This window comes from Sus scrofa, chromosome 5 (genome assembly GCF_000003025.6).
Source record: "Sus scrofa isolate TJ Tabasco breed Duroc chromosome 5, Sscrofa11.1, whole genome shotgun sequence".
Lineage (NCBI taxonomy): Eukaryota > Metazoa > Chordata > Mammalia > Artiodactyla > Suidae > Sus > Sus scrofa.
In genome coordinates this window covers 32,901,902-32,973,990 of record NC_010447.5, presented here as the reverse complement: position 1 = coordinate 32,973,990, position 72,089 = coordinate 32,901,902, and the positions used below count along the sequence as shown (strand labels likewise).

Genomic DNA, 72,089 nt, shown 5'->3' with positions numbered 1-72,089 from the left:
TCCTGGCCTTCCTCACTGGATCTGGTGTTGCTGTGAGCTGTGATGTAGATCACAGACTCGGCTTGGATCTGGCATTGCTATGTGATGTAGGCTGGCAGCTATAGCTTTCATTTGACCCTTAGCTTGGGAACCTCCATATGCCACAGATGTGACCTTAAAAAAAAAAAAGACAAATACCATATGATATCACTTATTTGTGGAATCTAAAATATGGCATACATGATCCTACCTATAAAACAGAAACAGATCACAGCCAAGGAGAGCAGACTTGTGGATCCCAAGGGGGAGGGGAAGGGAGTGGAATGGATGGGCAGTTAGAGGATTTTTTTTTTTTTATTATTTTCCCACTGTACAGCAAGGGGGTCAGGTCATCCTTAGATGTATACATTGCAGTTACAGTTTTTTTCCCCCAAGTTAGAGGATTTTGGATACAAATTCCTTTTTTTTGCCTGTCTTTTCTAGGGCTGAACCCAAGGCATGTGGAGGTTCCCAGGCTAGGGGTCTAATTGGAGCTGTAGCCACCAGCCTACACTACACCACAGCCACAGCAATGCCAGATCCAAGCTGCATCTGCAACCTACACCACAGCTCACGGTAACGCCAGATCCTTAACCCACTGAGCGAGGCCAGGGATAGAACCTGCAACTTCATGGTTCCTAGTCAGATTCGTTAACCATGACGGGAACTCCTGGATACAAATTCTTATATTTGGGATGGATGGGCAATGGGATCCTTGGTACAGCACAGGGAATGGTGTGTGAATGGGTCACTTTGCTGTACAACAGAAATTGAAGGAACATTGTAAATTAACTATACTTTAATTAAAATTTTTAAAAGAAAAAAAAAGCCACTGATTTTTGGCCTATTTAGGTAAGCTTCCTAATTTCCTGAGTAATTCTAATAGACTTTTTTGAGCTTTTCAGGTATTCATTAATGATAATTTCATTTTCTAGTGTTTATAATGAATGTTTCATTCTATTGATTAAAGGTATCTATTAGCACTAGGAGGGGACACTAATATTCCCGATTTCATAGCATTGTTTTGAAGGCTAAATAAGACAAATATCTGTAAATTGCATAGAGCAGTGGCTGGCACATAGTAGTGGGTCCAAGAAATAACTGATATTGTTATTATTTTCCAACTATTAGAGCTTGAGTTCTTCAATCTAAAGTCTTTCATAGAAACATGAAGAACAAGAATTCACCTGAGTTCCCACTGCAGCACAATGGGATTGGTGGTATCTCTGCAGCACCAGGATGCGGGTTCTATTGTCAGCCCATCACAGTGGGTTAAAAGATCTGGCATTGCCACAGCTGTGGCATAGGTCACAACTGCGGATTGGATCTGATCCCTGGCCCAAGAACTCTATATGCCATGGGGCAGACAAAAAAGAAAAAAAAAAGAGTTCAGCTATCGTTTGCTACTTTGTCTTTTTCTGTCATCATTCTCTATTTTAGCTAGTTTTGTGGAATCTGGGTGACAGCTTTTGTAAGCTTTTGTCATTCTCTTACCTTGACAGGATGATGGAAAAGGAAAGCAGAGAAATGGTCTATATATGGGGATGATTCCATAGATTATTATGTAATAATAACAGAGTAATAAATAAAAACATAAACTGTTACATAATAATTATTAATCTGTTATTATTTCATAACAATCTAAGCAATCATTACTATTCCTCAAATTATCGTCCTTTGGAAAAGAGAAGTTACAGGCAAACTAGGTTTAGGCTAAGAGTTCCTGTCGTGGCACAGCAGAAACAAATCCGACTAGGAACCATGAGGCTGTGGGTTCGATCCCTGGCCTCACTCAGTGGGTTAAGGATCCGGCGTTGCCGTGAGCTGTGGTGTAGGTCACAGACACAGCTCAGATCTGGCGTTGCTGTGGCTCTGGTGTAGGCCGGCAGCTGTAGCTCTGATTTGACCCCTACCTGGGAATATCCATATGCTGTGGGTGCAGTCCTGAAAAAGATTTTAAGACAAACAAACAAACTAGGTTTAGGCTAGATATTGAATGTATTTTGGTTTAATTAATGTGGTGTTTCTGAGTTTATTGTGTGCAGGTCAAGGAGATCTGTCACAAAATCTTTTGCTTCCTAGAATGTTACCTTTCTTCCTTAAAGTGAGATAAAGCAGTTGAGCCAATTGTGACAAAGTTTACTGCTCCTCTCTGAGTTTCACAAGTAACTGAGCCAAGAAAAAAGTCCTTCCTTATGATGTAATAGTCTGGGGAGAGGAGGCTCTCTTCTGACAGACAGCAGTGGGTGGGGGGTGGCACTGTAAATTGTCTTCACTCTCCAGGGCTGCCACGGTTTGACATTTCACTTCCATCCTCTTTGGATGATGTCCTGAGACCTGTCGTCTTTACCCTCCCTGAACAAGAACCTTGGCAGGAGGCCTAGGGGAACATAATCATTAATTCTGTATCTGGCACTAGCCACATCCTGCCAAGGGGAGAATGCCCTGACCAGATGAGTATCTTGTATTGGTTCAGAGTGGAAGAATGAAGGGAGAGGTGGAGGGTGCCACTTCCTTCTTCAGTGCCATCTTCTATGACAGCATTGGTAGAATGAAACCAGTGGCCTGGTGGTGACTAATAACATTCTCTTTGTGAACAATTAAGAGCTAGCTGTTAGGGAGTTCCTGTCATGATGCATCGGAAACAAATCCAACTAGGAACCATGAGGTTGCGGGTTCGATCTCTCTGGCTTCCCTCAGTGGGTTAAGGATCTGTCATTGCCTTGAGCTGTGGTGTAGGTCACAGATGCAGCTTGGATCTGGCATTGCTGTGGCTGTGGCTGTGGCCAGCAGCAACAGCTCTGATTAGAGCCCTAGCCTGGGAACCTCCATATGCCTTGAGGTGGCCCTAAAAGGACCAAAAAAAACCAAAAAAACAAAAAAAAAACCAAAAACCAAAAAAAAAACAAAAAAAAAATCTAGCTGTTATTGTGAGAAAAACAATGTATATATATATATGTCTGTGTGTGACTGGGTCACTTTGCTGTATAGCAGAAAACTGACAGAACACTGTAAACCAAATATAATGGAAAAAATAAAAATCACTAAAAAAACAAAAAACAAAAAACCACCTAGCTATTGGTGTTTGCTACACAGTAATTACCAGCTGGTCCAGGTTCTGCAAAGGGTCCAAGATGTATTTTGGGAATCATTATTATCTTTTATTTTTTTAATTTTTAAAATCTTTATTTTTTTTTTTTGCTTTTAAGGGCCACATCTGTGGCTTAGGGAGGTTCCCAGACTAGGGGTCAAATCGAAGCTGCAGCTGCCGGCCTACACCACAGCCACAGTGACACAGGATCTGAGCTGCATCTGCGACCTACACCACAGCTCAGGGCAACGCCGGATCCTTACCCACTGAGCGAGGCCGGGGATGGAACCTGCAAACTCATGGTTCCTAGTTGGATTTGTTTCTGCTGAGCCATGATGGGAACACATTATTGTCTTTTAGTCCAACAAAATAGACTCTATGTCTCCAGTCAAAATCTTATACAACCCAATCATGCTTTAGTGAAGTCAGAAAATTCAAAGGAATGAATGAATGAATGAAGTGAGAACTTTTCTTAGAATAGTTCTGGTAGAGAATGACTGAATCAGCTTGTGGGAACTTTAAGCTGTTATCTTTAAACATGTAAACCACACAGATGGTTACTGTCTCCTTATGCTGCTACTTTAAACAGTTAACGGAAATAATTAACAGATAAGGCCTATCTGGAGAAGGTCCAAATTCATTTTTGAGAAGTGACACAGAAACCTCATTCCTAATGCAGGATGTACTAACAGATATAAAATCCTCAAGTCCCATTGGGGTGAATTAATCCCTAATTTGCTTGGATGTTCAATGTACTTTATCCCAACCAAATAAATTTTTTTATCATTTAATCCTGTGTCTATCCATTACTTTCATTTCTTACAACAAAGGCAGTAAATGAAACATTCAATTCAGTGTGGAAGTTGAATAAAATCTTCTAAATCATGACACTGGTTTCAAAAGTACTCTTTCTTCTAATATGAACCATGTATGTTTGATTAAAGGTGATGGGGTGAGGTGGAGGGAAAATCCTTTTGTTGTAGGATCGGAGAAAAATAAAGTTTGCTATCTTTATCACTCCTAAATCTAAGCCAGTGGAAAGGGTAAGTTTCTGTCATTACCAAATATAAAATGTGTTGGGTAGACAAGATGTATGCTAAGCCAAGTGGAAGGTAATTTAGTAGGATCATGGTTAACAGCATTTCAAGGCCACTATATGGGTTCTGAAATTATGGAACTAGCCCAGACTCTTACTGACTCCTTTCAAGAGTCTCATCTAGCTCTAGGCCTCCCTTAGAAGGATCTCTGCAGAAGAACTCAATTCTGGGGCTTTCCTAGGTGGGATCTATCTAGGGAGACTCCTAGGTCTGCTGATTCAACCATGCTGGTTTTAGTTACTGCAGAATTAGTAAATCATTGTGTGGTAGGGGGATAAGGCTTCCAAAGATACATTCATGTCCTAATCCCCAAACCTGGGAATGTTACCTTTATGTGAAACAAAGGGCTTTGCAGATGTGATTAAAGATCATGAGATCAGATTATCCTGGATTATCTAGGTGGGCCCTAAATTCCAACACAAAGTCCTTAAGAGAGGAGACACAGACAAAGGAGATACAAAGATGAAGGCAGTTTGGAGTGATTATGGCCCAATGCAGAGGAATGCTGGCAGCAAGGAATGACTTCATTTAGAGCTACTAGAGCCGCTAGAGGGTGCAAGGCCTTGCCAGCACTTTGATTTTGGGCTTTTGGCCTCCAAAACTGACAAAAATTTTCTGTAGCTTTAAAAGTCACCACATTTGTGGTAATTTGTTATACTGCCCTAGGAACTACTAAATAATGCTCAGCTGGGACACAGGTTATCTTTTTAAAAAGTAACAGAAACAGGAGTTCCCTGGTGGCCTAGTAGGTAAGGAACTGGCATTGTCACTGCTGGGGTACAGGTTCAATCCCTGGCCTGGGAACCTTCACCACCTGGTGGATGCAGCCAAAAAAAAAAAAAAAAAGGGAACTCTCCTACACTGCTGGTGGGAATGTAAATTGGCACAGCCACTACGGAGAACAGAATGGAGCTTTCTCAAAAGACTAAAAGTAGAGCTGTAATATGATCCAGAAATCCCACTCCTGGGCATATATCTAGAGGAAACTCTAATTTGAAAAGATACATAGACCCTGATGTCCACAGCAGCACTATTTACAATAGCCAAGATATTCCATAGATATAAGGAATACCATTCAGCCATAGAACAGAAATGAAATAATGCCATTTGCAGCAACAGACATGTACCTAGACATTACTGTACTAAGCGAAGTCAGAAAGAGAAAGGCGAATACAATGTGATATCACTTATATGTGGAATCTAAAATATGACACATGAACTTGTTTACAGAACAGAAACAGACTCACATAGAGAACAGACCTTGTGGTTGCCAAGGGAGTGGGGGAGGGAAGGATTGGGAGTTTGCGATTAGCAGATACAAACTACTATATATAGAATGGATAAATAACAAAGTCCTACTGTATAGCACAGGAAACTATATTCAATATCCTGTAATAAACCAAAACTCAAAAAAAGAACATCCCTATTTCATGGGAAGAGGTCAAAATATCAACATTAACAAGAATTTGGAAGAAATCAATTCCAATTCATATGGATGACTTTGAGGGGTTCAAGATTTTAGTAGATGAAGCAACTGCAGACATGTTGGAAATAGCAAGAGAACTGGAATTAGAAGTGGAGCTTGGAGTTCCCATCATGGCTTAGTGGTTAATGAATCCGACCAGGAACCATGAGGTTGTGGGTTCAATTCCTGGCCTTGCTCAGTGGGTTAAGGATCCGGCGCTGCCGTGAGCTGTGGTGTAGGTTGCAGACGAGGCATGGATCTGGTGTTGCTGTGGCTGTGGTGTAGGAGTGTGGCTATAGCTCCAATTAGACCCCTAGCCTGGGAACTTCCATATGCCAAGGGTGCGGCCCTAGAAAAGACAAAAAAGTGGAGCTTAAAGATGTCACTGAATTGTTGCAATCTCATAATGAAACTTAAACAGAGGATGAGTTAGTATGAGTTGGTTCTCAGGGATCAAGAAAGAGTGGTTTCTTGAAGTAGAATCTACTCCTGGTGAAGATACTGTGAAGACTGTTGAAATGACAAAGGATTTAGAATATTATACAAGCTTATCTGATAAAGCAGCAGCAGGGTTTGAGATTGACTCCAATTTAAAAAATTCTACTGTGGGTAAAATGCAACAACATTGCATAGTACAGAGAAATCGTTCACAAAGGGAAGAGTCAAATGATGTGGCAGACTTCATTATTGTTTTAAGAAATTGCCACAGCCACCCTAGCCGTCAGCAACCATCATCATGATCAATCAGCTGCTATCAACAGAGGCAAGAACCCTCCACCAGCAAAAAGATTTTAACTGAATGAGGGCTCAGATATGATTAGCGTTTTCTAGCAAAAAAAGTATTTTGGGGCTAGGGGTTGAATCAGGGCTGCAGCTGCTGGCCTATGGCACAGCAATGCCAGATTTTGGGAAATTAAACATTTATGTGACTAACTTCATTGCAATATCTGCTTATTCTGGTGGTCTGGAACTGAACCTGCATTATCTCCGGGTGTGCCTGTAGTTGTTGCACAGACATGCATAGACCTGGTACCAATTAGAGAAGTATCTCCAAAACTATCCTATCATCTCCTTAGATGAGTACCCAATTCCCCACAAGAAGAGAAGACAGGTATAAATTATGATGCATCTGGAGAATGAATTACTGCGGGCCTGCAGTGTTAAGACAGGTAGAGGGGGACATTATCTTGCTCTTTGTCATCAAGTATTCTAAGGCTATTTGCTGCCTTCTTTGTTTCCATCTTTATAACAGCAATGCTTTGTACTCCAACCTTTCTCCTCCCCATACCACTTAAGATAGACTTTCTTACATTTCTCTATGCTTAAACCTTATGAAAATAATTTCATCCACACTCATGGTTTCAGTTGCCTCCTGTATGACAGTGACTTCAAAGTCTGTTAAAATCCACCTGCCCTCAGAAGAGTCTTTAAAATACTTAATCTTCATCTTACCAAAAAGTTCTCATGCATTAAAAACCACGACTCCTTGCTGGCTTCTCTATTTTACCATCATTGGTGTTCAATTCCTCAGGTGTGGCTAATATAATCCAGTATTTCACCTTTTCCTTTGGTCCCCACAGCTAAACCATTAACCAATTCTTCAGTTATTCCTTTTTATTTTTATTTATTTATTTATTCATTCATTCATTTATTTAGTCTTTTTAGGGCTGCACCAGAAGCATATGGAAGCTCCCAAGCTAGGGGTCGAATTGGAGCTATAGCTGCCTGTCTACACCACAACTCATGGCAATGCCAGATCCTTAATCCACTAATTGAGATCAAGGATTGAACCCGAATCCTTATGGATACTGCGTCCTTAGGTTCATTTCTGCTGAGCCATGACCGGAACTCCAGTTACCTCTTCTTAAAACTTCATGGCTTCCCCTTGTCACCACAGCTCTAACCCTAATCACCTCACCCTTACAGCTCCAAGCAGTCTACAACCAGTTGGGTTAACTCTAGCTCTACCATCATACCTCCTGAGCGATCTTTCACACAGCTGTCAAAATCAGTTGCTTTAGTCATTACTAAAACAGTAGGGTGGTTCCCTGGTAACTATGCACTTCTACATTGTAGCCATCTGATCTTGCTCCATTTCCAGTATGGAAAGATACTTCTGGTTGATTTGCTTAGATTATCTATTTAACACTGACTTGAGGAATTCCCTGGGGCTCATCAGGTTAAGGATCCAGGTTTATCATTGCTGTGGAGAGGGTTTGATCCCTGGCCTGAGAGCTTCCCCATGCTGTGGGCAGGGCCAAAAAAAAAAAAAAAAAGAAAAAGAAAAAAAAACCCAAAAACTGACTTGAGTGAAACTGATAGAAGTCTATATCAAATAGCCCATACATTGTAAAGCAAAATAAGAAATGTTTACAAATAAGAAATGTTTACTGTTGGTCGCTTGCATTAGTATGGATAATGGAGTATGAACTCTCTTTTGGTTAGATATGATGTACGTTTTTCATTTATTTGATCCTTTCTGACTGGCCTTCCCCATCACAGACACATTAGGCACCCTGCCAGCAGGAGTGGGTCTATTCAATCATTTACTTTTTTGCTACCCCCCCCTCCTCCAAACATAGCACATTTCACATTCAAAAGTTCAACTGTAACAGAATTTCCTGTTCTGAACTTAGTCCACACAGGTGATGTAAACTACCACACTATAAATAGAAATTTGAATGAGTAATAGTGACAGATGACAAAAACTTAGGCTTTGATCTCTGCCTATTTAAAAACTGCTATAACTTTTTGACCTAAATGAATATATACTCATATTAAAATCTTCTAGGAGTTCCTGCCGTGGCTCAGTGGTTAATGAATCTGACCAGGAACCATGAGGTTGCAGGTTTGATCCCTGGCCTTACTCAGTGGGTTAAGGATCTGGAGTAGCTGTGAGCTGTGGTGTAGGTTGCAGACGTGGCTCAGATTTGGCGTTGTGGTGGCTGTGGCGTAGGCCAGCGGCTCCACCTCTGATTGGACCTCTAGCCTGGGAACCTTGATATGCCGCGGATTCGGCCCTAGAAAAGGCAAAAAGACAAAAAACCCAACCCCCCCCCAAAAAACAAAAAAAACCCCAAAACACAAAAAACCCCAAAACTTCTAAGATCTGTGTTGCTTAGTTTTCAGCAAAAAATCCTATATTTTGACCCAAATGCTAAATATGGATAATGATTTAAGTCACTATATAAGGAAAATCAGGTTAAACAAGGTTCATAACAGAACAAAACAGTAAAAATTCTCTCCATACCCTTTCAGACAAATCAGAATAGACAAATTAACTGCCTATGAATGAGAAAAATCATGTAAGCCCCATGTTAAGTGGAACACCTCTGCTGTATCCATGCCAGTATAGTGAACAATGCTTGGAACAAGGTAAACATGTGAATTCAAATGTGCCCATTGATTCTTGGATACAAAAATCAGGTGGATACCACTAATTTTGGATAAAATCTTTAATTTTTAAGGTCTGTAATCTATAGGCCACACAAAGGATGTTTTAAGGAAGCAAGTTCAAAGTATGTGCAACATATGGGATACTTCTGCTGCATTTAGGAAACCAACCTATTGAGTAAAGTATTTATTTCTACCTTTCAAAGATAAACTAATGCTAAGCCTACAAACTTAGTTGCTCCATTAATAGGTTTAGAACTTTGACAAGTAACATCAACATCACAAGGACTCATACATTCTCTTTTCAATGGTCAATTAAGGGAATGTAAGTTTAGTTCTATTTTCAATCTATTCCACTTCTCTCATGCATTCATAAAATACCAAATGTACTGATGCACTGAAACAAATTACAGAACAGATTAAGAAAATTTTGTCTTATAAATCACAATATGTTAAGGCTCACTGATAGTTTGAGAGATATACCTGCAAACACTATGATTTCTAAGACAAGGTCATAGCATTAATTATAAAATACTGTAACTCCACATTTCTAATATTCAAAAAGAGGAGACAGAAGAATAGATGGGGATTAAATTCAATGAAAAGACAGACTGAGGTAAATTAAAAGAAAAAACACGCTGCAGTAATGAGTTTTGATTCTGAATCTGCTGTCCCATATCTAAAGATGAGATGATTAAAAAAGCAAGGCAAACTTACTTTCATAAATGGAGGTTTTAAAACTTTCTGCTCATAACATGTACATGTGGCAAAATTACATATTTAAGAAAAAAAGTGGGGAGTTCCGTCATGGCTCAGTGGTTAACAAATCCGACTAGGAACCATGAGGTTGCGGGTTCCGTCCCTGCCCTTGCTCAGTGGGTTAAGGATCCGGCATTGCCGTGAGCTGTGGTGTAGGTCGCAGACGCGGCTCGGAGCCTGCGTTGTGTGGCTCTGGTGTAGGTTGGTGGCTACAGCTCCGATTCGACCCCTAGCCTGGGAACCTCCACATGCCGCAGGAGCGGCCCAAGAAATAGCAAAAAGACAAAAAAAGAAAAAAAAAAAAAAAGAAAGAAAAAAGTTGCACGAACATTAAAGTCAAAACAGGGTTTTTATACCTTTTAGAAAAATTAAGCGACATGCTATTCTGGTTTTCTTGAAAAATTCACATTTCTCCAATTATCCTTGGAGACCTGAAAAGGAACTCATGAGTTTTGATTCATGAATACAATTATTTTGTGTATTTTTTCTATTTAAGCACCAGAAAAGTCCATCCGCATGTGATATGCATTCCTAAACTGCCGGTATTATTTTGTATGGGAGACAATGTTGCTTTTTGACAAACTACAGCCACATATCTGTTAGCAAAATACAAAATAAAAAAACAAGAACAAAGACCCAGAGGATGACACTGTCCATGTACTTCACTCTCTTCAACTTCTATGAAGCAGATGCCACTAATATTCCAATTTTATAAATATTTCCCACTAGATCAGTAGTTTACAACTGGGGCGATTTTACCCTTCAACACCCACCACCCCCAATTCTAACTGGAAGACACTTGGCAATGTCTGGAAACAATTTTGGCTGTCTCGACTTGGGGCTGACGGGGGTATTATTGACATCTAGTGCAGAAAGTTCAGGGAGGCCTCTAAAAGTCCTGTAACACACAGGAAAGCCTCCACAATTCATTATACAGCATACAACATTCAGTGTTGAGGTTGAGAAACTCTAGAAGGACAGGGTCCCAAGCTGATCTCAGTCGCTGCCTTATCTTCAGATCTAGAATAAATGGTTGACAAGAAATTATTTAAATTTACCTGCTGAATGTTTTTAAGAGCCTAGAACTCAGCCTGGCACATAGCTGGTAGACAAGAAACATTTATTAAGGAAACTGAATTAATGGTGGTGCCCTCAAAGAGGGCCAAATGGATGTAAGAGGACATTACAAGAGTTCCCATCATGGCTCAGGGGTAACGAACATGACTAGTATCCATGAGGATGTGGGTTCGATCCCTGACCTCACTCAGTGGGTTAAGGATCCAACATTGCCAGGAGCTGTGGTGCAGGTCGCAGATGTGGCTCAGATCCTTTGTTGCTGTGGTTGTGGCTGTGGCTGGCAGCTATAGCTCTGATTTGAGCCCTAGCCTGGGAACTTTCATATGTTGTGGGTGAGGCCCTTAAAAGACAAAAAGGAAAAAAAAAAAAAAAAAAAAAAGGACATAATAAATTGAAGTAAATTGAAGTGATTTCAGTGCTCCACAATTTCACTTTTTTGGGATTTAATTTTCTCCCAATGAATATAAATTGACAGAATAAACACTTCCTAATTTAGATACAGGGAACTAACTCTGTGAGTTAAATATATAAGGATTAAGACTTTAAAATGAAAGTCTTTAAATGTCCCACTCAAATGTGAAGTATTTAGGGGACCAGCAGACACCTCTAAATTAGATGGTATCATTAATTAATTGCTGATGCGCTCCAGTGGCTAGCAAATACTTTGAGAAAGTATGAATTAAGATTTGTTTACAAATTTCAAAAAAGAACTGAATTACAGGACACATAAGACAAAGACCCATTATATAAAAAGTAGTACTTGAGTCTCCTTCTTTCAAAGATATTTATAACCATAATATTCTAAGTATAACTGCATCCTTTAGTTTTAAAAAAATCCATTTGTGTAACATCTGCCAAAGTATTTTTCAATTCTTCCACGTATACCTCAAAGAGCTACTGAACATTACCCAGAAAGCATATATTCCTAAGTAATATTGATTGGTTTACAAAATTCCTTCCAAAGGGAAACTTCAAAAAGTGGTTATGTGGATATTTAAACAATACTAGGAAAAATATCTGACATCTTTCTCTTACCATTTCTGTAACTAATGAATGAGTCTGGCTTGCCCAAATGTTAAATTATGAAACCACACTATGCAAAATGCACCTATTACATGTAAAAAGAAGTTAAACCCATATTTATTTACTAGCACTGTTAAACACTACACAAAACACATTCAAGTGGCAAGTAATTATAATGCAAGCCCTTGCATGGCAATCCAAATTTATTGAACTACTGATGCTAAGTTATACAAAATTGCACCACTTTAATTAAGGCTTTTAGTTTACATTTGGCCACCTCAAAGTAGTTGTAACATTAGGTTGGTCAATTTAAATACTGTGGCTCCCTGTTGGATAGACACACAATCTTTACACCCAAACGTTAATGCATACGAAGCAACAAGGCATTGTTAAATAAAACAGCAATAGTTACTGCAACTTAGGCCTTGTGACCAATTACACATGATTAAAATTACTTCCCACATTCACATCCACAGTACTCGTCCACCATTTAACATCTCAACCAAAACGTTACACATGTGAAACAATCACTAACAGGCAAAAATACTAAACCTGTATATTTGGTATTGCAAATACACTTATGCATGAGCAAGCAAGGGATTCACAGTGAGAATCTACAGCTGCAGAAGCCTGAAAATGATTTACAAAAATTGTTAAATCATTAAAAAATTGTTTGAAAATATACACTTCTTGTTGTAGACCCCCACTGTACACACAACTATAAACATTGTTCCCTATGTAAACAAAAAGGAAACATATAATAAGAGATTTGAAAAGTCTGGACATTTCCTTCCCAACAGATATTAAAGGCAACGTCTTTAATCTAAGACATTATACTGAAAGGACTATCATATTTTAAAGACAAGATCACTGTCTCCACAGGTTTTTTAAAAATTAAAAAAACTATATAGCTGTGTTAATCAAAGCGCTTATTTGTACAATACAATGATAATGACCTTGAATTTCTTAAAAAAAATTACAATAAGCTACAAGTATCAAAGAAGCGAAGTTATCTGGAGTAGTCTATATAGGAGCTCTTTGGACTTTCTTTTATTATGCTAAAATAGTGGTGCTTTTAGGATTTACATTATTGTACTCTCCAATACAAAGTATGGGGCGTGTTAAAGTATACAGTACACCATTTTCATACATGTACAACATTGGTGGATGAAAAATGTCTCTTAGCAGTAATACTGGATTGTAGCCTCTGGTTTTACCAGCTGCATACTCTAGGACTATTATATAAGTAAAAATCTCTCTTGTGATACTGGAAAGTGATTAGAATGTGCAAACTGATGTAGTAGCTTTCATCCGCCTCTTAAAGGGTACCACCACAGAAAGTCCATTTAAGATGTTGGTAGGTTTAACAAAGTTGGAATGCTGGCACTGTTGAATTGGGCAACAGTTCTTCAGACCTGTCAAAAAGAAAAAAATAATTGAAAACATAGGTTTTAAATAGCACACCAAAGATCCACAGGACATATTAAAACAACAGTGCTAAAGTGTCAAAAATAAATTTAGTGGAGTTCCCGTCGTGGCGCAGTGGTTAACGAATCCAACTAGGAACCAGGAGGTTGTGGGTTCGATCTCTGCCCTTGCTCAGTGGGTTAACGATCTGGCGCTGCCGTGAGCTGTGGTGTAGGCTGCAGACGCAGCTCGGATCCCGCGTTGCTGTGGCTCTGGCATGGGCCGGTGGCTACAGCTCTGATTAGACCCCTAGCCTGGGAACCTCCATATGCCTCGGGAGCGGCCCAAGAAATAGCAAAAAGACAAAAAAAAAAAAAAAATTTAGTACAGGTTCTTGTCCTTGTCATTACATTAATGACCATGCACCGCAATTCACAGCAAAGCAAGGGTAGAGTATTTTCATACTCTTTGGAATGATTTCATTTATTCTTCTGCCTTCTTTAAAGTCAGTCAAATTAAAGTTTTGTGTATAAAAAGGGAATGTACCTTAATGAAAATTTCTGTGTATTACCCTCCAAAGATTAAAAGTAGAACCCCCTCACCTAATGAAACCAAACAAAACCAAAGGGAAAAACAAAGAAACAAACAAAACACACTAAAATTTTTTTATCTGATCACCTTTACTAGAATTAGTATTAAAAGACACCAATATTAACAAAATGGGTGATCCTCCAAGAGTGTTTACAATCTTAGAATTACATCACAAGTATAGAATGCATTTTTAACCAGGTTTTCTAGTATCAGAAATCAAGACTTCTTTCCTACTCTTCCAACTGAGTAGCTAAAAAGCTACTTCAGAGAAATCAACAAAATTATAATTTATTTCCCAATGCTTCTTTACATATGACAGCTAAATGTTTTCTAATTCTGTACTTAAACAGATTCCATCAACTTTAAGATGGATGTCAGAAAAAGCTGTTGTTACACTAAAAACATAGCTAATTGAACTTAAAAAGTTTGAGAGTGATATAAAAGAAGGTAAAATCAGAACTCATGGGTCTGCCAATTATTTATTTACTCTGGATGATTTTCTGCATACATGCCTGGGCTAAAAAAAGTTTCCTGAGTTCCCGTCGTGGCTCAGTGGTTAATGAATCTGACTAGGAACCATGAGGTTGCAGGTTCGATCCCTGGCCTTGCTCAGCGGGTTAAGGATCCGGCGCTGCTGTGAGCTGTGGTGTAGGGTCACAGACACGGCTCGGATCCCACGCTGCTGTGGCTCTGGCGTAGACTGGCAGCTGTAGCTCCATTTAGACCCCTAGCCTGGGAACCTCCAGAGGCTGTGGGAGCCGCCCTAGAGTAGGCAAAAAGACAAAAAAAAAAAAAAAAAAAAAGTTTCTTTTTTTAAAACTTGTTTTCTGGGAATCAGACTTGTTGCAAGCTCCAGAAAGGTTGCTAATAGAGATGTGGTTGATGAACTAATTCCCACAAATGCTTTGAACTTTAAGCCCTCATTTATAGTCTGAATGAGTTTGCTAAATTTTCTATATCTTAGCATACTCTATATTGTAGCAAATTGGAAAGGACAGATGGCAGTGTGTGAGCTCAAGCACATGTGCACTGCTAAGAATGAGCACGTGGTTGGAAATGAGAGGATATAAAAAATGAAAGGCTAGATCTCTAAACAGAAAGCCTTAAATGAAGAGCAGGGACACCAACTCTAGAAAGATCAGAGTGCTATGGTTATATGGGGCCATTTAACACAGGAAGAAGCAGAGCCACAAACATCAAAGGTTCCCAAGGATAAGAATATAGTAAAAATATTTAATGATAACTGGCACTCAGCAGCAGCTAATAGTTGAGGGTTTACCATGTGACAGGTCCTGAACTGCTTTATAAGTGTTAATTCATGTAATATGATACTTTTCAAAAACTATGTTAGAGTTATGCGTGCTCCATTTTCCTTTGTTGTCTCATCTCTGGGTTGTATTTGTGGTTCTCTCTGCTTTGAAACTCTTCATTCCCTACACAATTTCTACTTACCCATCAAATCTCAACTTAGATGTCTCTCACTCTGACAGTCTTTCCCTGAATCCACGGTTCACATTTGACTGGTTTGGTGCCTTAGTTACAAGCTCAGATAGTACCCATAATGCACTGTGACTAATTATGGATTTGGGTGCCAGTTCAGAGTTCAAACTCTTGAGCCATGTACTCAGGTCATTAGATTCAATTCTGGTTCTGGTATTTACTATCCGCAGGACTTGAATAAATAAAAATCTTTTTGTGCTTCAGCTCACTCATCTGTAATATGGGAATTCTAATAATTCCTGCCTCATAGGATTGTTGTGAGAATTCAACTAATATATAGGCAATATGTAAGAGTGCCTGGCACATAATATGTCAGGGGTTCTTATTTTTAGTATTGCGATGGATTTATTCTACAACAGTACTTATCAATATTCTACAATTATTTGTCTATTTCTTCCACTAGACCTTAATTAGCTTAAGGCAACAAAGAGGAAGGCAGAGAAGACTGGTTTTAGTCGTCACTGCATTTGTGTCAGCACAAACCAGTGACCCACTCAGGCATGAGTATATATTAGATAAACTCACCTAGAATATTCAATTACATGGAATACCTTACTTCTGATGATGAAATATCTATTTTAAATTACTAGGATATCATATTAACTCATGGATATCTTAAAAAGGAAGAAATCTTTTTTTTTTTTCCCCCCAGAGCAACAGAAATTCTATATACTTGCTTTCCTGACCCTTAATAGAGTTGAGGTTAAAAGTTAGAGGAAACAAACAAAAAGAGAGGAAAAGGTAAATTAACATACCTGGCTCAGAGCTACAATGAATTTAGTATATTAAAGCAGTTGACATGATGACTTTTTGCGGGCCTTCCCAGGCACTGGAGTTTTTCTGTTAATTTGTCGCACTAAGTCATAAAAGATCTGCAAACATATTAAATTTTTTAATTTATAGGAAAACAAACCTCTAGAAACTAAAAATAAAACAGTAAAATGGAAAAGCTGAACTTTGCATGGTTATAAACAAGCTCCAGAAAGCAATATTCTGTTCAGTTAAGGAATGAGAGTATTCTTATAATTGCCAAGTTCTCTTCTGTTTGTTTATTTTTGGGGAGGGCTAAAATTGTTCTAAAAATAATACGGAGTTGAAGGAGCTGTAGAGATCTTAGTTCAGCCAGAACATTTACCATCATCCAAGGAGAACAATCCATTCTTCTTCTTCATCTCTCTATATATTCTTCCTCTACAACATGACTTTAAGCTCCTTCAAGGTAAGATCCACTCACGCCTTTTTTTACCCCCACCCCACCCCCACCACCGCCCAAGGCCTTGCTCACGGAATGTGGAAGTGCCTGGGCCAGGGACTGAACCTGCACCAAAGCAGTGACAATGCCAGATCCTTAACCCAGTGCACCACAAAAGAACTCCCATTCACGCCTTTTTGAATTTGTCCTCACCTTTTACCTAACAGCTTTCATGTATCTGAAGACTTAATGGGTCTTTCCCACCTCTATCATTTTCTGTCCAGTGGTCCTTCATTTTTTAATGAAGAGGCTCAAACTGCATCACTGCTTATTAACATGCATATACTTCACATAAGACCTTTGCCTATATGACCTAAGTGCCCTGAGTACAAATTAACTTGGGATGATTAATAATGATTAATATACACTCATTACTTTCCACTGATTTTGAATGTTAAATTCCAAATCAAGAGTCCTATTTCACCCTACCTCATTAACATTTATTTTTGATTTTGCAGAGGATTCTAAGAATGCACAGTTGTTCCATTGTCTTGCTAGATTTTGACCTTGTTCCTTTCCTACAACTCTTTCATCTTCCAAGTCACACTTATTACCAACCAGGATCATTGGAACCTAAAAGGGTAAAAACAAATAAGTAAATAAATATGCTACGTAAATTCAAATCAAAATTCTAAGAGTCAACCCTAGGGGTTACTTTTTATATTATGCCAGAGAAAATATTAAATTTAATAATGTGCAATAAAATTTACAGTTAAATATGAAAGACTTACCAATGGTATTTTAAGAATATTTCACATGAATTTTTTAGAAAACAGGTTATAATCTACTTATAAAAGAGGGGGAAAAACTCTCACAATGGACTCAATTATAGTAGGGAAAACACAAAATCTTAAAAAAAAAAAAAAGTACAAAAGGGAAAAGCCAATATATTCCAAAATTTTTAAATGTTTTTCCAGGTGATATAAATCAATTTCAAATTTTCTGGTTTCGGAGTTCCCGTCGTGGCGCAGTGGTTAACAAATCTGACTAGGAACCATGAGGTTGCGGGTTCGGTCCCTGGCCTTGCTCAGTGGGTTAACGATCCGGCGTTGCCATGAGCTGTGGTGTAGGTTGCAGATGCGGCTCGGATCCCGCGTTGCTGTGGCTCTGGCGTAGGCCAGGGGCTACAGCTCTGATTCGACCCCTAGCCTGGAAACCTCCATATGCCGCGGGAGCGGCCCAAAGAAATAGCAAAAAGACAAAAAAAAAAAAAAAAAGCATGGAGATGTCTTTTTAGAGAAGATATCCTTAGATGTTTTGGAAAAAATTCAAACTAGAAAATCAAGAATTTTGATTTTTAAAGGAGAAGATATGTAGTTTATTAATAAATACCTGTTTAGTGCAAGTGATCAGAAACTACTGTAGTTACCAGAGACAATGGTAAATAATTTTACCAACTGAGGTTTCTGTAAGTATGTAGGGTCCCCCAAAGTTTCAGAAGTCCAGGAAATGGCAGCATTTCCCACAGGCGCCCCAGAGTTCTCAAAATATTTGCTATAACTAAACTATACATAGTATAGTGGTTCTTAAAAGAGTGGTGCCAAGACAGGCAGCACCAATACCATCTGGAAATTTGTTAGAAATGCAAATTCTTTTTGTTTTTTTGTTTTTTTTTTTTTGTCTTTTGTTGTTGTTGTTGCTATTTCTTGGGCCGCTCCCGCGGCATATGGAGGTTCCCAGGCTAGGGGTTGAATCGGAGCTGTAGCCCCCGGCCTACACCAGAGCCACAGCAACGCGGGATCCGAGCCGCATCTGCAACCTACACCACAGCTCATGGCAACGCCGGATCGTTAACCCACTGAGCAAGGGCAGGGACGGAACCCGCAACCTCATGGTTCCTAGTCGGATTCGTTAACCACTGCGCCACGACGGGAACTCCAGAAATGCAAATTCTTAAGCCCTATCCCAACCTTCTGAATCAGAAACTCTGGCAGTGGGGCTTGGCAATCTCATTTAACCAGCTTTACAGGTGATTCTGATGCAAGATCAATATACAGTGTGATGAGGAATTAAAATAATCCTTTTGAAGTTTCCTATAGGGATTAAACTCCATTACAGTGTACTCTGAAGGGGTGTGTAAATTTACGTTAGAAAATTAATATATATACATCTACTTGTTGGCTTTCTTTAAAAATTATTATTATAGTTGTTTGAGATGTTCATACATTGCCTTTTTTTTTTTTTTTTTTTTTTTTGCTTTTTAGGGCCATACTCAAGGCATATGGAAGTTCCCAGACTAGGAGAACTAAGAGGTCGAATCGGAGCTGAACAGGAGCTATTGCTGCTGGCCTACACCACAGCAGATGGCAACGCTGGATCCTTAACCCACTGAGCAAGGAGGCCACTGAATCTGAATCCACATGCATCCTAGGTGGGTTTGTTAACTGCTGAGCCAGGAAGGGAACTCCCTGGTTGTTAAAAAGGCTCATCATCTACCAGAAATGTGGCCAGAACATCAATCTGCTCTATTTGTAATATTTGCCACCAACACTTCTCCTTCTTCTCCACCAAATGCATGATTTAAAAATAGAAAGGGTATAAAATTTGTTTTACAGGAGTTCCCATCGTGGCGCAGTGGTTAATGAATCTGACTAGGAACCATGAGGTTGCGGGTTCGGTCCCTGCCCTTGCTCAGTGGGTTAACGATCCGGCGTTGCCGTGAGCTGTGGTGTAGGTTGCAGATGCGGCTCGGATCCTGCGTTGCTGTGGCTCTGGCGTAGGCCGGGGGCTACAGCTCCGATTGGACCTCTAGCCTGGGAACCTCCATATGCCGCGGGAGCGGCCCAAAGAAATAGCAAAAAGACAAAAATAAATAAATAAATAAATAAATAAAATAAAAGCATAACAACTTTGAAAAAAAAATTGTTTTACAAAGGGGAGAGGAGGCTATTTCTCACTTTTTACATTATACATAATGTTAAAGACATATTTTTGCCTTTCAAAGAAAAAGTTTTTGAAAAACAAACCAACCAACCTCTCTAAACACATGAACTTTAAATCGGACTTAAATTCAAAATTTTAAATTGGATATCACCACAAGAGTTTGAAAGAAAAAATATTTATTACAAAGCCAGCTTACATCATCAGTGTCTTTAACTCGAAGAATCTGTTCTCTCAGATCTTGTAAATCATTAAATGTGGACTGTGCTGTGATGGAATAAACTAATGCAAAGCCTTGTCCATTTTTCATGTACAAGTCCCTCATTGCTGTAAATTGTTCCTACAGGAAAAAGAAAAAAGCATTAAAAAATATTTTGACAGTTAATTTGATAACTTTTCAGTCTATAATTAAAGCTTAAAGAATGTAACAGTGTTATATAACATCTCTTAAAATTAGTCTGTGGCTACTTGAAAAATTTGTATTTCAAGAAATACGTGTTTTATTTAAAAATAAGACACCAAAGCAGACTTAGGTGCAATAAATATACTCAAGTGGGACAGAAATGTCCTGTCTTCAAAAGCTACTTAAAGGTAGCCTTTTACTATATTTGAAGGTGGAAGGCGCCCAAATTGAATCACCAAGTTATAGCTAGCTCATAATGCTCTAGGTTCTGAGGTCCACAAGCACTCTTACTTCTATCTTCCCATTTTCCCACAATTTTCCTCCTTCACTAGACTGTGAGCCTTTGAATGTAAGAACACAGGTCCTGGCACATATCGGGTACTCAAATATTAGTTGTATAAATATCACATATCCAGAATAAATCTTCCCTTCACCTTCAGATACCAACAAATCTAGCTGGTCTGTAAATACACTTAAGGAGGAAAGATATCATTCAAAATATGTCACAGATCGACTGTGGAAGAAATGCATACTCTGGTACTTTCCACATTATTTATTATTATATAGTAATATATTTTAACTTGCTTTAAAAGTTACTAGTGAGACTATGAAAACTTTGATAGAGATTTTCTATTATTTCTTCAATAAATGATCCACCACAATTACAAAGCACACACGTAAGAAACGTAGAATTTAAGAGGATAAGATTTAACACAAGGAACATTTTAAAATAAGCTTAACTAATACTTGTCTTTAGAATACTAGCATTTATCAAGTCAATACTGCGTAAGTTGAGCATGTACTCTGGTACTTTGTTTTACATACCGTTCCTGCAGTATCCAAGATTTCAAGCATACACTGTTGCGCATCTACTTCAACTTGCTGGGGGAAAAATTAAAATACACCTTCATTTTTTTATGTGCACAAGACTAATTTAATATACATAAAATTTGATACGACTTTCGGAGCTACAGCTGCTGGCCTACGCCACAGCCACAGCCACACGAGATCCAAGCAACATCTCGGACCTACACCACAGCCCACAGCAACACCGAATCCCTGACCCACTGAGCGAGGCCAAAGATCAAAGCTGCATCCTCATGGATACTAGCCAGACTTGTTTCCACTGAGCCACAATGGGAACTCTCTAATATGACATTTAAAATAGAGACACAGACTTTACCAACTTTACAACTAATCTTCAGCAATACTTTAAAAACCAGGAGAAAAAAATAGTTTAGATAATGAAGGTGCACTGAACCCCAAACTGCATTAGGTGCAAAAACCATGTGTTCTCAATTCAATATAAGGACATCTACAAGATACACAAGATCCAAGCTCAGTATGAATCACTCAGCACTTAATTCTGGAAGGAAATAATTTCAAAATAGCTCCAAAAAGTTTTTAAGCCAGTAATAATTCCAATAATATCAGAAGTGATCATCTATCTCAACTCTGCCATACTTTGGGGAAAAAAATCACTGATATGGAAATAAGAGCAATACCATCTCATGGTTTGGGTGTAGAAAGGAGTTTCCAGGGTCTTTTTTTGTAGATTGTGCAGGAGGAATGGAAACACAATGTCTGTGAAGGGGCCAGGCTGGCTGGCTGACTGCTATGCTAAGGTGGGGAGCTAGCTACTAAATTAAAAATGTGTATAACAATTAAGTTTTATTGTCCCCAGGGGAGCCTGAGAGTATTCATTCTTTCAGGGGTAGGAAGGGGAGAGAAACATGGAGCTACCACTTGAAATGCATGGCCTAGCTCTAAAGTTTGTGTGTCAAATTACAATGTCAGGGTCAGTGTAAACTTAAGACAGACAGCAAGACTGTTTGATATTCTCATAAGCACTCAATGCCAAAAAATAATCAAGTTTGATGTTTCCTCACTAATTTTATAAATTAACTATGCTTCATCCTACTTTGTAAACAATATTCAATAATTATTAAGCCAAAAACAAGTAAAGAAAAAAAACAAAAGGCCTTCTAAAGTAACATACCTTTCTATAAGAATCTTCTATCGTAGGATCATATTTTTCAACAAAAATTCCTTGAACAAATTGTACGGTCTGAAAGAAATTAACATACCATTACACTAAAAACAACCCCCCCCAAAACCCCCCAAATACAAACCTGCACATTTAAAAATACTTATTTCATAATAAATAGTTACGCCATTGATTAAAAAACACGAGCACAACTACATGTGAATACATGCATTTGGTGGCAAAGTTACTTTAGAAAGCTTTAAAAAATAAATTAATAATCACTATGATCCTTATTAGGTAAATCTAAATTATATATTTAAAAATTGTTAAATGGCTCCTGTTTCAGTCTTAAGGGTTTAAATTTTAGTTTTAATTAGAAAATGGCTAATTACTTCGTGTATACACATACGCATACTCATAACACCTCCCCATCACTGGATATATTTACAAATGAAAAAGCAGCCCACTGCCTGTTGCACACACTTCTCTGATCCAAGCATGTCAAATTCTGTGCAAGGTGTTCACTTTAAGTGGTTAAGTAAGATGGTCAATCTGTCTTAACTATGAGGCTTTGCTACACTCTGCTATTCAAGTTATTTCCTTTAAGTTTCTCCCTTTACCCACCCCACCACTGTCAAGTTGTGTCTTCTTTCTTGCTTTACTATTCCTTGATACAGAAAACAGTGGGATAGTCAAAGGTAATCTTTTAAAAAGTTTTTAAAATTAGATTTATTTTTTGTAACATAAAATTTGTATTATAAGCCAACTCACAATGAGATGGACCAAAATTTATTTCTATCTAGCTCTAAAATGCAGAAAGAACACCATTGTATGTGCTTACCCTCTATGCTTAGTCCAAACTGTATTCTGGAATATCTCACACTGGTCTGGAACCAATGTTCCCAAGAGCATATGATGTACCCAGATACAACTAAAGTTGACTAAAATTACAAGGAAAATATTACATTGTTTTTAAAATCATTATGAGATTTTACTTTAAAAAATAAATGAAGACAAATAAGCAAAACCTAAAACTTAACAGAAAAAGAACATGCCTTGGAGTGAATAGCTTGGGTACTATGAAAATGTCTTACCAGAGCAGATTTTCCAACGCCTCCTGAGCCAAGAACGACTAGCTTATACTCACGCATGGTGCAAACTTGTAAAAGCTAGTACCTTATTAAAGAAAAAACAAACAAACAAAAAACTTAAGTAATATCTTTGTATTCATCTATTTCTTATATAAATAAGATATTCAAGCAAGTAGATTTATTTAAAATGACTACCATACCATACTAAAATGGAGTATTCCATAAACAGACTTGGATGGTCTACTGGTAGGATGCTACTGGTAGTGATCTTTATAAAAGAGAGGAAGAAAGAAATTGCAGAACTACAGACATGACTTTCAGCCCTATCCTAAATTCAATTACAATAAAATATTTACTCAATCAAGAAAAAAAAGGGGGATACTGAGAAACAGAATTAAGGAGCATTCTGGGAGTTCCCACTGTGGTGCAGTGGGTTAAGAATCTGACTGCAGTGGTTCGGGTTGCTGGGGGGTGCAAGTTTGATCCCCAGCCCGGTGCACTGGGTTAAGGATCTGGTGTGGCTGCAGCTGTGACAAAGGTCGCAGCTGGAGCTCAGATTCAATAACTGGCCCAGGAAGTCCATATGCCTCAGATTCAGCCCCCCAAAAAAAAAAAAAAAAATATATATATATATATATATATACATATATAACACACACACACATACATACATATATTTCTTAATAAAAAAAAGAGTATTTTGTTGGCTACAAGATGGCAGTGATAGACATGATACCCTCACCCTCCTTTTCTGAACCACCTACAACTCTGAGTTGAATGCCTACTAAGTACAAGGATATAACCCAATGAATAACAAAAAAAATCCTTACTCTCAACTGAGCTAACGTTCTGGTAAAGATGAAGAGGATAAGGGAGGGGTGTACAAACAAATCCAACCTACTACCTGTTTTTGTACATAAAACTTTACTGAAATACAGCTACCCCATTCATTTGTGTATTGCCTGTGGTTGCTATCTTGTAATGGTAGAATTAAGTAGTTAGAACAGAGGCCATCTGGTCCACAAAACATAAAATATTCATGATGTGATAATTACAGAAAAAACCTGCTGGTCACTGAGATATATAAATGGTAAATAAGTGAGTAGAGAAAGCAGACCAAATATATATTCCTAAGAAAGGGATGAGGGAGGGAGAGAGTATGTCTTTGGGGGTTGGGGGAGATGGGGTGAAGTAGGAATGATGTAGCACAAAGGGACTGACAACGGTCAGGAGACAGAGGCAGATCTCAAGAACACGAATGCCCAGACTGAAAGTTTTTAGTATGATGAAATAGTAGAAATCAAAACCCAAAACCCCAAACTGAAAAGCCCCAACCCATACCAAGACTCGTCGTTATAAAATTTCAGTATACTAAGGATAGAGAAAGACGATCCTAAAAGTTTCCAGGGTGGGGGAATGAGAATACAAAGTTCCCACAATCCTAGAAGAAAGTGGCCACAGCATAAAAATATTCACCGGGTTTTAAACATTCTTAATCAAGAAATGAGAGTTCCTGTCGTGGCTCAGTGGTTAATGAATCCAACTAGGAACCAAGAGGTTGTGGGTTGGATCCCTGGCCTCGCTCAGTGAGTTAAGGATCCAGCGTTGCCATGGGCTGTGGTGTAGGTCGCAGATGTGGCTCGGATCCCGAGTTGCTGTGGCTCTGGCCTAGGCCGGCGGCTACAGCTCCGATTAGACCCCTAGCCTGGGAACCTCTATATGCTGCACATACGGCCCTAGAAAAGACAGGGGAAAAAAAAAAAAAAAAAAAAATCAAGAAATGACAGTTCTTTAGTCACAGTAACAAGTAAATACCAGGACGGGTTTAAACACATTTAAGCAATCAATAAGCATTTGTTCAGTGAATATGCTTCTGCAAATCAGCCTATTGTTGATAGGCCTGTCTCTTACTTATGAAAGTCAATTAAGAATGGACTCAGGAGTTCCCATCGTGGCGCAGTGGTTAACGAATCCGACTAGGAACCAGGAGGTTGCGGGTTCGGTCCCTGCCCTTGCTCAGTGGGTTGATGATCCGGCATTGCCGTGAGCTGTGGTATAGGTTGCAGACGCGGCTCAGATCCCGCGTTGCTGAGGCTCTGGTGTAGGCTCCGATTCGACCCCTAGCCTGGGAAACCTCCACATGCCGCAGGGGTGGCCCAAGAAATAGCAAAAAGACAAAAAAAAAAAGAATGGACTCACTTTGGCATAGTATTTCTTTGTGTTAAATCTCTTTATATGTGCTTTCCTTTCAGTCCATACGCATAGAAAAGATATTGTTTTACTAATCTCTGTATGCCATCCGTTTATTTCTATAACCATGGGCTTCCTTTTAAAACTTTCTCCTTCACATCTGCCTTTAACTACACAGATTATTCACTATATTTTCTCTGTTCCTTAATGGGGGGGAACAACCCAAATTAAAAAAAAAAAAAAAAAAAGACAGAAAAATGGGAATGCAAGTTGGTACAACCACTATGGAAAAGAGTATGCAGGTTCTTCAGATAACTAAATATAGAACTATCACATGATCCAGCAACCCTACTCCTGGGCATATATCCAGACAAAACTATAATTCAAAAGGATACATGCACCCCTATGTTTATAGTAGCACTATTCTCAATAGCCAAGACGTTGAAACAACCTAAATGTCCATGGACAGACGACTGGATCAAGAAGATGTGGTATATATACACAATGGAATACTAATTGGCCATAAAAAAGAATGAAATAACGCCATCTGCAGCAACATGGATGCAACTAGATTATCATACTAAGTGAAATCAGAAAGAGAAAGACAAATATCATATGATATCACTTATATGTGGAATCTAAAATGTGACACAAATGAACCTATCTACAAAACAAAAACAGACTCGCTGACATAAGGCACAGACTTGTGGTTGCCAAGGGGTGGGGGGAGGAAGTGGGATGGACTGGGAGTTTGCATTAGTAGACGCACACAATTACATTTAGAATGGATTAAAAACAAGGTCCTACTACATAGCACAAGGAACTATATCCAATCTCCTGGGACAGACTATGACGGAAAGTAATATATATATGTATAACTCTGTACAGCAGAGTCACTTTTACACACACACTATACACACTATAAATAAACTACACTTCAATAAAAAATTAAATAAAACAGCAAAAACACCAAAGAAGGCTGCTAACACTCCCACACTCCTATATTTTATTTCTAAACTTATTGAAACCATCATTTTCATAGGTTTTTCTCCATTTCTGGGACACTGCCTCCTTAACTTTTGTGAACTGCACGATTCTTACCAGATTATGACTTGAGAAGATACGAAATAAAAGTTGAACCAACTTTCAGCTTTAAGAATATTCCATACTCTAGTGCACATTTAATTTGGGAAAAAGAAATCATTCTTTGTAAACATGTAACTGAATTCAGGTTTGCTTCTTTTATCATAAAAAAATCATTTAAAAATAAGATTACTTAGGTGTAATTTTATTCAGGGCCATGCAGACATCCAACCACACAGACCTACATTAATATCTGAGAAATATTTAAACTTAGAATTCTAATGAAAAGACGCCTTCAAATTTGTGTTTCTGAATCCATCTAGAGGGAATATGGTAACTTCAGGGATGGGGGACAAGAATTTCTTAAACATTCCAAAGAGCAAATCAACCAACATAAATAAAATTAGATTCATTTTCCCCTGCATTCTTTTATCCTTTATGTAGCTGGGCCATGTCACTTTTTAATGACTTCCTTGCAAATGTTTATTGATAATTAAAAAAAAAAAAATCCTCGGAGTTCCCACTGTGGTGCAGCAATGAATATAACTAGTATCCCCCCAGGAGGATGCGGGTTTGATCCCTGGCCTTGCTTACAGTGAGTGGGGGATCTGGCGTTGCCTTGAGCTGTGGTGTAGGTCGCAGATGTGGCTCAGATCCAGTGTTGCTGTGGCTGTGCTATAGGCTGGCAGCTGTAGCTCTGATGTGACCTCTAGCCTGAGAACATCTATATGCCACAGGTGTGTAAAAAGCACAACAAAACAAAACAATTCACTTCAGTGAACACCTACCAAAATGCTAACCAGGGAGTTCCCGTCGTGGCACAGTGGTTAATGAATCCGACTAGGAACCAGGAGGTTGCGGATTCGGTCCCTGCCCTTGCTTGTGGGTTAACGATCCGGCGTTGCCGTGAGCTGTGGTGTAGGTTGCAGGCGCGGCTCGGATCCCGCATTGCTGTGGCTCTGGCGTAGGCCAGTGGCTACAGTTCCGATTCGACCCCTAGCCTGGGAACCTCCACATGCCGCGGGAGCGGCCCAAGAAATAGCAAAAAAAACCAAACCAAAACAAAATGCTAACCAAGTAGCATTTGCCTCACTTGAGTAACAGGTCTTTTACAGTTGACATTAACTTGCTCCTGCCTTTGAAAGTCCGTCAGGAGTTCCCGTCATGGCTCAGTGGTTAACAAATCTGACTAAGAACCATGAGGTTGTGAGTTCGATCCCTGGCCTTGCTCAGTGGGTTAAGGATCCGGCATTGCCATGAGCTGTTGTGTAGGTCGCAGATGCGGCTCGGATCCTGAGCTGCTGTGGCTCTGGTGTAGGCCAGTGGCTACAGCTCCGATTCGACCCCTAGCCTGGGAACCTCCACATGCTGTGCGTGTGGCCCTAAAGAAAAAAAAAAAAAAGTCGGTCAATTTTTGGACTCTGAAATTCCCTACAACACTGTAAGACTCGTAGTCTGCTCTGTTCAGGGGAGGCAATATTAGACCAGGACAGGTTTCTTTAAGTAATCAATAATTTCAGCTTTGTGGTTTTTCTTTAGTTATTGAATAGTGTCTCTCATTCTTTGACAGTCACTCTAAGACCTTCATTTGGCATGACTCCAAATGATGCTCTTAGACAAACAAATGGACTGAATGGGCTGCCTGTGCCCAACTTGTTTGTTCTTAGAAGCTGCTATCAGATGAATCAGTCTCAACAAGGACATGGGCACTCTAGTTCCTTGAGCTCACACTGCTAATTTGCTATCCTAGGATTTGTACCAAGTGGGCTTTTGAGTAAGACAATTAGACCTTTTGGTTTAGGCTTGCAGTGTACTATCTTATAAATATTTTTGTCATTAGCTCACAATTCTTCAGCTACTTGCTTTGCTTTTGTTCATCTGCAAAGTTTTGTCTCAGTGTTTTGTTTTGTCCTGGATTGTCTAGTTTCCATTCACTGAATAGGAGAGTGCTCTATTTGGAATGGATGGACTCACAGGCCCGATAAGCCTCCAATGCAATTTAAACTGGCCCCAAGCACTAAAGGTTGAAAATGAGTAAAATGAGTGACCAATTCAGGTGAAGGTGAGTGACAGGCCAAACTTCATATTGGGTCACTTAAACTTTCATGATAGCATTATTAAGTCAATAACTGTGGGGTTGTGTGGCACCTTTCTAATTTCTGCTTGGTCAGGAAAACTGAGAACCTGTTTGTAAGGTCACATTTGTTTAAAAAAAAAAAAAAATTTTTTTTTTTTTGTCTTTTTGCTATTTCTTGGGCCGCTCCCTCGGCATGTGGAGGTTCCCAGGCTAGGGGTCAAATCGGAGTTGTAGCCACTAGCCTACGCCAGAGCCACAGCAATGCGGGATCCGAGCCGCGCCTGCAACCTACACCACAGCTCAGGGCAACGCCGGATCGTTAACCCACTGAGCAAGGGCAGGGACCGAATCCGCAACCTCCTGGTTCCTAGTAGGATTCGTTAACCACTGCGCCACTACGGGAACTCCTGTTTAAAAAAAATTTTAAACTCCTTCTACCATCTTTCTGTGCTGCTATAAGGGTGCACATGAAAGCCCAAGCTGATGCTCTCAGGAGCATGAATAACGCCGAAAAGAGGCAAATGCCATGTTTTCATTAAGCCATGCTCCAAAGCCACTGTCCAGTTTCTGTGATAATGATGCATCGTTACACTGGTGAATCACTGATGAGGAGTTCCTGTCGTGGCGCAGTGGTTAATGAATCCAACTAGGAACCATGAGGTTGTGGGTTTGATCCCTGGCCTTGCTCAGTAGGTTAAGGATCCGACGTTGCCATGAGCTGTGGTGTAGGTCAAAGACACGGCTCAGATCCCGCGTTGCTGTGGCTCGGCGTAGGCCAGTGACTACAGCTCCGATTCGACCCCTAGCCTGGGAACCTCCATATGCCATGGGAAGCGGCCCTAGAAAAGGCAAAAAGACCAAAAAATCACTGATGATCACAGAGCTGGAAAAACTGCCGTGAACCTCACAGATAGGTTATATAAATGCGCTGTGATCCACCCCTAGATCTGATGTGCAACTCGATGATCACGAAAATGGCAGAATAACCTGTTCCTGTCCTATCATTTTTGTTTCACTGTACTGAAACTTCAGTTGGTATCATGGACCATAAGGAAGCAAGACAAAAACACAGGAGGGAAAATGCTGGGATTCTTTTTCTAGGCATGTAGTATATACATGCAAATAAGATGTCTCAATGGAAAAAAGTTTTTTAAAGCATTTTAAAACCATTTTTACTTAGGGATAATTTACATCCAGTAAAACAAGCAGTTAAATGAGTTTGGGCATATGCTAATACCCCCACAACCACAAACACAGCCTTCATTAAGATTTAAATCACTTCCATTACTCATAAAGTTTACAATGTGTCTCTTCCCAGTTAATTACCCAACACCTTTTTCTTGACTCTAGCGATTTCTTTCTTATTTGTCAAGGCCACACATTTTCTAGGAAAGACTTCTGTGTCTTTTTTAAGTTTCCAATAAAATCTTGACTCTTGAACTTACACTGGTAAATGACAAATATCATGACTCTGACAACTCTAAAATAACAACAGAACTTATGGCCAACTTTGGAAATGTCACAATTAATACTTTAAGAGAAATTATAAATATAGAAAAATTATCAGACAAAAATAACATTCAGTAATCAACTTCTTTAAGTGGTATTCTGAAGCCTCAAAATAAAATGACAAAGACAGTCTCTCTTTACTTCCCTGCTCAAACCCTTGGAAACCTACCCTTCTTGAATGAGTCTGTCTCTTTATATTACCCCCCAAACCCTTCTATTCCATCTGCTCCTCAGCAATACCTCTGAAATAAACTACCTTTTTGAGAGTTTCTCAGCAAAGCAACAATTATACCAAACAATAGCTTCTTCAAATTGCTAGAGGAGAAGACAGAGCTATAAAAAGTGAATTTAAAGACTGGTCTACAATTTAGTTGGGAGTTATGTTTAAAGATTTTTCTAAATCTCAGGAAGACTGACAGAAATTTGCTCCAGAATCCCAACTTAATTACTAATTACTTAATCTCATCATAAAGGAAAAACATTAAAAGGAGCCGAATGTAGAAAGAATAGATTCAAACAGCCCAGCATATTTTAAAAACTGGCCTTGAGAGAACAAGAACCTATTCATGAAGGAAACACCATTTCAGGAGTAGGTTGGTCAAGACGTAAAACTGTAAACTAAATGAACACCACTTTACAGGAAACAAAATAAAAACTGACTTCAGGAAATTTTAAAGGGAAATAAGTGCCTTCATTCTGTAATTGAGCTCAGATCTGAATAGGAAACTTAAAATGGAAAATTGGTGACTTAGAAAATCTACAATGGTTGAGTATTTTCAGAAACCTTTACAAAGTAAACAAGCTAGAAAGAAAAACTAAACCCAAAGGTCTTTGTTTTCTAAGAAATGGGAGCCTAAGAATGACAGCACTTGTACATATTGACTACAAAAAGCAAACATTTATGGAAATTGCAATTAATGAGATAGTTGGGTTCCTTCTTCCCAGCTGCTTCATTTACCCATAAATGAGTATTGTTGATAGAACAAGTCAGGCTTATCCATATTATTGCTTCTATCAATAACTTGTTCCTTCTATTTTTCTTTTAACCTGCTGTGTTACAAGGGGAAGTCTCTATTTCTTATTAATGATAAAAACCATATCCACTGTATGGTATGTGACATTTCCTTTATCCACTCACTAGCTAATGGACATATGGACTGTTTCCAGATTGTGGATATTAAAAATAATGCTTACCAATTTGCTTTAACTTTAATAACTTAACCAAGAAGATTTTCTTACTGCAGAGCCCTCAGGTCACAGGAGATTGAAAACATTCAAATTTTGAAATAGAAAAATATTAAAGATATCAACAGACTTTCAAATATAAAAACACAGTGACAAAACATATTTAACTTACCAATAAGCAGCTTTCTTTCTCTTTTTCTTTTTTTTTTTTGGTCCTTTTAGGGCTGTACCCATGGCCATATGGAAGTTCCTAGGCTAGGGGTCAAATCAGAGCTACAGCTGCCAGCCTACACCACAGCCACAGCCACATGGGATCCGAGCCACGTCTGCAACCTACACTGCAGCTCATGGCAAAGCCAGATCCTTAACCCACTGTGTGAGGCCAAGGATCGAACCTGCATGGATACTAGTCGGGTTCGTTACTGCTGAGCCATGATGGGAACTCCAATAAACAGCTTTCTTACAAGGTACATTGATAAGAAGGAACCACAACTGATTTAAGCCATCCATTTTTTTCATTAATTTTTTGCCAAGATTTCCTTATGTGGACAAAATAACCAAAATATTTTTACTTAAATCATGATAAAAACCAATGCTAGAGGTATTATTTTCCTTAAAGAAATAAATAAACAGCCAGGATTTGAACTAGTATCTTTTTCAAATCCATGGTTTCTATTAATCAAACTGTTTACAGATTCCAAGTCTGGGATAAAAAAATGGATTTCACTATGAATGCCAAATCTGATTGACTGGCAATGGCCATTAATTCTTTTTTTAAATTTCATGCACAATTTTAAGATGGGGAGAGCTATAACAGGATTTTAAAAAGGCATTTGCGATAACTACTGTTTGAGACATTGAGAATAACTGTTTTCTTTCACTGAACCCCAAAGGACAATTTTGACAGCAGAGCACAGAGGTTCACAGAATCTAAATTTCAAATACTGGTTTTGTATAACCTTGGGCAAGTTATGCAACCTTTCAGAGCTTTGCTTTCATGGGGAAAATGGAGATGGTAATACCTATATGATACAGTTTTTTGATACATACACAAGAGCACAGACTTCATAAAAACAGGGATTTTTGTCTGTTTTATTATATCCCCAGAACCTTAAACAGTGACTGGCATATACTATGTGCTCAACTAATTAAGGAATGAAATGTAATTTCCTTCAAGTGTCCTTGTACACAGTAATAACCAATAAGATAGTTTTAAAATAATAGCAATGGTCTGTCTGGGCTACTACTGCTCAATACTGTCTGGCAGAACTGATGTTCTCTCAGTTGAGAATCACTGCTCTACCCTTTTACCTACCAGCTCAATAAAACATAAAAATGCAGGAGGAGGACTGCTATCCAGCTTTTGTCTGATTTAGAAAGTTTCTGCTAGGTAGGCAAAGGGATACAATGCATAGACTAAAACTATTTTCCTACCATATGTGGGTTTCTTAAATGTCCTCTGTCACTACAACCAGTTTGGAATATATTAAAATCAACTAAACTGGGAGTTTCTACTGTGGCGCAGCAGAAACGAATCCAACTAGGATCCATGAGGTTGCGGGTTTGATCCCTGGCCTCGCTCAGTGGGTTAATAAGCATCTGGCATTGCCGTGAGCTGTGGTGTAGGTTGCAGACGCGGCTCGGATATGGTGTTGCTGTGGCTGTGGTGTAGGCAAGCAGCAACAGCTCCAATTAGACCCCTAGCCTGGGAACCTCCATATGCACAGGTGAGGCCTTAAAAAGATAAAAGACAAAACAAACAAACAAAAAAACCAAAAAAACACCAACTAATCTATATTATTATAATTATTTGGCTATAAACTCTAAGGCTTACTACTTACTATACTCCACTAAATTAAAGAGGCACCTTTAAAATACATTTTAACACCTCTGAAATTGAAATGTATTTTATAGCAAACTTCCCTGTCAATTCAAAGACCATTTTGTTTATTTTTGTCTTTTTAGAGCCACACCCATGGCATATGTAAGTTCCCAGGCTAGGGGTGGAATCTGAGCTATAGCTACTGGCCTGCACCACGGTACAGCAATGCAGGATCATTAACCCACTAAATGAGGCCAGGGATCGACCCCATGTTCTCATGGATACTAGTCAGGTTCGTTACTGCTGAGCTATGACAGGAACTCCTATACAACCATTTTGAATCATTTAAAAATGTACTTTAGGGAGAAAGACTCAGACATAATCTCCTTGTCTTTAAAAAACATTACTACACAAAACCCTATAATATTAGTGTCTTCCCTGACCCTTAAATTTAATTACACAGATCAATAAACTTTATTGTACCTCAAGTTATACACATTGTAATTTTGAGGACCTGGGATGAATTTCAGTATTACTTTATATATGCATAAATATGGTGGTGAATTGTCTTGTTTTGCTTATGTTTTTTCTGACAGTTTTATTACTAATAAAGAGTAAACTTAAAAAATACACAAATGAAAATGAGAACTGGAAGGCAAAAGAGCAAAATGTGGAGGTGTCTTGTAATCACCTCCATGTTACTGTAACTTAAAAATGTTGATAATTATTGGCATTAATAAAAGAGGAAGAATTGGATGAAGGCAGTCAAAAGGAATAAACTTCCAGATATAAGTAATACTAGAGATGTAATGTACAACATGGATAAATATAATTAACACTGCTGTATGTTTTATGAAGTTAAGAAAATCTTAAGAGTTCTTGTTATAAAGAAACATTTTTTTCTTGTTTCTTTAATTTTGTATCTATATGAGATAATGGGTGTTCACTAAAGTTACTGTAGTAATCATTTCATGATGTATTTAAGTCAGTTCATTATGTTGTAACTTTAAACTTAGACACTGCTGTATACCAATTTTATCTCAATATAAATGGAAGGAAAAAAAAGCAGCCATTAGATACACAAAAATGCCAAGTTTAGCCAGTCACTCAGCTCCCAATGATTAATAATTATAAAATAATGATGCTGCCAAAAACATATATTTCATGTAACTAATATACTGATTGTGACATATGTTTAAAGAAAACAGGTGAGCTTAAAAGAATGAATTTAAAACTTTAATTCTTTTCTTTTTTTTTTTTTGTCTTTTTGCCTTTTCTAGGGCTGCTCCTGCGGCATATGGAGGTTCCCAGGCTAGGGGTCGAATCGGACCTGTAGCCACCAGCCTACACCAGAGCCACAGCAACGTGGGGATCCAAGCCACGTCTGTGACCTACACCACAGCTCACAGCAATGCTGGATGGTTAACCCACTGAGCAAGGCCAGGAATCGAACCCGCAACCTCATGGTTCCTAGTCAGATTCATTAACCACTGAGCCACAATGGGAACTCCTTAATTCTATTTTTAAACCTTAGTAACTAGTACGCCTCTTCTCAAAAAGGGCTAAGAGACAATTATTGAAAATTACAAAATAATTGCTTTATAGAAAAAGAAATACTCTAAACAATGTAAATACTGACATTTTAAACTTTTTCTTCTCTTACATCAAAGTAGTATATACGTATATATGTACGTATTTTCTTTTTTGGCTGCCCTGCAGCATGTGGAATTCCCAGGCCAGGGACTGGATCCAAGCTACAGTTGCAGCTTATGCTGCAGCTGTGGCAATGCCACATCCTCTAAACCAACTGCCAGGCCAGGGATGGACCTGCATCCTGGCACTGCAGAGAAGCTGCCAATCCTGTTGTGTCACAGGAGGAACTTCAGTGTTTGTCTTTATATTAATTATCATGCTGAAAAGTCTAGAAAGAAAAAAAATAGAGCAGCAAAGGATTTAAGTACTTTAGCTGGCATGCCTGGAGTAAAGGATTATATTCTGAGAAGCCTGCTGATCTGTTTTGTCTTCTTGTACATAAGTAGGAAATAAGGATTAAGACACACAAAGTATCTTAGAAATTATTAACAGACGGTAACTAAACTTACAGTGATCATCTCATAACTCTCATAATGTATATAAATGTTGAATCACTGTTATACACTTGGAACTAATATAACATGTCAGTTAGACATCAATAAAAAATTAACATAGTTCTGACTATTAGCCATGGACTGCCACTTAAAGAGAGGGAAAGAGCAGTTAAAACTGTCTTATAAACCAACTAAAAAAATGACACAAAGAAATTTTAACAACCTTCAAAAAGTTAAGGGCAACACCATCAGAAAATGTTAGATGAAGACATGTTAGCAATGGGGGCCAGCTTGGCCATTATGGTGTCATTATTGGTCAACAATAAAACACTAAAATAAGAATTTCAATGTAGGTGATGAGATTTTGGGTGGTTTATATATGCTCTCTTTTATGGCATTCCTTGTATGTAATGGCATCTATTCCTAATAAATGAATGAAGTTTGGAAGTTATTTGTAAAGAATTATAAACTAACAATAACCTAACTATATGTTAATCTGAAGTTCCAGCATTATTTAAATCAGTTTTAATCTATAAACTCATCAATTATATTAACTCATTAGATTAATGAAGGAATCCCAGATGCGCATTTTTTGGGGGGTGACTAAACAGGTAAGAAGACAGCATACATGCAAAATGAATTTATCAATAGTGCCACTTCTCATTTATACTTCATTAGCAAGAAAGGGCTTATCTACAAGTAGACATTTATACAGTTATAAATATGAACCACGATTCACATGGCTTCTCCAACAATCTAACATTATGGATGAAGAAAATCAGTTAGATTTGTAAAGACCTATAAAAACATTGAAAATTCCACTATGGTTAAAACTGAAAGTATTTTCTACACTAATTTTTCAAATGTATTGGGGGTAATTTGGGGCATTATGCATCATTTGCTCTTAAAAGTTTCTAATTTTAGTTATTTATATATAGATCCCCTAAAATTTGTATGACTACAACCAACTTCTAGATCAAGTGAAGGAAGTGATAGCTTTTATACTCTGCTGTTTTTCCTGCAAAATACTTAGGTACCTGCTCACTGATTTAAAGGTTCTTTAATTATTTTCTTCTAACAACTTTCTTCATTTACATTAGAGACTTTGCTTTCAATGATTTTTTTTTTTAATCAATTTAAGAAGTTGTTTAAGGAGTTCCTGTTGTGGCTCAGAGGTAACAAACCCAACAAGTATCCATGAAGAATGTAGTTTCAATCCCTGGCCTCGCTCAGTGGGTTAAGGATCCAGCATTGCCATGAGCTTCAGAGTAGGCTGCAGACATGGGATCAGATCTGGTGTTGCTGTGGCATAAGCCAGTGGCTACAGCTCTGATTCGACCCCTAGCCTGGGAGTTTTCACATACTGCAGGTAGAGCACACACACCCCCGCCCCCATTTTTTAATTCTAGTCTCAAAGAAAGTCACAGCACAGGCATGGGGGAACGATAAGAAAACAAAACCTCCTAGGGCTCCTTCCCAAGTCAAGTTTCAGTGGCTGCATCTTCTTAACTGCTTGAAATGGAAAGTTGAGGAAACCAGACACAATCATATTCTATATTAAGTTGAGCAAATTTATCTCAGTATTACAACTATCAGAAATTATTAACTGACGTTTCTTAAAAAAACACAAAATAATGGGTGCTGTAATGATTTTGAGCAGAAAATTCTTAAAGTGTTTATGATTAAAAACAATAAAAAATTTAGCAAAATGGGAGTTCCCATCGTGGCTCAGTGGTATCCATGAGGATGCAGGTTGGATCCCTGGCCTCGCTCAGTGGGTTAAGGAACTGGCATTGCTGTGAGCTATGGTGTAGGTCGCAGACATGGCTCAGAGCCCGCGTTGCTGTGGCTCTGGCATAGGCCGACAGCTACTGCTCTGATTCAACCCCTAGCCTGAGAATCTCTATATGCCACGGGTGTGGCCCTAAAAGACAAAAAGACAAAAATCATTGGGCAAATTAAAAAAAGCATTTACAAAACAATAAACTGTTGTACTAAAAAATGATAAACTGTTGTACTAAAAAAACTTGGCTATTTACCTTTGTGTCGACATTTACCGAAGACCTACTCTGAACCAAGAATTGTGCTAGAGCCTGAGGACTAAAAAAGAAAATCTAAGAAATGACATCTTCAATCAATATTACTGTATTGGTTCAACGTGAATATATAAGGGTGCATTCTGCGAGGTAGGCTCTGTTCTAGGCAAAGGGACTATCAAGCAGTGAATATAAGACTCTGCACTGATAATTTACAAATCCAGAGGGGAGAAAACCAATAAAATCAATATAAAATACATCAATTTGACAAGCACTATGGAAAAAAATAAAATAAGGCAGACAGTGTGGGAATGGAGAAATTGTTTTGATCAGGTTGGTTATAAAGGACTTCAGTTACGGTGAAAGTAAGATACAGTTCAGTACCCAATGGGTCATTTCAATAGATTGATATTAAATCCTATATCCAACAAAAGGCTCTATGATTAGGCTTTGGTCTGCTCAGTTTTTTTTTTTTTTTTTTTTTTTTTTGCTTTTCAGGGCTGCACCTGGGGCATATAGAAGTCCCCAGGCCAGGGGTCAAATTGGAGCTACAGCTGCTGGCCTATGTCACAGCCACAGCAATGTGGGATCCAAGCTGCATCTGAGACCTACACCGCAGCTCATGGCAAGGCTGGATCCCTGACCCACTGAGTGAGGTCAGGGATTGAACCTGCATCCTCATGGACACTAGTCAAATTCCTTTCTGCTATACCACAATAGCAACTCCCTTCTGTTCAGTATTTTTAAATTAACATCTTTGATGAGGTGACTTAAATTGTGGCTGAAGTTAAATTTGCATGTGTGGAAAAAAATAACACAGAGATCACGACAGAATGTTCCTGACTCACAAACACTGAGGATGCAGCCCTTAGGAGGGTAGTATCAAGGAAACATCTCTGGAGTATTCTCACACTATCTAGGCCATAGTGATCGTTCCTCTTTCTGACAGGCTGTACCAAATACTTTAGGACTTGATTATATACTATCTTGTATTATTTTCTAAGAAGAGACAAAAAGCTGTAGAAAGCAACATTATCTTGGGATTTAAGAAGCTTGGCTAAATTTTAGAAATCAAACACTTTGAGGTAAGTAACTTTCTTCTCAATTTCCAGGTTTCCTTTGTTTATAAAATGAGGAAATAAAGGAAGGTGGAATTACTGAGCAGAGATGCCTTACTCAGAAAAGGAGGCATGTAAATGCCTCAAGAAGCAAGGTGTTAATATTAGGGAATGGTGTGGATTGCGGCCAGAGTGAATGTCTATACAGCTAAAGTCATTCAAATTCTAAAAACTAAATATCATGAAAACCAACTAATCTATTTGAGGTATGTAGATTTGGACTCTGGGCCATCAGTGTTTTCCTTCTGGAGTAGATGAACTCTAAGGTCCCTTTCAATTTCAAAATGTAGAGTTACACCAAATTTTGAAGAAAGAATTATATATGGACATAACTTTAAATATATCCTAATTAATATAAAAAAAGATATACAGTGACCCTTGAACAACATGGGTTTGAACCATGTGGGGTTCACTTATACATTAATTAAAAAAAATAAATAGGTACTACACAATTGGAAGTTGATTGAGTCCTTGGATGCAGAGGGCTGACTATAAAAGTAACCCTCAAATGTGACTGCAAGTGGTTGATCTGCCTAACCCCTATGTTGCTCAAGGGTCAGGTGTAGAATTCTATGTTGGTAATAAACTTTAATGATAATGCAAATAACTTTTTCCTAGTTTCATATGGAGGTTTAATATTACAGCCATTTTAGAATTATTGTTTTTCAAATATAATACAGATAAAACTAAATTAAAAGGCTGTAAACAATAAGGATGATCTCCCTACTCCTAGCCTGTCCTATGGGAAAATCTGCCAACGACTACTGGGCACTCAATCAAGGCAAGATGCAAAGGCCTTCTACATTGTCTTCTCCCTTCTGGCAAGCTAGCCCAAGATGCTTAGTGCAGTTAAGGCTTCTTTCAAACTAATTTAAGATTAGGGTACGGGCATGAGTATTTCTCAGGAAATATACTTCTCTTCAATTATTACACCAAATAAAGAGATTGGTTGTATAGGGGATTATACATATTGATTATGGGGATTAAGACTAGGAAGTAAAAAGTGGTTGCAAGGGGAAGTCTATATACAAAATATGCAAAAAATGTGGACTAGGGAACCAAAAATCACCAAGCTAACCCATAAAACACTGAAGTGAATAACAGACTCTTATTAAAGATTGCTTTAATTCTATCCAGGATAAAACATACTATACTATCAAACCAAAGAAACTAGTAATGAAATTTGTATTCAAAGTTACAAAATCAAGATTATCTTGAGGAATTCTCATCCCAGCTCAGTGGTTAACAAACCTGACTAGTATCCTTGAGGACCTGGGTTCGATCCCTGGCCTTGCTCGGTAGGTTAAGGATCCCACATTGCCATGAACTGTGGTGTAGGATCCCCAACCCCTAGCCTGGGAACTTCCATATGCAGTGGGTGCGGCTCTGAAAAGACAAAGGCAAAAAGATTGTCTTGAAAAGAAAATATTTTTTCTTTTTGAAAACGATTACCCTATGTTTAAATAAAATAAAGCAATACTATATCTTAAGAAGGTGAAACTAAACAAATAACCAACTGATATTTGTACAGACTTTTCTTAATCAAGTGTGGCCAATTCATCAATCAATAAAAAAGCCATTTGGCTTAGTTTGAGAACTAAACTTAGTTTTAAACTTAGTGGCTATCTATGCAATTTACCAGAGAGTTATCACTTATTTTTAGCCTTGTGTTTTTATTTGTAAAATATGGACAATGGTAATACCAATTTCAGAGTTGATGGGTAGATGTGTATCATCTACCAAAAAAATGTGTATCATCTACAAAAGCCTGCAGTGGTAGTCATCACCATCGTCAACTACATGCAGAGTGGTCCTTATTTATTTATTCTTGTGTCCCCTATTTGGTCTCTAAATGTTTGCTGAATAAAAGAATGACTAGCCAAAGACTAAGAATTCATTTCCCTCAAAGGAAAGAACTACTTAGATTTTTAAAAGGCCACTAACAAATTATACCTTTCAATAGGTAAACTGCCATTTAAGTTCATGAGTTATTGATAGATGTCATACATTCCAAGGGAAATGAACTATACAAATCTTGACATTAAAAAAACGTTTCTCATACTTGCTCTATAGGAACTGTATTCAGTGGAAAAGAAAATGCTCTACAACAGGAATAGTATTAAAACCAACTACTCTGGGTTCCAGAGACACCGCCTCTCAACCCCATAGTCTGATTTATTTTTTAAATCAATCTCTTATTTAATAAATATAAAAAGTAGGTTATGGTAAGAATCAATTCTTAAAAAGTGATGTGACATTTCATAATTTCTTTCCATTAAAAAAATATTATGTCAAAGGATGTCCAAATAGCTATGGTGGAATTAAAATTTTTTTTAAAAAAATAAAAATTTTCTAAAACATTATTGGTAACTCAAGCAATTTTCCCATCCTCAAGTTGTTTAGCTACAACCCTCCCAATCCTCCAAGTTTGAAATTCTGTGAGCTTAAATTATAAATAAAGGGCTAAGTAAACACACTTAACTACTGGTTCCTGAAGTCAAGTGACATTACTTCTCCCACTGAACACTTTCTGGAAGAGATGATACTTGATTTCTCCTTTCCACCCCCAACTCCCAAAGTAGTACTTTAACAGCTAAAGAGGATTACTGTGTTCTCTTCTCAATCCTAAATAAAATTAACTAATTCAAATGTTAAAAGAACCTGGTACTAATCTTTTTAGACACAATGATGGAATTCAAAACTTCTGAGCAAACTGAAAAATTATTTAAAAAAAAAGAATTTTTTTTGGAGAAAAAAAAAAATTAAGAGGTCCCAACACGACCTCTCATACCCTCTTTTAAAAATAAAACTTCTAACAGGGAACTGTAAAATAAACAGAAAGTTAAAATGAATATTGCTTATAAGATTTACTTCCTGAGTTGTCTCTCTCATAATGAGGACAAATGGGAAATGTTTCCAATCTTACTAATTTATATTCTGTCAAAAAAGGTATTCTCCATGAACCAGATTTCTAAATCTAGTCAAGCATAGAATTTGTAGATTATCAAGCTGTTTATATAGCATTTTCTCTATTCTGACCACATTTATAATACCTCACAGAGGAAAAAAAATTCTTTCTTTGCCTTTTTTATGGGTTAATATTGTGAGTAAATGAAGCTTATTCCAACATATACCATGACACGTGATTTAAGGTCATGTTTCTCGTTTTATTACTGGAGTTTTTACTGTAGTTACCTTTCAATTGGGTACCCCAGTCACATCTTGGAGAGAATATATTAATTGGAGTATAACAATTTATCAGTAATCAGACAAATACAGGAAAACCAGATTCTTAATAGATTTCTCAGCCAAGTCAATAACAGATGAGCAAGGTATTTAAGTGACAAAAAATGGAGAGCCCAACAATGTTTCAAAAGCAGGCAAGAAGAAATAATATGGGCTCAAGATCTCCTTACTAGTTTCTATCAGATCCCTCCAAGTATAATGGATTTGTATAGACTCTCTGTTGCTTCTGAGTTCTCTGGACATATCCTAAAAATTAACCTGTCAGTTCCTTTCTTCAGTTCTATCTATAAATTGTATAGGCACACATAATGCCTTAAAGACCTGCTGTGTCTTTTGAATCTAACATAGGCAACCTGAGTATGGACATTAACTTTATTGTTTGCTTTATGTCTTAGAATCTGACACACGCACGTACACCTTTATCTTTTAAACTGAAAAAAGAAGATAAAATAGGAAAATATAACAACATTTAAGAACATAGGCTTTATATCTGATTTCCTGGGTTAGAATGCTATTTGTAAAACTATTAGCTAAATGACCTTGGTCATGTTATTTAACTTCTCTGTGCCTTGCCTCACTGGAAAATAGGCAAAAACAGTACTTACTTTTTAAAGTCTTTAAGATTCAAATAAAATAGTTTATCTCACACAAAATGTTTAACATATAACAGTCAGTAAATGAATTTTTTTTTTTAAGCCCATCTATCTAGCAGTCTACAGTGCTTAAAACTTGAAGCACCCAAAGGACTTCAAAAGTATACTATAGAAAACTGAATACTCCAGGGACTTGGCATTTGTCTCTCTTCTTCAGCCCATTACCAAGTCTGATCCATTCTACCTTGACGTCTCTAGAATCAATTCCATTCTCTCCACTCCATTACCTTAAAAGAGCTCTCATTATTTCTCATGTGGAGAAAGGGAGATAGAGGACGAAAATATAAAAGGAAAACACTAATTTATATACTTGAATGTCCATGACCAGATTAGAGATGTTAGTTTTAATTGTGAAGACAAAGAGGTAGGTCATTCTAGAAATTTGAGAAAAAACAAATACGACAGCTGTACTTCAGTCGCTTTTATATCCCAGAAGATGCTTTGTAAGTTTAAAACATTTAAATGTTTATAGTGTTTGTATTGTGTTAGCTCACAATCAAGTTTACAGAACAAAATGCTATGGATGCACAGAAAAGAACTGTCTGCCTATAAGGATATATCAGGCAAGATTTCCTAAGCAGATACTTAAGCTAGACCAGTAGATATTTTAAGGGAATAGGAGGTTCACTGGAAGATGAGAGCATTCTGGGGAAAAGGACTAGCATGAGAGGATTCAATACATCTTGAATCCAGGGGTAAAGGGAGGTAGGTGCTAGAGGAAGGAGACTTGCTTGCTTAAGAATTTGACCTGCATTCTGTAAGAACTGAGAGACGTCTCCAAGTTGGGAAATGATGTGAACATATCTGTGTTTTATAGAAAGATCACAGAAACTGAGTATAGTTTTTCTGAATTCTTGAGAATTTAGTAGTTTACTGCAGGTAAGAGATGGTGACCTAAGTCAGGGCAGTGATTGAAGGAATAAAGAAAAGGGATATCTGAGAAATTTCTAAGGCAGAATTTAAAGAACATGGGGACAGACTAGCTTGGGTGAAAAAAGGAAAATGAGATGCAACATGATCAAACAGATGGATAGTAGGGCCAATTAAACCAGATAGGGAGCCTAAAAGCAACAGACTTTGCTTAGTAGATAGCTCTTATTTTTTGGATTAGGTCTCAAATACAGCAGAGGAAAAACTGACAATAGTATGGACATGGCAGAAGCATTTTCTATTCCTAAAGAGATCAGAAAGAAGATGCTTAATGCTTATGTTCAAAAGGCTTCAGGCATAGAACAGTGATTTGTTTAGCAAGACTGTAAATGTACCATGAGTAATTTGTTTCACTCAATATTTCTGGCTTATTAATTTGAAATATATAATTTATTTAGATGGTTACAAATCTCACAAGTCTTAAAATTTTAGTCGTAAGCCTTCATCAAATGAACTTTGATGGGTTTTTTTACCAGTTTATGAGAAAGAGAAATATGAACAGAAAAGATATCAATACTTTACAAAACCAAAAACCTTTCTAGGCTTAGTGAGTTTCTCAGTATAAAATATTAAGTGGCTAGGCTGTATTGCATAATAAATCATAACATATAAAAATCATTTGCTGGAGTTTCTGCTGTAGCTCAGTGGTAACTAACCTGACTAGTTTGCATGAGAACATGGATTTGATCCCTGGTCCCACTCAGCGGGTTAAGGATCCGGTGTTGCCATGAGCTGTGGTATAGGTCACGGACAGATGTGGCTTGGATCCTGCATTGCTGTGGCTGTGCTGTAGGCCAGCAGCTGCAGTCCCAGGATTTGACCCCTAGCCTGGGAACTTCCATGGGTAAGGCCCTTAAAAAAAAAAAATCATTTGCCTACACCAGGTCTTTGGACTTGGTCATTTCCTCTTTATCTTAAGCCTTTCATAAGCAGGGTGGGGTTAGCACTTTACATCCTATTTCTGATTTATAGATATTACTGCTATGGTGACACCACTGCCAATGTTTACTCAACATTCTTTTAAGGGCTAGCCTAAAAATAAAATGTATCTATTAAAACCAACAAAAGTATTTCTGGCTCATTAATTTCTACAAGCAAAGAAGTGCAGATTTTCTCCTTGTGAAAAGGACAGCATTTTTTCAACTTTAAATGTTCCCATTTTCTTGTCAAGTCTTTTTGTCACCCAAATCTGATCTTTACATTTCTCTATAGGAATATAATGCTCAATACACTTGCTTGCTTTATTTATTTATTTATTTACCTTTTCTAGGGCCACACCTGCAGCATATGGAGGTTCCCAGGCTAGGGGTCTAATCAGAGCTGTAGCCACCGGCCTATGCCAGAGCCACAGCAACTCGGGATCCGAACCATGTCTGTGACCTACACCACAGCTCATGGCAACGCCGGATCCTTAACCCGATGAGCGAGGCCAGGGATTGAACCCGCAACCTCATGATTCCTAGTCAGATCATTAACCACTGAGCCACGATGGGAACTCCAGAATACACTTGCTTTAAAGGCACAAGTAATTTTTCCACAACAATGTGGTACATGATATAAGCTGGCAAGTATCACAAGGTGGCAAAAAGAACCATAAAAAAGCTAAAGTAACACCAAAAGGACTCTATTCGCATTCTTAAAACAAGAAAAATAATGAAAGGATAATAAGCAAACCATTCCACAAGAGCCTATTTTAGTCAACAAGTTAATCAAATTAAGAACACTATTTTATTCCACATAGTCCCATGAGGCACATTAAAATTTAATCACTACAAAATGGGAGGAACAAAAAAGAAAAAGAAGGGGGTACTGTATGGAGGAACCAGATCTTTAATGTTCTTTTCGGTATAAAGTATCAATATTTTTAATGGCTCTTTTCCAAAAATACTACTAGGCATAGTGCATGTCCAAGAATAGTTTATGTCCTAGTATGGCTTCACTGTAGATCAAATTTGTTAAGGATTTTTAGTAGCCACTAAGTTATATATACATACTATTAGAGAGATCTCAGCCTTGGAGTTCTCATACAAAAGCTAATTCCAGCAAAGGAATGATTAGGCACGTACTACTCAATATGTGTCTTTAGAAACACTGTCTCTCGGAGTTACTGCTGTGGCTCAGTGGGTTATGGATCTGGCCATTGCAATAAGCTGTAGTATAGGTAGGTCACAGACATGGCTTGGATCCCACGTTGCTGTGGCTATGGCTTATGTCAGCAGCTGCAGCTCCGATTCGACCCCTAGCCTGGGAACTTCCATATGCTGCAGGTTCAGCCCTAAAAAAGAAATACTGTCTCTCCCCAAAGAAGGCATATGGTTAGCCAGTAGGCACATGAAAAAACACTCAACATCACTACCAGAGAAATGCAAATCAAAACTATAAGGAGGGAGCACCTGACACCAGTCAGAATGGCTGTCATTAACAGGTCAACAAATAACAAATGCTGGAGAAGGTGTGGAGAAAAGGGAACCCTCCTTTACTGTTGGTGGGAACGTAAATTGGTACAACCACTATGGAAAACAATTTGGAGGTGCTTCAAAAAACTAAATATAGAACTACCACATAACCCAGCAATCCCACTCCTGGGCATATAACCAGAAAAAAGATACATGCACCCCTATGCTCACTGTAGCACTATTTACAGCAGCCAAGACATGGAAACAACCTAAATGTCCATCAAAAGATGAATGCTACTCAGCCATAAAAAGGAAAAAATAATGCCATTTGCAGCAACATGGATACAACTACAGATTCTCATACTAAGTGAAGTCATAAAGAGAAAGACAAATACCATACTGATATCACTTATATGTGGAATCTAAAATATGGCACAAACAGGAACAGATCATGAAGAACAGACTTGTGATTGCCAGTGGGGTGGGAGAAGGAAGTGGGGTGGACAGAGAGTTTGGGGCTAGCAGATGCAAACTGTTACATTTCCAATAGAGAAGCAATGTGGTCCTACTTTATATTTATAGCACAGGGAACTATGTCCAGTTTATTGGGTTAGAACATGATGAAAGATAATATAGAAAAAAAATGTACATGTATGTATGACTGGGTCACTTTGCTGTCCAACAGAAATTGAAGGAACATTGTAAATCAACTACAAGCTAACACAAAATTTTAAAAAAGTCTGTAAATCTATGATCAAAGCTTAAATCACTTTAAGAGGAAAATTTCAAGCTGCCTTGGACTTTGCTATATCTAATAAAGCTCATTTAAATAAGCATTAATCGGAGCTCCCTTTGTGCCTCAGTAGTAACAGACCCAACTAGTATCCATGAGGATGCAGGTTCAATCCCTGGCTTCCCTTAATGGGTTGAAGGATCCGGCATTGCCATGAGCTATGGTGTAGGTCATAGACCCAGCTAGGATCCAGTGGTGCTATGGCTGTGGTGTAGGCCAGAAGCTGCAGCTTCGTTTGATTCCCTAGCCTGGGAACTTCCATATGCCACGGGTGCGGCCCTCAAAAGACAAAAAAAGGGCATTAATCATCTGATTATGCAATTTTTAATTAAAAATTTTAGTAGCAACATCTTCTGATAAGGATACCATGATGTCATACACAAATATATCCAAGTAGATAATTAATCAAATGTACTTTCGTATTTTCATTTGAACATTAAGGAATGTCAAATATTCAGAAACTTAAAAAATAAAAGCCCACGTGCTCCAACACCCCTCTCCCACCAAGCCAATTGCTTATAGTTACCACACATTTATTAAACTGTGTCAAAACAGTGATAAGCAAAAAAGATAACTGTATCATAAAGTGCAATCAGGGTGACTAAGAGTCCTGGTTTTAACAAAGTCTTGTGTCCCAAGAAATCCTCAGTCCTGAGCAAAACAAAGGGGTTGGTCATCTCTGGTGGAATACATCTTGATAGGAATTTACTTCCTCTCATGTTTCGTAATTTTAAAAATATGGAACTGTGAAGACTTAGAAAACATCTTGCAAATGTACTACAAAGTTTATCTTTTTTCACAACACAATCAGACTCCTTTCTGATGTAAAACATGGAAATTAAAAACCAAATGGTGTACAGCTCTTAGTACAAGGGACAAGTTTGAGCATTTATGGTAACAAACAATATTTATACAGCCTTTACAATTTACAATGTATTCTGACCCAAGTTTCCTCATTTAGATAAAAATCCAAGGAACATGCCATGAAAGAATACTGCTCCTTGCTTAATTAGAACAGTACAGCTTTCATTGAATTAGTATCTAAATATGCATTAAGTGCAAGTCATCAGGAAGGTTACAAAGATGAACAAAACATACCTGCTCTCAAGAAGCTTACAATTTTGTAGGAAAGATGAGAGGAAAAAATACGGAAAACATAATGAGAAACACAAAAAATACTATGGAAATTCAGAAAAAGGTCAGGAACAGATGTATGAAGAAGATGGCAAATGACTAAAAGTTATAGCTTTAAGGAAAACTACCAGGGAAATGAGATGTGAGAGCAAAGGCAGCAAAATGTAGGAATAAGATTAGACTACAACAGAGAGCATGTCTCAGTGGATCTCAAGGTACAAAGGAAGAGGGAAAAAAAACAAGAGAGTCCACAGTTAAGATAACAAAGATTTGAGTATTGGTCAAGAGACCTGACTCATTTTGTAATCAACAGTACTAAACATTTTGAAGAAAAAAATACCAATACCGAGAAAATTAAAGGTTCTTTTGTTGTTGTCGTCTTTTAATATGATTTTTATTTTTTCCATTATAGCTCAGTGTTCTGTCAACTTTCTACTGTACAGCATGGTGACCCAGTTACACATAGATGTATACATTCTTTTTTCTCACATTATCATGCTCCATCCTAAGTGACCAGACATAGTTCCCAGTGCTCCACAGCAGGATCTCATGGCTAATAATTCCAAAGGCAATAGTCCTGGTGTTGTCTTTTTTCAGGGCCACACCTGCAGCATGTGGAGGTTCCCAGGCTAGGGGTCAAATTGGAGCTGTAGCTGCCAGCCTATGCCAGAACCACAGTAAGGCGCGGGATCCAAGCCGTGTCGCGACTTACACCATAGCTCACAACAATGCCAGATCCTTAACCCACTGAGAGAGGCCAGGGATCGAACCTGAGTCCTCATGGATGCTAGTCGGGTTTGTTAACTGCTGAGCCATGATGGGAACTCCTAAAGGTACTTTTTAAATGAATAAAAGGGAGTTCCCGTCGTGGCTCAGTGGTTAATGAATATGATTAGGAACCATGAGGTTGCGGGGGTTTGATCCCTGGCCTTCCTTGCTCAGCAGGTAGGGATCCAGTGTTGCCGGGTAAGGATGCAGCATTGCCGTGAGCTGTAGTGTAGGTCGAACACTTGGCTAGGATCTGGCATTGGTGTCACTCTGGCGTAGGCCGGCAACAATAGCTCCAATTAGACCCCTAGTCTGGGAACTTCCATATGCTGCAGGTGTAGCCCTAGAAAGGCCAGAATAAAATAAATATATGAATAAAAGAAGCTAGAGTTCCCACTGTGGCTCAGTGGAAACAAACTCGACCAGTACCCAGGGTTAAGGACAAGGCGTTGCTGTGAGCTGTGGTGTAGGTTGCAGATGTGGCTTGGATCTGACACTGCTGTGGCTGTGGCATAGGCTGGCAGCTGTAGCTCTGATTCGAACCCTAACCTGGGAACTTCCATATGCCTCCAGCAAGGCAATTAAAAAAAAAAAACTTCTAACAAATCTAGGCAATACATCTAGAAAAGCATTATATTAAATTTGATTAATATGTGGCCTACTTTTAAAATGCATCAATTGATTTCCAAGAAAACCTATAACAAAGACGATGAAAACCAAAATTAAGAGGTCAGAAACAATATGCTGCATAAAGGAAAAGAAACTGACAAAAAACAGTTAAGACAACTGGTTATTTCAGTTTTATCCTGCAACACTGTATGAATACCAAGTACCTACTATGTGCAGGTAGTGCGGATACTGGATCTGCATGTCTTAGGCCCACTATTTTTTATAATAGGATGTTCACTTTGATACCACAGCATTTGATATCTAAAGCATACTGAGATTACTTTTCGTTAGTACTACCACGATGGCACATGGCACTTAAGGTATGTGCCTAAGACCTCACTCATATTGACAAATGAGGCAGATACCTGGGGGCAGGCCATATTTTTCCTCAAAAAGCTGCTCTGGATTTGCCTAAAGTATAAAAAATATTTGGTTAAGGCTTAAATATCTCAGGCCAGAGAGCTATGTATAATGTTAATTGCCACATAACCAACACTTAACACAGTGTCTGGTTCTTGCCCTAGAGCAAGGGTTGGCTAACTTGAGCCCACAGGTCAAATTCCATTGTGCCTGTTTTTTTGGAAATAATGTTTTATTGGAACACAGCCATGCAACTGCTGTGGTTACTATACTATAATAGCAGAGCTGAGTCGCTGTGACAGGATAACTGCTGTAGAATATTTTATATAGCTAGCACTGTTGTCTTATACTTTTACGAAGATGAACTGGTTGTAAAGTAATAACAAAAACCTAAAAAAAAGAAGAAAGAAAACAAACCTGAAAGGAATCTGAGAATGATCCACCTGACTACATAAGACTGTCTATCAAAAACAGTAATTTTGGTCCTGGCATAGATGCTGCTGCTCTCTTTTACAATATTCAACAGGCACCTTATTCATTTAGCCAACAGATTCAGTTGTTTAAGGCCATTTATGAGGATGGTAAAACAGTGTTATCAGGGAAACCTAAGGTAAGACCCCAACATATCCCAAAACTCCATCAAATTTTACAGATAAAACTGAAAAGGGCATCTTTGGTAAAGTACATTTTTATATTTGGAGCTGAATCTGATCTATTAAATTTGTTCACTTTGATTTCAGAAGTAGTTAATATAATAAACAGTATAACATTATTCATGCCACTAGAGCTCTGCAAAGTTTCCTTTCAGATTACTTTAGAAAAATCCTTTGTTTCTTGGGCTTATGTCAAGTACTTGTACCCTAAGGAAGGCTGAAAGAGCTAGTACCTGGCATTTTCTTTTTTCTGCAAAGCAAGTTATCCATCAAAATTCTTTCAGGTTTTTGTCTTTAGAGACACTGATGAATCTCTCTAAAGATAAGTGTGAATACACACATCTGTATGTCCATATAGTAAGACATTTTTAGTTAGATATTAAATTTCTGTTAGATGTAGCCTGGCCCATGTGGGACATACCCTGGCACGACAGGATTAAGGAGCCAGGTATAGGGTATTTTAAGAGGTGGCAAAACAAAAGCCACTGTTGGGAATGGTGGGAGGGGAGATCTCAAGGTCAGATCAAATTTAAATCTTAAGACCCAGAGGCCTAGGAGAGTTAAGTGATATTAGAGCAGTGGTTATCAGTTAACACCTCTCATTAAAATGGAGATTGTGTATGTGTATAAGTTTTAAAAAGCACCTGTGGGAATCTGACTAGTATCCCTGAGGACACAGGTTTGATCCCTGGCCTCAATCAGTGGGTTAAGAACTGGGGGTTGCCACACTGACCTGTAGCGTAGGTTGCAGATGTGGCTCAGATCCCGTGTTGCTGTGGCTGTGGCATAGGCTGGCAGTTGTAGCTCCAACTGAACGCCTAACCTGGAACCTCCATATGCCACAGGTGCAGCCCTAAAATAAAACCAAAACAAAACAACAAACAACAACAAGAACAGAAAACACCTGTGGAAGACACTGATAACACCTCCCGCTTTCTCCTTAAGACAGCCCATAGGTCAGAACCTATACTATTAATCTCTCTAGCTTCCAAGAAAGTGTCCCCCTATTTAAAACAGAAAAGGAAGGTCTCTGTTGTTCCTCAGGTCTCCAGGAAATTAGTCATTTAAATAATTTACTGTTAATGTCTTAGCTTCTACATGTTACAGAAAAAAAGAAACACCATCACTCCAAAGGGATGACTATTTTTGTCTTTTCTTTTCTTTTCTTTTTTAGGGCTGCACCCGAGGCATATGGAGGTTCCCAGGCTAGGGGTCGAATTGGAGCTACAGCTGCCATAGCACAGCAACGCCAGATCCAGGCTGTGTCTGCCACCTACACCACAGCTCTTGGCAATGCCAGATCCTTAACCCAGTGAGAGGGGCCAGGGATTGAACCCACAACCTCATGGTTCCTAGTCAGATTCGTTTCTGCCGTGCCAAGGTAGGAACTCCAGGGATGACTATTTTTGGAGGTAAGAAGGTTAACCAGATGTTTTACTATATTCCAAGCTGAGCCCACATTTTCTCCAAGTCTAATGAATTTGTGATCCCAGAATTTAACACACGAAAGGTACTCAAGAATGTTTGCTAAACACTGCAGAATGAGATAACTCCATTAACTTACAGAGATATCCCCATTAGTTAGGGAAAATATCTGCTTTCATGCATTTCAAGAAACCAGAGGTGAGGCCCTTTACTACCAGCAGATAGATTAGATTCAAGTTATGGGTAAGGATTCCTGAACAAACCACACCCATTTGTGTGAATGGAAGAATGCCACAAATATTTCTTTTAATACAGATACTCAGATTTTATAATACACCACCCTCCATAAGGATGGGAGAACATTCTTTAAACATAATTTTGCAGTCTATTTCAATATTAAGACTGAATTCAGAAATAAATATAGTGTCTTTCATGAGTGGAACAAAAAATATTTTATTTTACTGTTATCCTTCTAAGATTAATGACAAAGCTTAAAATGAATGCCCCCAAATGCATCTGAAACCATAATAAGAACACCATTAAGTTTTAACTGTATGTTCATAATTTGCTCTTTAAAAAAATTTATTTTTTAGCGGCTAAGTTTATGCTAGCTGCTTAATGCCCACACTGGGCTTCTGCAGCTAATTGTCTTATAAAGCTGTTTTAGACTAATTTAACAGTTTTTCCTTTTATACTCTGCCCTCTTAATTTTATTCAAAGATGCACTTAGTACCCCATAAAATAAAGACCACTTAGAAAAATAAAAGGCATGCCACACTTTGGAAGTCATAAATAATACTTATATTCTATCTCGGCAATTCTGTAAGAAGTCAATATCCAAACATAGCACATATATATCTGCATTCTTGGACATCAATACACATCAAATGAATGAATAAAGGCAATGAGAACTAAAGTTTGGGTGTTAATTAGGTTGCTAGAATAAGGAGAGCATACGGGGAAAACACAAAAAGGAGTCAGGCACTTCTTGTAGTCAATCCTGAGTTTCAAGACAGCATTTTCAGATATTTACTTCTTTCCTTTTCAGTACCAAGTGATTCTATCAAGAATTTTAAAATAGAGATTATGTTAGTCCTATAATATTTCCATTCTAATCTTGTCTTGTGCTCTTACCTCAGAATTAAATGTATTGTATAATTCTTAGAAATCTATCAATTGGAGGACAAACTGCAGAGGAAAAGACTTTAAAAATTGATCAAGGAGTTTCCTTGTGGTGCAGTGGGTTAAGGATCCAGTGTTGTCACTGCAGTGGCTTGGGTTGCTGCGTGGTGTGGGTTCGATTCCTGGCCCTGGGAACTTCTGTATGCTGCAGGTGCAGCCTGGGGCGGGGGGGGGGGAATTAGAAAATCAATCAAGAAAATATTGTGGCTAAAATATGAGCTCTCAAGCATTGGACTTATTTTACGTGGTTCTCCCATACCCTTAAAGACTTATCACTCAGAGTTCCAGTTGTGGTGTGGTAAATAAAGGATCCAGCATTGTCTCTGCAGTGGCACAGATTCCAGTGGCCCAGGGTGTTGCCACTACTGTGGCACAGGTCAGGGCAGGTCGGATTCGATCCCTGGCCTGGGAACTTCCACGTGCATGGTTGGAGCCAAAAAAATAAGACTCACCACTCTGAGCAGTTCCTTCCACCCTGAGACAAAAAGAATTCCTTGGCACAAACTGTTTCTAAGCTAACTGCTTCAAAGTAACATTTTCAGACCCTGAAGTTCTCCTCAAAGACACAAATTAATAAAGAGTAAAGCTTTTCCAACCATTTCAGACCCATTTCTCACAGAAATTCTGCAATCAGAAAATCTCTGAAGAACAAAAGTTTAACTTAGTGGCAAAACTTGACTTACTGTAAGTTTTTTACACAGCAAAACTTCACCTAAGCATCAATGTGAGGTTATTTATAGTTTTTATTTATACCATTTAGTGTGACTATTCGTGTTTCACTTTAAAAATACTGTTTGATTACTCTCACTAAAATTCAAAACAAATCTTTCCAAAAAATTCTGAGTTCCAAAATACCTGGCAGCAAGGGTTATATAGATAAATATTAGAGACCTATTATCCATTTCAGAAACATCTATTAGAGTAAAATACTCCCTTGAACATACTCTGCACTTTCCAATTTCTGTATTGTTGTATACTCTGACTCACCGTTAGTCGAAAACCATGTACCGATCCCATCTCATTTTTAATGTCTCCTTGAATTACTAAAGCCTAAGAGTTTTCACTTCTTCATTTGATTCTATAGGCACTCATCTATATCATTCATTTGGGTGTTACTATTATTATTTTGAACTGCTATTTACATTTCATAACAATTAAATTTTCATGTCTTTGCTAAGAACCAAGTTTGTGCATAATTACTTGATTTAATCCTAATATACAGTAACTGAGAACAACTAGCTCTCAATTATAGGCAGTCAGACGAATGAGTCCTCAAGAGACAGATGCCCTAAATAATGAGGGATTATAGCTGGAAATAAATTTAACACTTAAAAAAATTAGCGTAAGAAATAGCTGAAGTTCCTGTTGTGGCTTAGTGGTAATGAACCCAACTAGTATCCATGAAGATGAGCATTTGGTCCCTGGCCTTGCTCAGGGTGTCAAGGATCTGGTGTTGCTGTGGCAGTGGTGTAGGCCAGCAGCTCTAGCCTGGGAACTTCCATATGCTACAGGTGTGGCCCTAAAAAAAAAAAAAAGGAAATTTTAAGAGAAGTAGCTTATGATGGGAATTGATAAGAGCAAGTCATTGAACATTTTATTGCAATTAAAATAAAAGAAATCTGAGCACTCTCTATGTGTGCCAGTTACCATTTGAGAATGTGGTGGAAAAGTGACATGGTGTTCCTCCCTCTTGAAACAAATAGCTTAGAGGGGACGACAGGATAGATAAATAAAATTATTGTGATAAGAACTATGAAGGTAATAAAAAGGGCATGTTCCTTTATATAAGGTAATCAGAAAAAACTCTGTAAATGTGACATCTGAACTGAGGTTTAATGTTGAGATCAAGGCAGAACTGCGGACAGCTGAATATCATGACACACAGAAAGCAGAAATCACCAAAACTCAAAAGGCAGTAAAGGGCTTGTAGGGTCAAGATCAGAAAGAAGCCCAGTATGGCTAGAGTCTGAGCAATGGAAAGGAGGTAAAGTTGTGAAGTTATTAAGAACTGGACCTGGTTTTTATTTTAAGCCATGGTGGCACGGGTAGTGGAGAATTGGGACTGGAGGGTACTATAGATCTGACTTACTTTTTTTTTTTTTGTCTTTTTGTCCTTTTTTTAGGGCCACACCTGTGGCATATGGAGGTTCCAGGCTAGGGGTCTAACTGGAGCTGTAACTGCTGGTCTATGACACAGCCACAGCAACACCAGATCTGAACCACGTCTGCGACCTACACCACAGCTCACGGCAACACTGGATCCTTAATCTACTGATCAAGGCCAGGAACTGAACCCGCAACCTCATGGTTCCTAGTCGGATTCGTTTCCACCGTGCCATGACGGGAACTCCTGATTTACATTTTTAAAAGATGACTTTGTCTTCTGGGTGAAGACTGAGGTAGGGGAGGACAAGAATAGAGACAAGTTAGGAGGCTCCTGTGGGAGTCCAGGAGAGATGACTGTGGCTTAAACAAGGGTGAAACAGCAACACAGGAGTTTAGAGCTTAAAAACAGCTTAAGAGCCATTTAATCAAACTGTCTACATAAAGGTAAGTTCTAGGAGAGGAGTTAACTTGTTCTAGGTTTCATGGCCAGTGGCAGAGAGAACTAAAGCTTAGATCACCCAGGTCAGTTACCACTACTAAACCATGCTACTTAAGAGGGGGGACTCAAACTACTCAAAACTAGCACATTATTTCTCAGTTTTAACCCCTCACATTTGATGAAATTAGCTAAAATTTATGAGAAAAAAATGAAATAACTAAGCGTCTAATCTGAAGATTTGGAGAAAAGTGCCTAAGGGCCTCATGGAAGTAAAAACAGCAAAAGTACTTTCAACTCACATTGCATAGTGATGAAACTTTTACTCTAACACCATAATCTCTGATAGATAATATCATTTTATCCTCCACATAGGACCTTCTAGTGGACAACATGTATCAAGTGCTTTTCAAAATGGAGTTTATCATTTTGGCTTAACCAGAACTCAGAATAGCAGTAAGGGCCCTGCTCATCAGAAAGAGAACCTCTAAATCACCATCCTCATTTTTTCTGTTCTACTTTCTGCCCTTCCACCCCGTCACTGCCTATTATCACCAACATAACTCTCTTGTAAAGAATAGAAAAATGTTACGAATGTGCTTCTGTCCTCAAAAGCTTGCATATCCCATCTTCTCTTTGTTGAAGAATGATCAAGTAAGGTGACAAGGCTCTTGGAAGGGGAAAAAGCTTAAGTACAAAAACCCTAAAATATAGGGAATTTCAAACATTTTTTTAGCTAGCAACTAAAACTGCATAACCAATCATAGAAAAGGGGCAACTTTGTGACTAATTTGGATGTCCTGAAAATATAAAATATGACCTCAGTGTGTTCCTTAATTCAGAACAGTTGACCAGTTAATTATTTAATATAGGGAGAGCTAAAGCTTCTTATTAAACTGCCTCCCTTACTGTGGGATTAGCTCATAGAGGCAGGAGTTCCTAATGCTATCCTGAAGTTAGCTTTTTCACTTATCCCTTCTTTATATCTCTCATGTCTTCGCTGATGCCAACCTTGTTCTTTCAAACAATGATGTTCAGATTCAATACTCTCTTTATTCACAGAACACACCTATTTTATTAGTTCTAGGGAAATAACTGGTGTTAAATTTCTTTTTTTTTGTCTTTTTGCCTTTTCTAGGGCCGCTCCCGTGGCATATGGAGGTTCCCAGGCTAGGGGTCGAATTGGAACTGTAGTCGCCGGCCTACGCCAGAGCCACAGCAACGCGGGATCCGAGCAGTGTCTGCAACCTACACCACAGCTCATAGCAACGCCGGATCGTTAACCCACTGAGCAAGGGCAGGGATCGAACCCGCAACCTCATGGTTCCTAGTTGGATTCGTTAACCACCGCGCCACGACGGGAACTCCTGGTTTTAAATTTCTAAGAAACTGTACAGTACAAACTATAACTTACCTTTCTTCTTTCATAACTTGAAACTTGTTACTTGAACCAAATGCAGGTGCCTAAAAATTCTTTAAAATTTCGAATGGTCCTAAGAAATGACTTTCATAAAAAGTTGTTTAACAAGGACTGCTTCAATTGATCTTAAATAAACATGAAAAAGAAACAACTTTCTCCCAGAAGGTAAAAACATCCTTTGTTTTGGAAAAGTATCCAGACAAGACATCAAATTCTCAGGTCAAGGAGACATTACTAAATTTGAAATGGGAAAAAGGACACAGCTTTACTATACGAAAGCTAATACAGATCCTAAAATTGTGAATGCCAGCTATTAAAAATGTTTCATGTTATGTTAACACCTGAACACATATCCAATCTAAGGTTGGATAATCAGGTATACATAACAAGTATTAAAACCAAAAACTGGCTTAAAAGATAATAATCAGCTAATCTACTACTGTGATCAAAAGTTGAATGGGCTGCTCAAAGGAAAAGACTGCAAAGAAATTAAACTTAAAATTATTATATATTAAGAAGTTGATTCCAAGATAAAGCAAATGAAGACACTGCCTCACATTTATCTATGATTCCTATTCTTCTCTTCCCCTCCAATAAAAATATGTTCAACATATTGCAAAACATGGAAAAATGAGCAATACATTCAAAAAAGGGAATAATAACCAGAGAGTTGGGAATATTTTAATAAAATTTTAGATAAATGTAGATGTTCTTCTTTGATACTACACCAAAACTCAATTGGTTGCAATACACTGGAACGGGCAACCTTATCAATAAACTTTATGTTCCCTATGACATTAAGACCCAGTGAGAACTTTGGTAGGATTTCTTATCCATGCATGATTTTGTAATATCAAGCATTGGTAATTTGGTAAATACTTGTTTACAGAGTCATGCAGATCTTAAAATATTAACAGATTTCATTATATATTATTTAAAACACCATGTTCGTTAATATCACCAATATCATCAGAAAAATCTTTTAAAATATTGGGAAGCTCTCAAGAACACAGTGAGTGACATAAGTTTTCCAAAATTTACATTTTCAGTTGAAAACTAGAACTGTATCATTGCTTTAAATACTGTCAACATTTTCCTTTTAAAGCAACGGGTTCACTTTTTGAGAAAATGTCAATCTAGTACCCAAGTATGAGAACCTTTTTCAGTTTGTTAAGCATTCTTTCAAGTAAAAATGGTGTTCATGAAAAAAGTGGCTGGTTTAGCTTGCAACTCAATCATAAACATGCTTTCCCTACTAGAGACAACCATACTTCAGTATGGCAGCAAAAAAGTGTTTTAAAGCATACTTTCTAGTTTGTCACAATATTAAAATGACATGTACAAAGTTGAGATCTGATCAAATTTTTCTTACTTCTTCATTAAGAGCACTGTTTCCTTTATTTTTAAAAAAACATTTGTGCATGGCTGTGAAGAATTTGTGCAATGACTGCTAAAACAGTATGGTGCTCTGAACGGATTTATTCTAAGATGTCAAAAGTTTGTTTTGTATTTGTAGACTCCCTGAAAATGTCTAGGCAATCCTTAGAATTCCTTGGGTCATAATTTGAAAACCTCTGAGCTAGACAACTTATTTGTTAAGGTGTTCACAATCACAACTATTCTTCCTTACTTCTTACTCATACCTTAGTAAGAATCTTAAAAACAAAGTAATCAAATCAATTTCTATTGACAATAGCAATGCTAAAGGTGAATAAAAGCTTTCTAGAACAAGAACTAATATTATATTAGCATATTCTTTTATAAACATTTATGAACAATGCTGTACTTAATCCTTAAAATCTCTAAGACTTTCTTCATTATACTTCACTATTTAGTATTTGAAACACTGTAGTGCAATATCTCAAGTTCAACAATTTCAAGAGCAGCAGAATAAAAGCTACACATATTTATATACCTTATCACTATCTTTGTTATCACTTGTACGGTACAGAATTCAAGATTCCTAAGAGATTCCCAAGTTTTGCTACAGTTACCAAGGAGCTTAATAACTTACAAATCTTTCGGCAGCTATAACTGTGTTGGCATAATGTAGTCTCACTGTAACCTTAAAATATAAGGTAACAACTGAAAGCAATACGCATACCACTTTGATACCTAAAAAGTATTAAACAAAAAGAGCGTATATTTAGTTTTTATTCCTATTAACTAAGAACTCTTCCTTTTTTTAGAATACAGTGACTTGAAAATATATTCTAATAAGGATATATTTTAAAAAACACAGATAATTAGAATTTTGCATAACATTTTCCATTTCCTGTTCAGAAGCTTTTGCCAAAAGCTGCTATTAAATGGACAAAACAGATTTCTTTCATCTTTTTGCCCTTCCCCCAAGGCAAAGAGGAAAGCAACAAGCAGACAAAATCTACCAACAGGGCGATTAGTTCACTCTATATTTTCAAAATAAAGTTACTTAACAAAATGCTAAGTTCTATTTATTTATTTTTTTGCCGCACCTGTGGCATGTGAAAGCTCCTGGGCCAGGGATCAAACCTGAGCCAGATTAGTGACTTGAACCACTGTAGTGACAATGCCCAATTCTTAACCTGCTGTGCAGCAAGGGAACTCTGGTAAGTTTTAAATAGAGGAGAGAAAACTATTACTTTATTAAAAGTATATATTTACTGAAATAAATATTCAAAGCAACTACTGAAAAACTCAGCAAGAAGTTCTGTGATACAGTAGAAGTGATGATTCCAAGAAGCCAATAATTTAAAGTGATCAAAATCACCTATAACTGCTTTTAATGGATGCTCTCTTCCTTTAACATCTTTATTGAGTCTACCTGAAAAACAGTTAAAAACATTCAGTCTCCACCACTAGAAAAGATTAGCAAAGTATCTCATGGGATCTGAATCCAGTTTAAATTCTAAAGGTCTCAATGAAATAAATAAATAAACAAGCAAGCATCATGCACACAACTACAAAATTAGAAAACAGCATAACTACAAGAGTTAAGTTTTAGGGGAGTTCCCGTTGTGACTCAGTGGTAATGAACCCGACTGGTATCTATGGGGACTCAGGAATGATCCCTGGCCTTGTTCAGTGGGTTAAGGGACCAGCATTGGCATGAGTTGTGACATAGGTCACAGGCGAGGCTCAGATCCCGCACTGCTGTGCCTATGGAGTAGGCCTGCAGTTGCAGCTCCGATTCAGCCCCTAGCTTCATAACATCCATATGCCCTGGGTGCCGGCCATTAAAAAAAAAAAAAAGCAAGAGTTAAGTTTCAGGAACCAGCCCAATGTAAAACTGAAAATCAGATAATTTATAATCAGATAATTATTCTCTATAGTTAAAGATTCTCAATTTAAAAGAACATATTTCTAGGGAGTTCCCGTTGTGGCACAGCAGAAATGAATCCAACTGGTAATCATGAGGATGCTGGTTTGATCCCCAGCCTCGCTCAGTGGGTTAAGGATCCAGCGCTGCCATGAGCTGCGGTGGTTGAATATGCAGCTCAGATCTGGCGTTGCTGTGGCTGGGGTGTAGGCCAGCAGCTATAGCTTCAATTTGACCTCTAGCCTGGGAACTTCCACATAGCCCGGGTGTGGCCCTAAAAAAAACAAAAGGAGAGAACATATTTCTAGTACTCAAGCACCTCATATACAATTTTAAGTGTGGTAATACTCCAGAATATTGTTCCATATATTAAAAACTAAATAGAAATTTTGCAATTAATGTTGCAAATATTTGGTAAGAAATATAAACATTATTTTAAAATCTGGTACACTTCTCTAAGTTTTCATTTCTTTCTTTTACAAGCTTTAAGGCTCCTTGGAAACAGTTACAAAAATTTGATCCGCTATTGATTTAAAGCAAAAATTATTTATAAACTGCTACTGAAATAATCAGTTGCTGTGTAGTCTCATTTTGACTAACATTGGGAATAAACACACCAGCGTTAGGAAGTATGGAAAAATGGTATTTTTGTTACTGGTGCGTTTTTAAAAAGTGATTTTTAATTTTTTAAAGGTAACACAAAAGTTCTGCCTTTTAAAGAACTTCTTTTTTAAAACTCAAATTCTATGACTAAAGGGATTGGTCTTAGAATCCAGTGATAAACTAGGTTCAAATAAAGTACAACAGATTACACAGCATGCCAGGCTTTACTGCAAAAGGATAACCTCATTCTGTTCTTTGTACCTACTGCTTCCATTGAGTTCATGAGATTTCCAAAGGACTAATAAATTAAAAGACTTATATTCTCAAATGGTAATTAATTAGGACTGCTCAGTACTATTGCAAAATATCTTAAGAACACTGAAAAACATTAGGCTTTCAGCACAAGGGTAAGCCACAAACCTGCTGTTTGCTAAGAAATTTGTCCAATGTTACAATGAATTACTGCATCAGCCAAAATATGTTTCTTTAACTTGTAAAAGAAATCCAACTTGGAAAGGCTAAACTTTAACATAATCTCTGAGACCATGGAATCTTCAAAAATGATAGGAGGGGAGAGGCATAAATTTAGTCACAACCTTATATGGTCTTACAAAGTTTAGGCGAGATCCATCTTCATCAAGATTTTCTAGAGACTGAACATGTGACATCATTGCCATAATAGAAAAGACACCTTTTGAATATTTAGTTCATAAATACTAAACTATTCCCAGTGCCAGTCAAATCTAGACACTACAGATCAATACCTCCCCTTTAATCAATACATAACACAGAAACATATTAAGTCTTTGGGAAAATGATACATGCATACCAGTAAGATCCTGATATTCAATAATAAAACTGCCTATTTACACTGATGAAAATAAAATGACACCTTTGCAAAATCAGCCAAGTTCTTTTTGTATCAGATCCAGTTTACCTACTTAATTTCACTTAACAAATGTTGATCAAATATCTACAACCAAAGTCAGAGAAAACTGAATACAGACAGCGTCTCATCCAAAACTTAAGACTATGTATTTGTGACAACATGTAAAATTAGTTACCATGTTATCAGTTTCTATACAGGCTTCTACCAATCATGAATACAAAGTTCTCTTCAAACATCATCTCTTTAAATGTTTGTTACAGGTAATCCCTAAATCTAAATGCTAAATACCAGGTGTACAGGCAAGGTTCTAGGAACTAAGATACAGTAGGGAATGAAATGGATCAAGACCCTACCCTCATGGCACTTACATTTAACAAACTGGTACTGTCTTAGTGCAAGGTACCACGTCAGTGTTTTGGAGCATACAAAGAACATATCCTGTCCACGGAATTTACAATTTAGAGGGATAACAAAAACACATAATAATAACAGAAGGTAGGAAGTGATACTTGTAGAAAGAGAGGGTGGTAGGGGGCAGAAAGATGAGCAATCATTTTCATGAATCCATACCATATTTAAAAGTTAATTCAGCTTATTACTGGGTTCTTCAGTTGTATTCTCATACCTGGCACATTAAAACCAAACTGGATACATGTGTTTCAAAGATTTACTTTTAGCCTTCTTCAGATAAGGCAGCCTCACAATTTATTATGAATGACAAAAAGAAAATGCAAGTGAAAACACTTTTTTTCGTAGTGCTGAGATCAAAAGCTTGGATGGGCTCAAATAAGACCAGCTATCATTCAGGGCTCTGTGTTCTCAAAATTATTTAATCATTCTGGGTATCAATTTCCTCTCTTAAAACCTGGTAATGAAACAACCAAATGGTCCTTCCACACTGTTTGACTAAGTAAGGTGCCCCTCTTTTTGGAGTATGATGGGACTACTATCCTCTGGAAAAGGTAATTCATATAAAAAATGTCATTTTTTTCCCTCCAAATTCTCTATAATGGACAGACTACAGTCCTAAAAGTCAGCAAGACCACTGACTAGTTACCTTATCTTTTCTAGGCCTCAGTTTCCTCCACTGTAAAATGAGAGGGTGGGACTGGATGATCTAAATAGTCTTTTCCGGCCTTAACTTACAAAGTCCCATGACTCCATTATGACTCAAATACTATTCAAGGATCAGCTTTTAGAAGCCAAAGGAGCTTGAAGTTAAATGAACATCTCCCTTTTTTATGTTACTTCTTGCTAAGATAAGGTTTGTCAAGTACAAGCAGCACTATAATTGCAAAAAAAGAGGGTTAAAAATGAAGTTACAAGTTGGGAACTTTAAGTTATGAGCACTTGTTCTGTATTAGATGTTATGCTACTAGCAAAACAAAAATCTAATCAGGCTGAATCAATTGAAAAATATTAAAATCACAATCTCCATTTAGTGTCAACTTCTACCCCATTAAAAACGAGATTTCCCCTTACAGTAACATAGAACTGCAGAACAAAAATGTTCTAAACTAATAAAAGGGGGTGGGGGAACAGGCAAAGGGGAAACGAATCGTCTGCTTAAATTCACCAAGGATGATCTTTTCTCTAAAAGCCATCGGTTTTTTTCGGAAGAAAAATTCAGATGGCCCGATTCTCTGGGAATAGTTTTAAAAGATTCATGGCGCTGACAGTTTTAGAATTAGACACATCGAGATGGCGAAAAAGAGGACAAACTTCCTGGATTTTCTCTCCCTCTGTAAGAGAAAGAGATTTCCTCTTGCTGACGAAGGGAAAGGCCCCTTTAACAGTTTTTCTCTACGCGGTGGCTGCTGCCAGACTAGGTGGGGCTCCCTCCGCTGCCTTCCTCCTGCCACTTCCCGCAACAAATGGAGCAAGCCAACCCCGTTTCAGGCAAACTTTTCCCCTGTCAAGCTCAAGCCCGCAGGGCGTCGGAGAGTGGTTTCCCCAGAACGCTCCTCACCCCTGCTCGGGACTAGGGGAAGCTGGGTCTTCGCAAAGGACAACTTTCTGGTTTCCGTTCTAACTTGCACTCACACCCGGGAAGGAACGGAGACGGCGAGCGAGGGGGCCAGGGGCGGGGGGACGAGTCTTCCGGGGAGCTGTACGGAACGGCGGGCAGTGGGAGAGGCTGCGGCGGCTGCGGGCAGGAGGGAGCAGGCGGGTGGGGGGGTCCTCGGGCTCTCACTTCCTCCGCCATATTTCAGACATTTGACCCCTTCCGCAAAGCGCGCTGATTCCCCGCGGCGGCCGCGGCGGCTGGTCCCCACCGGCCTGGGAGGCAGCGCCCTCACCCGCACGGCGCCGGGCCCTCGCACCACCTGCCGCGCGCCGAGGCTGCCATCGCCGCCGCCGCCCGGGCCCCCTGACCGCCGCGCGCGCCCCGCCCGGCCCGCGCCGCACCCCACCCGCTCCCCTTAGCCGGCGCCCGGCCCCCGCCTCGCGCTGCCGCTCCCCTCTGCAGCCACGCACGCACTATGCTAACCTCTCACGCTGTCACCGGGTCGCCGCAGCCAGCGTCGCCTCGCGTTCCCTCCGGGTCGCTGCTCCCGGCGCCACGGCGGTCCTGCTGCTGCCGCTGCCGCCGCCGCCGCTCCGGCTGGTTTACACGCCTGACTCTGGGCGAGGTTTGGCGGTGTCGCCTTGACGTCAGGCGTTCAGCCTCGCTCTCGCTTCCGTCCGCGGGCGGGGCGCGCGGGAGCGCGGCCCGGAAAGGGGCGGGGCCTAGGGCGGGGCGAGGGGAGCCGAGGGGCGGAGTCTTCCGCGGCGCCGCAGCGCAAACCGGACGCGCGCGGCGCCCTTCGCGGCATTTTCTCAGCGGCGTTTCTCTCTGTTCCGCACCGCCCCGTCGGCCTTGCTTTGGCTTCCTAGACCCTAGCGGGTTACGTTGCTGCGAGGGGCTTAGAAACCCTCCGAAACTCAAAAGGTGCATCTAAAGCAAACTGTAATCCAGTCGCCAACACTACCAGTTGGTGGTCGCTTATTCCTTTGTGCTGGGGAAAGTAGCTGGAAAAGTAGCAAGGAGCAGTTTCCACACCCAGAGGTCCGGTGAAGGCTCCTAGGCTAGGGCACAGTCTTTTTCATTCTTGAAATGGTTTCTCTTGAATTGTCAAGTATCTTTTCTACCGGTGTCTTAACCCAGGACAACTCTTTCCAAATTACCCTGCCAAACGGAGTTAACTAACCTATGAGGCCAAACAACTTTGTACTCTGTACCTAAATCAGCTATTTATCTGAGTTAAATAGCATAAATACATGACTCTGGCACTTTAAAGGGTTACCCACAGGTAGGTTTATGATGTATTTACTGGGCAACAGAAAGCACTTTCTGTTCCCAAAATGCCTTGTTCTAAAAAAGGCAGTAACTTAAGAGAATTTACCATTATTAGAGAAAAGGCTAAAATTAGAACTACCCTTTATAAAAGGTATTAGCTTTTTTATGAAACTAAGTTTTGAAGGGCAAAAAGATTCAGAGAGAGCAAAGTGCAGGGAAAAGTAGGGAGTGAGAGGGTCATTAAAGACTTTTGCTTAGTTCATAGTTTAACTGCCTTGTTATAAGGTATGGCCCTAAGAAGAAAAAAAAAATGCTAGTAATTGAAAACTAAGTTAAAGGAATAATTAAAAATGAATTATAATTATCCTAAGTTTTCTGTATGTAAGTGCTTTCTAGGTGTTTCACAATTTAGGTTAATTGAATATGTTACATATTTCGGTAATTTCTCTTTCCTTAGAAAAACTTTTTTCTTTTTTTTTTGTCTTTTTGCCTTTCCTAGGTCCACTCCTGCGACATACGGAGGGTCCCAGGCTAGCGGTCTAATCAGAGCTGTAGCCGCTGGCCCACACCAGAGCCACAGCAATGCCAGATCTGAGCCGCGTCTGCAACCTACAGCACAGCTCAGGGCAACGCCAGATCCCTAACCCACTGAGCAAGGCCAGGGACCAAACCTGCAACCTCATGGTTCCTAGTTGGATTCATTAACCACTGAGCCATGACAGGAACTCCCAGAAAAACATTTTTTTTTAAATTAAAGTATAGTTGATTTATAATGTGCTTATTTCTGCGGTACAGCAAAGTGACCCAGTCATACATTTACATACATTCCCTTTCTTATGTTATTTTCCAACATGGTCTATCCCAAGGGACTGGATGTAATTCCCTGTGCTATACAGTAGGACCTCATTGCTTATCCATATTAAATGTAGTGCTTTGCATCTACTGACTCCAGACTCCCAGTCCATCTCACTCTTCCTCCCCTACCCCCTTGGCAGCCACAAGTCTGTTCTCTCTGTCAGTGAGTTTAAAAAAACACTTTCTTTTTTCTTTTTTTTTTTTTTTGGTCTTTTTAGGGCCGCACCCACAGCATACAGAGGTTCCCAGGCTAGGAGTCTAACTGGAGCTGTAGCCGCTGGCCTACGCCAGAGCCACAGCAAGGCCAGATCCAAGCTGCATCTGTGACCTCCACCACAGCTCATGGCAACGCCGGATCCTTAACCCACTGAGCGAGGCCAGGTGTCAAACCCACAACCTCATGGCTCCTAGTCGGATTCATTTCCACTGCGCCACAACGGGAACTCCAAGAAGACCCTTTCTTAATGGAAATTTCAAAGGCAAATGTTAGAGTTGTCTGTAGGAATTATTGTAAATTCTGAATGAATTAACTTCAAATAAATTTGACTTTACTGACTTTTTTTTTTTTTTGTCGTTTTTTAAATCTTTTCTAGGGCCACTCCTGCTGCATATGGAGGTTCCCAGGCTAGGGGTGTAATCGGAGTTGTAGCCACCGGCCTACACCAGAGCCACAGCAACACCAGATCCGAGCCACATCTGCGACCTACATACACCACTGCTCACGGCAACGCTGGATCCTTAACCCACTGATCGAGGCCAGGGATCGAACACGCAACCTCGTGGTTCCTAGTTGGATTCGTTAACTGCTGAGCCACAGCAGGAACTCCAGCTTTACTGACTTCAATTATTGCATGAAACTCTGAGACTCTGAAAGCTTGAAAATGAGTTCATAGGAGTTCATGACTTCATGTTATCTGAGTATACTGGGTTTTTTTCTTTCTTTTTCTTTTCTTTTCTCTCTTTTTTTATTTTTTTCATTTTTTTTGTTACTCAAATGAATTTATCACATCTATAGTTGTATAATGATCATAACAATCTGATTTTACAGGATTTCCATCCTACAGCCCAAGCACATCCCCCCCCCCCCAAACTGTCTCCTCCGGAGACCATAAGTTTTTCATTGTCTGTGAGTCAGCATCTGTTCTGCAAAGAAGTTCAGTCTGTCCTTTTTTCAGATTCCACATGTCAGTGAAAGCATTTGATGTTGGTGTCTCATTGTATGGCTGACTTCACTTAGTATGATAGTTTCTAGGTCCATCCATGTTGCTAAAAATGCTGGTATTTCATTCTTTTTAATGGCTGAGTAATATTCCATTGTGTATATGTACCACATCTTCTGGATCCACTCCTCTGTTGATGGACATTTAGGTTGTTTCCATGATTTGGCTATTGTAAATAGTGCTGCAATGAACATTGGAGTACATGTGTCTTTGAGAGTCGTGGTTTTCTCTGGATAGATGCCCAGGAGTGGGGTTGCTGGGTCAAATGGGAGTTCTATGTTTAGTTTTCTGAGGAATCTCCATACTGCTTTCCACAGTGGTTGCACCAATTTTCAATCCCACCAACAGGGTACTAGGGTTCCTTTTTCTCCACACCCTCTCCAGCACTTATTGTTTGTAGACTTTTGGATGATGGCCATTCTGGCTGGTGTAAGGTGGTACCTCATCGTGGTTTTGATTTGCATTTCTCTAATAATGAGTGACGCTGAACATCTTTTCATGTGTTTCTCGGCCATCCGTATGTCTTTTTTGGAGAACTGTCTGTTTAGATCTTCTGCCCATTTTTTGATGGGGTTGTTTGTTTTTTTGGTATGGAGCTGCAGAATTTGTTTATAAATTTTGGAGATTAATCCCTTGTCAGTCGATTCATTTGCAAAGATTTTCTCCCATTCTGTGGGTTGTCTTTTTGTGTTGTTTAGGGTTTCCTTTGCTGTGCAGAAACTTTGAAGTTTGATTAGATTCCATTTGTTTATTTTTCTTTTTATTGTCAATACTCTGATAGGTGGATCTGAGAAGATGTTGCTGTCGTTTATGTCAGAGAGTGTCTGGCCTATGTTTTCCTCTAGGAGTTTGATAGTGTCTGGCCTTATATCTAGGTCTTTAATCCATTTGGAGTTTATTTTTGTGTATGGTGTTAGGGAGTGTTCTAATTTCATCTCTCTTTCTTTTTTTAAACTCTTTAACCTTTGGGCAATTGATTCCCCTCCCCAGAAAGAGTCAGTTGTAGAAGACTGGAGCCTGGATTATTTAGAGTGTCAAAGAATGTGTAAAATAGTTTAATTATAAATACATTTGTTTTCTTCTATTATACTGGAAACTATTACACTCCTATTAAGCTATTATCTCTATGCAGATAGTGCCAGGCTCTATAGTCCTTAAGCACTGAACTCATTTTTGGGTTTGTGTTCCTTGTTCCTATTTCCTTGAAAACTTCACCAGGATATTCCACTGGCAACCTGAACAGGTCATGTGTGCAAGCTGAGTTCACCATTTTTTTGTCACCAAACCAGTTTCTTCTCCTTTTCTTTTGCTAATTATATCACCATCTTTTAAATTACCTAGTCGTCAATTCTAGTACTCCTTTCAGTCAATTGGCACATCTATTAGGTAGTAATTCATTTCTATTTCGACCACACTTGTTTGGGTCAGCATTACTTTTCAAACTCCTAGACTTCATTGGCACCTTCTTACTTAGCCTGTGGCCTCCTGTTTGTTCCCGATGTGAACCATTTCTACACATTGCTGCCAGATGAATTTTTTTTTTTTTTCCTTTTTTTGGCTAGCCCTAGGCATATGGAGTTCCCTGGCCAGGGATCAGATGCAGCCTCACCTGCGCTGCAGCCACCGAAACACTAGATATTTTAACCCACTGTGCCGGCTGGGGATCTAACCTGAGTCCTGGCTGTGCAGTGATGCTGCCTATCCCATTGTGCCACAGCAGGAACCCTATTTGAATTATTTTAAAGCATACTGAGCAAGTCACTCTCTCCCTCAAAGAGCATTCAGTTACTTTCCTGCCCTACTAAAGTTAAAATCTTTGTATCTCTTCCTTTTCCCTTACAGCTAGAGCAGACATCTCATCTTGCCCAGATGTAGTGATTTCCCCCTTTTCTGGTGTACAGAGGTGATTTCCTCTGCCTGGAAGTCCCCTTCCCACCCCTGCCCATTCACTTTCTCTAAGAAAGAACATCTTTTCTGATTATTTCTAATTTAGTGGTCTCTTCTCTATTGAATCCCCATACCACTATTCGTCTCGCTCTTTTTTTTTTTTTTTTTTTCGTCATTTGTTTTTTAACTTTCCTACTACAGCAGGGGCTTGGAAACTTATTCTGTAAAGCCGGATAGTCAATATTTAAGGTTTTGTGGGCCAGATGATCTCTGTTACAATTACCCAACTCTGCCTCTGCTTTGCAAAAATAGCCATAGGGTACAAGAAGAACAAGTGTGGCTGTATTCTAATAAAACTTTATGGACACTAATTTGAATTTCATATAATTTTCACATGTCACAAGTATTTCCTCTTCTTTTTTTAATCATTTGAATATGTGAAAACCATTTTAGCTCATGGTTGTAACAAAAACAGGCAGTGAGCTGCCATTGTTTGCCCTGCTGTGTGTACTTGGGGCCAGCTTCGTGGGCATGTGACAGGGTCCTGTGCTTAGAAAGTCCCCATGATCAATTTACTGTTCTGATGTCACTATCTTGAAGCTTTTAATGATTTTTGAACAAGTGGTCTGAGTTTTCTATTTGCCCTAGGGCCCTCAAATTCTGTAGCAGGTTCTACTGGTATCCAGAGATAAAACCCATCAGATAAGGATGTGTATTTCTTATATTTGGCATGGTGGTTTTCATATAATAGGCATTCAAAATGTTGAATTTTCTGTTGTTGAATTTTCTGTTCCTAAGGTACTGTGGAATAGTGGTGAACATGAGAGTCAGAGTTCAGCTCTACCACCTATTAGCTGCATGGTCTTGGGCAAATTCCTTAATTGTGTTGAGGCATAGTTTTCTCATCTGCAGCATGGGGATATATAACCTCTGCCTTAGAGAACTGCTGTAAGATAAAGTAGAGAAAATAGCTATCTATGTCTTAGCCCCTGGGACTAGAAACTCAAAATTAGTCTTCCCCTTTTTAGGGGAAATGAATTAATAGTGTTTATCCATAACTCTTGCTGTATTTAACCTGATACTGTATTTCTGATTTTCCATGTATTTGCCTCCCTACAACTTTTACTTCAAATAACATTTATACCTCATTAGTTTCATTTCAAAAGTCCATATAAGTAAAGGTCCTATTGCAAATGCAAAATTAGATTTTAAAAAACTTTTGAATTTACAATTTTCCTAATTAACTGTTAATGATTATTCACATTAACAAGTCATGCTGTTTAACTTCCAATTAAGCATGGTTATCAGTATACTGAGAGTCATTAACCTTAAATATTATTATATTATTTCATTCACAAATGAGCAAATACTGAAATTTGATCCTTTCAAGGCACTTTGTTACTGGTTTTTCCTTCTGTTGTGTATATGCCTGCGTGTGTGTGTGTGTGTGTGTGTGTGTGTGTGTGTGTGTGTGTGTGTATAAACACAGTTTTATTTCTTTGTAACACCCTGCATAGCTGCGGTTGGAGGTTGAGAAGGCTGAGAAGGCTGCTTGTTGATACGAAAGAGGAAAAATAATGACTTAAATCCCAAGTTAGTTTTATTCTGTTTTCTTGGTCAAAGATTGTGTTTCAAACTCTATGCAGTTATTTTAGAAATTCTAGCACTTAATCACAGGAGAGACCAGGTAAGAGCATATTAGAACATTGCTATTATAGGAAAACAACTCAGAATTCATACTCTCCTAGGGTAGTTTGTGTTCCACTAAGATTTCTGTTTTGGGGAAACCATGTACTTATATATAAAAAAAAATGAGGCAGCTTGGCATGTTTTCCACTCTGTGTAATAACTATAATAACTGCTTATTTGTCTCAAGATATATTTCAAAATCTGTCTGTAATCTGTTTCAGCAGTTGTAGACTTGACCACCGAACCTGCCTACACCACATTAAATAAATCTAACAGTTCTGTGATTTTGTCATTGCCAATGTTTATGATGATGTAAGGAAGAGATTATACTTAAAATTTCCCCCTTTCTTAAGGTGTAGCTGAGGAAAACCATACAAATGAAAATGACATTCCCAGAGCCATCATGTAAATGAGTGTTGAAGCAGAAAAACCACTGGAGGAACCAGTTTCAGGAAATTCCCCCATTGTGAAATTTTCAAAAGAAATTTGAATTAGGAAAATCTTCAAAAACCACGCGTAAGGACTTTCAGAATCTGGGCTGTCTCCAAATCAAACAGCTAATACAATCAAGCCAAAGATGCTTGAGAGTAAGGCATCCCCTCAGACTTATCATTATGATGTTTTTAGTGTCTAATCCCAGGCACACACAAGTCCTGGTATGAATCACATGCATCAGTAATAATGACCAAATTCCAAGAGATTGTTTTGAAGGACCCATTATACAGATGCGAAGGCTAAAGCTTAGAAAGGCTAAGTGCCCAAGGTCATTTATAACTATGTGAGTAGAGTTGAAATTTGTATTTTAGTCTTCCTGCCTTCTTTTGGCACCATGCCGATTTATTATTCCCTTATTAATGCTGTTCTTTCAGCCAGAAAAATCTCTCCTATCTCTTTTGTATTTACCTATATCTTAGTTGTTGTTCAAGACCTAGTGGTTTCCTGCTTCTCTGAATTTCCCTAGTAATTATTCTTGTGCCACTTACTTGGTATTTCTCAGACGTTGCCTTACTTAAATTGTTTTTGTCTTCTCTCTATCCTGAGATCCTTGAGAACCAAAAGCATATCTTACACTTTTTTGTAACTACCACACTGCCTGGCATCACATATTAGAAATAAAATGTAATTTGGGGCTGGGGAGTTGTCTTGCTCATCTTGGTTAGATTCTCCAAGCTGACCATAGTGGATCTGTAACTTCAACTTTTCAAAGTTTCTTAGTAATCTTTAAAATGCACATAATGGTATCTATAATGTATGGTGTTAATTTTTAAAAAATAAGGGACCAGATGTAAAGATAGAAATAATACAGAGTAGCAATTAAATAGATCCGCTCTGGAATCAGACTGCAAGTTCAAATGGAGGCTCCGGGCCTCTTAGGAAATTTAATTCTGGTGCCTCAGTTTTCTCATTTTGTAAAATGAGTGCAATAATAGAACCTACATTATGGGATTATTGCATGGATTAAAAGAGTTGACAATGCAGTAAAATCACTATGGAAAACAGTAATGGAGGTACCTCAGAAAATGAAATGTAGAACTACCATATGACCCAGCAATTGCACTCTTGGGCATATATCCAAACAAAACTTTCATTGAAAAAGATACATCCACCCCCATTTCATTGCAGCGCAATTCACAATAGCCAAAACATGGAAACAACCTAAATGTCCATTGACAGATGAATGGATTAAGAAGATGTGGTACATATACACAATAGAATACTACTCAGCCATAAAAAAGAACAGAATAATGCCATTTGCAGCAACATGGATGGAACTAGAGACTCTCATACAGAGTGAAGTAAGTCAGAAAAAGGAAGACAAATACCATATGATATCACATATCTGGAATCTAATATATGGCACAAATGAAGCTATCTACAAAAAAGAAGCAAACTCACGGACATGGAGAACAGACTTGGGGTTGCCAAGGGGGAGGGAGAGGGGTTGGGATGGACTGGGAGTTTGGGGTTAGTAGATGCAAACTATTACATTTGGAGTGGATAAACAATGAGATCCTGTATAGCACAGGGAACTATATCTAGTCACTTGATGGAGGAT

The 72,089-nt window shown here is 38.5% G+C and overlaps 1 protein-coding gene across 2 annotated transcripts; it reads right to left on the bottom strand.

The window, feature by feature from the left end:
* On the bottom strand, positions 12,019-63,810 carry RAP1B (RAP1B, member of RAS oncogene family). Of its 2 annotated transcripts, none has more exons than XM_005663969.3 (8): positions 63,594-63,810; positions 23,038-23,119; positions 21,956-22,024; positions 20,782-20,838; positions 19,753-19,893; positions 17,103-17,246; positions 16,177-16,293; positions 12,019-13,338 (listed from the first exon to the last, which is right to left on the bottom strand). In XM_005663969.3, exons 2-7 carry the CDS (start codon positions 23,092-23,094, stop codon positions 16,207-16,209), a joined length of 555 nt encoding a protein of 184 aa, XP_005664026.1. In that variant the 5' UTR covers positions 23,095-23,119; positions 63,594-63,810; the 3' UTR covers positions 12,019-13,338; positions 16,177-16,206. The 2 variants fall into 2 exon arrangements, with proteins under 2 accessions (XP_005664026.1, XP_013853164.1); XM_013997710.2 differs by lacking the exon at positions 63,594-63,810 and adding an exon at positions 23,235-23,302.

Excerpts from the sequence above, each read along its gene's own strand:
- RAP1B (XM_005663969.3), bottom strand. The coding sequence starts at position 23,094 with ATGCGTGAGTATAAGCTAGTCGTTCTTGGCTCAGGAGGCGTTGGAAAA. Across the intron at positions 22,025-23,037 it reads GCGTTGGAAAATCTGCTCTG|ACCGTACAATTTGTTCAAGG; the intron begins GTAAGACATTTT and ends AATTTCTTTCAG. Across the intron at positions 19,894-20,781 it reads TCTTGGATACTGCAGGAACG|GAACAATTTACAGCAATGAG; the intron begins GTATGTAAAACA and ends TTTTTCCTGTAG.